General features: G+C 43.7%; 1 long non-coding RNA gene across 1 annotated transcript; it reads left to right on the top strand.

The window, feature by feature from the left end:
- Positions 1 to 21,106: 21,106 nt before the first annotated feature.
- LOC144772085 (uncharacterized) lies at positions 21,107 to 65,667 on the top strand. Its single transcript, XR_013599639.1, has 4 exons — positions 21,107 to 21,138; positions 22,923 to 22,952; positions 36,078 to 36,107; positions 65,383 to 65,667. It is a non-coding gene; the product is annotated as an uncharacterized LOC144772085 (long non-coding RNA).
- Positions 65,668 to 72,089: the final 6,422 nt, after the last annotated feature.

Raw genomic sequence — 72,089 nt, 5'->3', positions numbered from 1 at the left:
TAACTGCTTTTCGAAAACGGCCGAATGGCAGGCGGGAGGGAATTCCAGAGCCTTGGACCTATGGAGGCAAAGGACCTCCCGCCCATCCTAGCAAGTCTGACCTTAGGTACGCAAAAAAAGTTCTTGGGTGGACGACCTCAATGTGCGTGTTGGGGAATACGTCGTCAATAGGGATTTTAAATATCTTGGAGCCGTGCCTGCTTTTATTTTGTACATGTAGGTTAGGGCTTTAAACTTCACACGGCTCTCCACTCGGAGCCAGTGAAGTTCCCTGAGGTGTAGTGTAATGGGTTCATTCCTTTTGCAGCCGCAGAGTAGGCACGCCGCAGCATTTTGGACCATTTGGAGGCGACGGGTAACCGCCTTAGTAACCCCCAGGTAGAGTACATTGCCATAGTCCAACTGGGAGGTCACCAAGGCGTTGACCACAGACCTCTAGGTGTCAGACGGCAACATCCACAGTATCTTTCTCAACCAGCACAAGATGGCGAAACAGGTAGCCGTCACTTTCATCGCTTGCGGCTGCATTGTAAGGCCCTGATCTATGGTCACCCCCAGGTTGCGGAGGTGCGCAGATGCTGGTGGAATGGGGCCCATTTCCGCCGGCCAGTGTTTGGAGCACCACAGATCAGGCTTATTCCCAAGGATAAGGATCTCCGTTTTTTCCCCGTTGAGCTTCAGCAAATTTTGGTTCATCCAAGTGGCTATTTCGCTGAACCCCGACTGAAGAAGGGAAGTGGGGGACTGATCCGATTGAGAGAGGGAGAAGACAATCTGCGAATCATCCGCATAAGTGAATAGCGTGAGCCCAGCTCGCTTCAAGTCAAGTTAAGTCAAAATTTGTATAGCGCACTACTCACCCAGAGGGTCTCAAGGCGCTTGAGGGAGAGGGGTTCTCTACTTATCAAATAGCCAGGTTTTGAGTTGTTTTCTGAAGGAGAGGTGGGTCTGTGTGAGGCGGAGGTGGGTGGGGAGGGAATTCCAGATTTTGGCCGCTTGGTAGGAGAAAGATCTTCCTCCCATGTTGGCTCTTCAGATGCGTGGAATTGCGGCAAGGGCTTGATTGGACGAACGTAGTTGGCGGGTGGGTGTGTAAAAGGTCAGGCGCGTGTTGAGGTATTTGGGTCCTAGGTTGTAGAGGGCTTTGTGTGCATGGGTGAGGAGACGGAACGTAATTCTCTTGTTGATGGGGAGCCAGTGAAGGTCTCTCAAGTGACCGGATATGTGATTGTGGCGGGGTATGTCTAGGATGAGTCGGGCGGAGGCGTTCTGAATGCGTTGGAGCTTTTTCTGTAATTTGGCTGTGGTTCCGGCGTAGAGGGTGTTTCCGTAGTCGGCTTGTGACCAGTGCTTGGGTGACCGTCTTTCTTGTTTCGGTGGGGATCCATCGGAAGATCTTTCTGAACATACGTAGGATGTTAAAGCATGATGATGAAATGGCGTTAACTTGTCTCGTCATCGAGAGGGAGGAGTCTAGAATAAATCCCAGGTTGCGAGCATGGTCCGTTGGTTTGGGTGCGCTGCCCAGGGCCGGTGGCCACCATGAGTCGTTCCATGCAGAGGGGGATGATCCTAGGATGAGGACTTCCGTTTTGTCTGAATTCAGTTTTAAGCGGCTGTTCTTCATCCACTTGGCTACGTTTTTCATCCCTTCGTGTAGGTTGGTTTTGGCGGTGTTTGGGTCTTTGGTGAGGGAGAGGATCAGCTGTGTGTCGTCAGCATAGGAGATGATGTTGAGGTTGTGCTGGTGTGCGATGGACGCGCGGGCGCTCATGTAGACGTTGAAGAGGGTGGGGCTGAGCGATGATCCTTGTGGTACGCCGCAGATGACTTCGGTGGCCCCTGATCTGAAAGGGGGTAGGCGGAATCTCTGGGTTCTTCCGGCGAGGAACGAGATGATCCAGTCCAATGCTTTTCCTTGTATCCCCGCGTTGCTGAGGCGTTGTACAAGGGTGCTGTGACATACCGTGTCAAACGCTGCGGAGAGGTCCAGGAGGATGAGGGCCGCTGTTTCCCCGTTGTCGAGTAGAGTTCGGATGTCGTCTGTGGCTGCGATGAGGGCGGTCTCGGTGCTGTGTTTGGCTCGGAAGCCGGACTGTGAGGGGTCGAGGGATCCGTTAGACTCGAGGAAGGCGGCGAGCTGACTGTTGACGGTCTTCTCTATGACTTTGGCAGGGAAAGGGAGGAGCGAGATGGGGCGGTAGTTCTTAAGTTCAGTGGGGTCTGCTGTAGGTTTTTTCAGGAGGGCACGGAGTTCGGCATGTTTCCAGCTTTCCGGGAAAGTAGCGGTGTTGAGGGATCAGTTGATGATATCCCGGAGATGGGGTGCGATGATGGAGTTGGCCTTGTTGAAGATGTGGTGGGGGCATGGGTCGGTAGGTGATCCGGAGTGAATGGAGTTCATCAAGCGGATGGTGTCTTCGGTGCTGATCGTGTTCCAGGCGCGAAGGGTGGTGGTGGGGGGCTTCAGTTCGGTGGTAACGGGGGTGGACTGGTCACCGAAGCTGTTTTGTATGTCAGCGATTTTGCTGTGGAAGAATGAGGCTAGAGAGTCGCAGAGGTCTTGAGATGGGGTGATGTCGTTGGTGCTGGCGTTGGGATTGGTAAGCTCTTTAACGATGCTTAGGAGTTCCTTGCTGTTGTGGGCGTTGTTGTTGAGTCGATCTTTGAATGCAGATTTCTCGGTGGAACGGATCAGCTGGTGGTGTTTGCGGGTGGCGTCCTTGAGGGCGGTCATGTTGTCTGTGGTTGGGTTTTTTTGCCAGGCTTTCTCGAGGGTGCGGCAGTTCTTTTTGGAGTTCATGAGGTCGTCATTGAACCAGGAGGCTTTTTTGCAACCTGGCTTGTTGTGAGGGTTTTTCAAGGGTGCTAATTCATCAGCGCAGTGGGTGATCCATTGTGCGAGATTGATTGCTGCTTGATTTGGGTCCGATGATTTGGTGGGAGGGATTTGGTTTAGCGATGTGGTGAGCTGTTCAGTGGTACTTTTGTTCCAGTTTCTGCGGGGGACTTGTTGTGGGTGGTGGTGGGTCGTGGTCTTTCTGAAGTTGAAATGGACGCAGCTGTGGTCCGTCCAGTGGAGTCCTGTGGCGTGATAGAAGGAGACGTGCTTGCTGGAGGAGAAGATTGGGTCGAGCATGTGTCCAGCGTAGTGGGTGGGGGTGTTTACCAGTTGTTTGAGTCCGATATTGGCGAGGTTGTCCAGAAGGGTGGATGTGTTGCTGTCGTTGTTCTTTTTGAGGTGGAAGTTGAGGTTCCCTAAGAGAATGTAGTCCTCGGAGGGGAGGGCGTGTGGGCTGATAAAGTCAGTGATGTCTTCGCAAAATTGTGTGCGGGGTCCTGGTGGTCTGTAGATGAGGGTTCCTTTAAGTGTGGTCTTGGGGTCGGTGTGTATCTGGAAGTGAAGGTGTTTGGCTGCTGTGAGGGTGTCGTCGGAGCTGGTCGTGATGCGGATGGTGTTCTTGTGGACGATCGCGATGCCTCCTCCTGTTAGGTTGATTCGGTCCTTTCGGATGATCTTGTAGCCGTCCGGGATGGCTATGGCGATGTCGGGCGCTGATGAGGCGTTCATCCAGGTTTCTGTAAGAAAGGCGACGTCCAGCGTTGTGGTGTCGAATAGGTTCCATAGTTCAATCTCGTGTCTGTGGACCGAGCGGGTGTTGAGCAGGATGCACTTCAGGTGGTTATTGTCGGAGCTCTGTTTGGCGTTGTGGACGTAGTGTGGGTCCTGATGCAGCAGAACTTGCAGGATTGGCAGGTGAAGGGTCCATGGGTGCGTCCTGGGGCGGCTTGGTGGCAGTTGGGGAGGCGGCCGGTGTTGAGTGCAGAGAGGGATGTGGCGTCGTATGTTAGGCTGCGCGTAAGTCTCCCTGCCATAAGTGGATAGTGGAGGGGGCGGAGCGAGGGAGGAGCAGCTGGGAGGCGGGAGCGGGTTGGCAAGAGGGGAGATGGGATCGAGTGTAGATGCTGTAGGGAGCGGGGGTGGGGCCACGGGGAGCAGCGGCTGGGAGCGGGGAGGGGAGACGGGCTGGGACCTACAAAATGGCACCACCAAACAACAACAAAGTAATGCACGGAGAGATCGGGGCACCAAACAATGGCAAAGTAATGCAGGGCGAGATCGGGGCACAGTCTGGCGCGGAAATTAATTACACCAGCAATACGATCAGCACTGTCTGGCACATAAATTAATGATAGCAGCAATACGATCGGCACAGTCTGGCACAAAAAATGATTATAGCAGCAATACGATCAGCACTGTCTGGCACAGGAATTAATACGGTCGGTCAGCAGTCAGGCACAGAGCAATTACGATACCAAATCAGGCAGGGGTACGAGGACGGCCAGGAGCGGGTGGAGCGACCGTGTCTGACCAGGTCAGGGCGTTCACAGCTCTTCGCCGTTCCGGACTCACCTTATGTTCCAGTGGGAGGGAGGAGCAGCTGGGAGGCGGGAGCGGGGTGGCGAGAGGGGAGATGGGATCCAGTGTAGATGCTGTAGGGAGCGGGGGTGGGGCCATGGGGGAGCAGCGGCTGGGAGCGGGGAGGGGAGACGGGCTGGGACCTACAAAATGGCACCACCAAACAACAAGAAAGTAATGCACGGAGAGATCGGGGCACCAAACAATAACAAAGTAATGCAGGGCGAGATCGGGGCACAGTCTGGTGCGGAAATTAATTAGACCAGCAATACGATCAGCACAGTCTGGCACATAAATTAATGACAGCAGCAATACGATCGGCACAGTCTGGCACAAAAAATGATTATAGCAGCAATACGATCAGCACTGTCTGGCACAGGAATTAATATGGTCGGTCAGCGGTCAGGCACAGAGCAATTACGATACCAAATCAGGCAGGGGTACAAGGACGGCCAGGAGCGGGTGGAGCGACCGTGTCTGACCAGGTTAGGGCGGTCACAGCTCTTTGCTGTTCCGTACTCATCTTATGTTCCAGTGGGAGGGAGGAGCAGCTGGGAGGCAGGAGCGGGGTAGCAAGAGGGGAGATGGGATCGAGTGTAGATGCTGTAGGGAGCGGGGGTGGGGCCGCGGGGGAGCAGCGGCTGGGAGCGGGGAGGGGAGACGGGCTGGGACCTACAAAATGGCACCACCAAACAACAATAAAGTAATGCACGGAGAGATCGTGTCTGACCAGGTCAGGGCTTCGCAATGAGAGCTAGCGGAGTAACATATAAATTAAAAAGAAGAGGGCTAAGAATTGAGCCCTGTGGAACTCCAAATGGGGAAGTATGGACCTTAGACGTCGAGGAGTGGGAGAAAACTTGGAAAGTCCTATCGGCCAAGAAAGATTCAAGCCATTTCAGGGCTTTGCCACCAATACCTAAAGAGCCCAGTGCTCTAAGTAGGATGGCGTGGGAGATTGTGTCAAAGGCCGCACTGAGGTCTAATAGAATCAGTGCGGCAGTGTCCCCTCTGTCGAGCATACGACAAAGATTTTCGGTGACTCCCAAGAGTGTAGAACCTGTCGAGAATCCTGGGTGAAACCCTGACTGGGAGTCATGCAACAAATTGTTGGTTGAGACAAACAGGGCCAAATGCTGGTAGATGTGTCTTTCCAATACTTTGGAAAAAATAGGAAGGAATGAAATCGGCCTGAAATTAGTGGGGATTTTAGGATCCGCCATAGGTTTCTTCAGCAGAGGAGAAACCATGGCGTGCTTCCAACTTGCCGGAACACTGGCCTGATGTAGTGAGGCATTGAGCGTGGAGCAAATCCTGGCGAGCTGAGGCTCATCCAGAAGTCTGAGGACAGAGACGGGGAGAGGATCGTTAGGTGAGCCAGATTTAATCTTAGCCAGATGTGCTGATATCGAAGATATGTTAAGGTCTGGCCATTCGTCCAGGAGCGCATATTAAACAGACTTCGTGCTCGTGGAGTTAGTGCTATTGTCGATGATCGGGGACCTTTTACCCTCATTTTGCTCAGATATGTCTTAATAGATTTTCTCAATCTTTATAGTGAAGAACTGGGCCAGCTCCTCACACTGGGAACTGTCCAGGGGCGGAGGTCCGGCCACTGTGCCTGATCCTGCTAAGTACTTGACTAGCCCGAAAAGCACTTTTGATTTATTTATGGCGTTGTTTATTGTTTTAGCGACGTAGATCGTTCTAGCCTGGCGGCACGCTTTGTCATAGCGCTTCAATTCCTTTTTGTAGGCCTGATCTGCAGTGGGAGAATAGTCCTTTCTCCATGTTATCTCTAATTTTTTGCAGTGTGATTTATCCGTTTTTAATTGGTCATTAAACCAAGGGGCTGGGGGTTTGTGGGTAATTGGTTTTTTGTGGGACAGTGGCAGGCAGCTGTTGATGGCTTCAGTAAGCCAGGAATTAGTACTAGCAGCTACTACATCTACGTTGTCCCTATTAGTTTGTTCCTTGGGCAGGTGGGAATTGAGATGCTGCTTGAAGGCGACTACGTCAAGCTTTTACCAGTCTCTCCTAAAGATAGTTGTGGGAAATTTGGGCTGGACCTGAAAGTCCCTGAGGGAGAGGTCAAACCAGATCATTGAATGATCTGACCAATGGATGGGAAGTGCTGGATGGCATTGTATGTGGGCTAGGTTGGAAAAAATAGGGTCCAACAGATGGCCCCCTTTATGTGTTGGGCCCTGATTGTGTAATACTACATTCAGGTTTGCCATATCCGAAATTAGGTTTGCGCTTACGCTGCATGTAGGGTCATCCAAGTGGATGTTAAGATCACCTAAGATCATAAAATTATTGGAGTGTAATAATGCAGTGGCTACATATTCTGATAGTTGTGGGGCCCACGCATTAGCTGGTCCCGGGGGGCGATAGATTAACAGGCCTGAAAGAGTGTACTTGGGGTGGAGTGCGAGTTTGAAGTAGGTTGCCTCGCAATCTTTAAGTTTGGCGGGTTCAAGCAGGCATTGGACATTGCTCTTGGTTATGATCGCAATGCCTCCTCCTTTTCCATTGGCTCTGTCTTGCCTGAGAATAGTGTAGGTTGCTGGGAATGCTTTGGCTATGTCCCTGAGCTGTCATGTAGCCATGTTTCCGTAAGAAACAATGCGTCGGGACATTCATCCATAAGGAGATCAAAGATCTCACGCCTGTGCTTGGCTAGAGAGCTGCAATTGAAGCTGCAGAACTTAAACACAGTGTCACATAAAGGCCTGGTACGCGGTGCGCAACTCCTACAGGGGTATGCGGCGTCCAGACCAAAAGGACAAATTCTGCATGCTCTTGGGGCGCTATCACACGGAAAGAAAACAGTGCAATCCGCCTTCTTAGATGGCCTGAGGGACATTAATTGGGCCCTCGAGTAACCAGTACTTAGGCTCAAGGTTCGAGCAGGGGGACTGGACCCAGGCCCCGTCTGGGCGCAGATGGGCGAAGACGGGCTTGCCTTTGGCGCGCCTTCGGCGTGCCGCCGGCGCGCCCGCGGCGCGGCTGAGTGATGGTGGCCATTTGTACCTGATGAGGGCTGCAGTTCTCAATGACTAGACCGCCCCGAGTTCTCCCAACATGTCCGCTTGCCCCGCTAACTCCCTGGGTTTCCCGCCGCAGCGCCTAGTTTGCTGAAGCGACCGGGGTTCGCATACCGGGGTCGCGGAATGCGGAGTGTGCAAATAGGCAACTGTTAAAACAGAACACTTAAAATGTATAGCAGCAAAATGATTGTCCCGGCTTCCGCCTCAGGACCGTAACCAGATACAATTTTAAAAAGTTAAAACAGTGCGAAAATAATTATCGGCATCAGCCTCAGGACAGTAAAATGCGCTCTGGAGTCAACCAGCGCCGGGGGAGAGTGAGCGAGTTTTAAGCCAGCGAGGGCGGCAGTTCTCAATGACTAGGCCGCCCCCACGAGTTCTCCCAACATGTCCGCTTGCCCCGCTAACTCCCTGGGTGTCCCGCCGTAGCGCCTAGTCGGCTACAGGGACCAGGGTTCGCATACCGGGTCGCGGAATGCGGAGTGTGCAAATAGGCAACTGTTAAAACAGAACACTTAAAATGTATAGCAGCAAAATGATTGTACCGGCTTCCGCCTCAGGACCGTAACCAGATACAATTTTAAAAAGTTAAAACAGACTTCTGAATAGTATGGTTTTTGTAGATGCATCATGTACAGAAATTCCTAACTTGGAGAAAAATACTAAATAAGGAATTTAGGTGCATTGGCATTTCCCTAAACAAACGTGTTCTTCTTGTTGAAATGTGAACAGAGATATATTTGGGTTTTGATGGAGAATTTTACATAACATTTGATTTTATAGATTTTAAATACACTGGTATCTTCTCATCCAAAAACTCTTTTCTATTTAGTTGCACAGTTTTATATCTCCTCCTGTAAAGCACATTTGATAATGGATAAACAATGGAGTAGTTGCTGTTATTGGTCACTATTTCCAGTATTGTGGGTGGTGGTGCTAGAACTTAAAAACATGTTTTGTTAAAAGTATACAACATTGTTTGCCATCACTGATTAAGAATATGCAAGTTGGGTCATATTGAACGAAAACAGAAGAAACAAAAAATAGGCACTAGGGGCAGTCTCAGGAAAGTTATAGTGAGCACAGGTTTAGTGGTATTTGTGTCTCTGTCAAGTGCAGATATAACACCCAACGGCTATTCAGAGACATGATAGTAACAAGCATTTTCAAAACAGGAGCCAGTGAAAATACTTAGCTAAAAGACATTCACTTTGACAACACATATAGCTCTCGTTGATAATGGTGTTTGGCCAGTGGATTTGGAGGATTCTCCAGGTGTTTATGAAGATCTGGACTTAATTTGTGGTGGTGCCTGTTATCCTCTAAGTTTCTGCTCCAAACCGAAGCACTGATTTTATGTTGGGGTGAAAAATCCTGATCTTGCTTGGAACGTTAGGTCATTGAAGCTCCAGATCTTCTTTAGTTGAATGAAGGCAGTTATTGCTTTGCCATTTCTTGCCTTGTCATTGGTGTCTATCCACCCTGCTTGTCTATAACACTGGCTAGGCAGGTGAAGGCCTCAATGTTGTCCAGCGCATCACCTGCAAGAGTGACTGCAGTTGGTATTGGCTGTGTTAGCCTTTATGATCTTGGATTTCCCCAGTGAATGTGGAGATCAGGTTTTGCTGATGTGGCTGCCACATTGTTGGTCTTTGCATCTGCAGATAGGTATGGGAGAGTAGGGGCATGTTGTCCGTTAAGCCCAAGTCGTTGAGCTGCATCCAAGGTTTCCACTGGATTCCGTTTCTTCTCCTTGCTGTGAATGTCATCATGATCTAGTCGATGGCTATCAGGAAGAGAAAAGACAAGAATAACAACACTGGCAGACTCCAATTCTCACTTGTAAGACGTCTGTGAGTTGTCCTCCATGAACTATCTTTACGTTTATCTGACAGACAACAGTGGTGGAGGATATTCCAGAGGGCCAGTCTGCCCAAGCTGTCAAATGCTTTCTTATAGTAAATAAATTGCCATGGGAGAGTGTTCCATTCTATCGACTGCTCAATGAGGAGGCACAATGTTGCAATCTGTTATTTATATGCATTATCTATGTCTGTGGAAACTGACTTGCTGGTCTCACAACTGAGCATCAATTTGTTCCCTCATCTGTTTGCCTGGGATTTATAGAAACGTTATCCTCTGTAGTTTGCGCAGTTACTCTGGTTCCCTTTTTGGGGGATCTTGATGAGATATTCCTCCTTCTAGTCTACTGGCACTATTCCCTCTCCCCAGATCCTTCCCAACATGAGGGTGAGCATGTCTACTGATGTTTCAAGCTCTGCATTTAGTGCCTCCGCAGGATTGTTGTCAGGTCCAGCTGCCTTCCCATTTTTCAGTTGTTTGATGGCCTGCAGTATTTATTCCTTGACTGGCCTGTTGCAGTCAATTGGCAAGTCCTTGTCAACTGGATGTAGTTTGGTGGAAAATGCAGTACAGCTGGTTCAGCAATTATTCAAAGTGCTCCACCCATCTTTGTTGTTGGCCTTCCTCACCCATTATTGTCTTCACAGCGTTGTCTTTAACAGGTCTTTATGACTTGCAGTAGCTGCTGGACAGTTTCCATGTCATGTCCTCAACAGACTAGGTCTGTGTACCTAGTTTTTAAAAGTTAAAATAAGGAGGGTGGTGATTCAAGTGAAAGCAGCCCATATTTGGAATAAACTCCCAAATTCTCTGAGACTAAACTTAAATCTGCTGAGTTTCATAAACAGCCTGAAAACATGGCTCTTCTCCAAAATTCGCGTGCTATAATAGTCTTTCTACCAATAACCTTTTCTGCAAGTAAGACCTTCTGAGTAAACTGACATTGCTACCATACCAAGATGTTTGTTGGGTGAACGTCATCAAGTTCTTTCATGATTCCATGGCTTGCTGATTCCTGGGCTTCTGTGGCAAGACCCTAGATGAATCTTCGCTTGTCTGCTGTTAAGCTACTCTTTGCTTCCTTGTTGGTTTTGATGTACTTGCCTTGAGTACTTATGGCTTATGTTCGGCTAGTGCAGATTTGCAGCTTTCTTTACCTTTCACACTTAGTTTTTGTGGAAATTCTCAGTGGATATCAATTCATTATGGTGGTATTTCTTGGGACCCAGTACCTCCTGGCAGGTACTGACAAGTCACTGATTCTTAGATCTTCTGTCTACTAGGTCTCTGTGGTCCGCTAGTTCTTGCAGGACCAGAAACTTGTTACTGAGGGTAACTGAGTATTAACTGGTGTTTGTGCATCCTTGAGGATTCTGGTGTTACATTACTGGTGTTGTTTTGCTGGTTCCAACCATCCATGCTTTGATGAAGGTCTGATAAAATATCTGCTCCTCTCAGTACTCTCACATCATGCAGGAACCTCTGGAACTTCTTGGCAATACAGGCATGCTCAATCTTATCCTCACTTGAATGGTCTGGTGACACTTACATTTCCTTGTGTATTCTTTTGTGATGAAATACACTACCGCCTTACACCAGACTGTTCAGGGAACCTTGATCTGTGAACCTTCACCAATATCCTTCATGTTGCCAAGTCTATGGTTGCTCATGACTTTTTTTGTACCCAACGTTGCTGCTTCCAATCTTCGCATTGAGGTCCCTCATCAGTATGGTGAAATCTCTCTTAAGGCATTACTCCACAATGGACTATAGCCTGTTGTAAAATTATTATTGTTCTTCGCCTTTGCTGTCATATTATGGATGCATAGCAATAGTTTACATTTATGTTTATCCATTATTCTTTGTGCAGAAGGTCTCTGTGATGATTCTGGAATCGAAAGCTTCCTACCCATTAAGAGCTATGTCTGATGCTGGTGTTATCATCAGTGTTACTCTCTGAGTGTGCTGGGTGTTCTCTTGCGTATGTCCAGATTAAAGCAGCATCCCGCCTGGACCCAGTCTTTTCTGTCTGGGCTAAGTTCATCTGGTGTCGCTGATGCCAAGCAGGGCAAATTATAATTTTTGTATCTTCAATGCCACTTGGGCTGTCTTGCATGTCTTGTACTTGGTCCTCATGTTCTATGTTGCCATGGTGATGGTCTTTCTAAGGATGTCTGGTTTTTGCCACAAGGCATCATAGCCCTCAGTGAAGGGGATTTCTCTTTCCCCAATGCTGGGATGTCTTTTGGTTGACATTTCTGTAGCTAAGATTTTATTTTACATGTTGGGGTAGCTAACCCCTCAAATAACCCTCCTTTTACACCTGGAAGTTGGACTGCCCATGGCAGAGTTTCATCCCCATTAAAGGCATCAGTATATTGCAGGTCAAACTAGCTAAGTGGTATCATAGTTACAGAAGGAACAACTTGTACACCAGTGATTTCTTAACCACTCCTGCCAAGAAGTATAAAAGTCATGATACAGAGGAGAGCAGTTTTAGTCCTTCCTCCAACTATCTGACTAAAGGAGTGCACTGAAGTACCACAAAGCAACCAACACATAACATCAATTTGATCTAGTTTTTGAATATGACAGGAATTCGTACAGGAGAGCACATGTGCATGATGGAATTTGAAAGTTAGCAATCAAAGTATTATAAGAATAATTAAAATTCTCCCTTCCAATGGGTAGATTTAAGGAAGGCATACAAGTATCATAATGCATTAGGAGTTAAATCAACCAGAGTGCAAAACAAAACTTCAGAGTCGAAAATTGATTGGACCTTGTTTCAGAATATGGCGAGAATTCAAGTTTGTGAATGAGCATTGAAATGCAGCACAAGTTTCAAACTAGAGTTCACAATTAAAGAAGAAGGTCTTCAAGTAGTACCACCTGATGGCAGCATCAGCTTTCACAAGTTTGTAATGTAACGCCATAACTTCATTCATGTGTAACACAATTGGAAGGGTAAAAGTCCACTGACAGTTGTCCTACCTTCTGAAAAGTAAATAAGCTCCTTTTTTCTTTTTTAATAAATCTTCCAGCTATGATCTGAGAAATTTACAAGTGCATGAAATTAGCCCATCTATGAAAACCATAGACTTATAATGTGAGTTGGTTGCCAGAATACCACACATAGTCACAACTCGTTTCACCAAAAGAATTTCCTGACAACAAATCACACACACAGAGGAGCTCATTCCACTGATGCTGCAGGCCTACCTCTCTGTCCAGGAATATATCCCATACAGGGAGTCATGGGTGGGAGTTGCAGCACCCTAGAGCATCCTAGATTCACCACTGCCTGCATAGAATCAGTGGCACATATAGCATGCAAACTTGCAAGCTCTACTGTGCCATCCATGTAAGGCAGACCTTCATAGGGCAAATGGCTGCAGGCCACCCTTGCTGTCAGGGAATCCTGATGGTGTGAAGGATGCAGCCATGAGTGCAGAGGGCGCCACACTCTATGGCAGCACAAACTTGGATAGGGTGGGGGGAGAGACAGTACTAAGTGCAGAAGGTAAAGGCCCGCTGGAGCAAGGTTAGGGCACGCATGATGACTGTTAGACAGAAGAAGTGCGGAAATCCAACATTTACGATGCAGTCTGCCCTCAGGTATCTGAGAACACAGCTGATAGGGACCCAGGTGCCAGAGATATTCAGGGCGCTTGTAACTTAGATCATATACAAGCTCCACTCCACAACATAAATTCTTTAAAAAAGAAAGTAATTGCAAAAGAATAGAACTCATTTTTTAACTTTAAACTGAAGAATATTACAATAACATTGTAATAACATATTTTACAATAATTAAAATATGTAACACTTTTCTTCAATATATGTACAATTTAAATTCAAATGAAATAAAAATAACATACAATTTTCATTCTCATTACAAAATATATTTCAATTAATTCAAGAAATGCATGTATTTGTTTAAACAGCACATACATAATTAACAACTAAATGCCTGATTAGGGTGTTGGTCAGTAAGCCTTCGACCGTTCGTCGGAGGCTTACCAACTGACATTCTTGGTTTAAAGTCCAACCGCCATATTTCAATGACAGTAGTCGGAGTCCAAACCGGCCAGTCAATCCAAATGGCTTCGAACTGGCTCAAAGAGTCCATCGGCTAGTCGTAACCACCACTTAATCCCTTACGGATGGCGTTTATGCCGTGGAGATTATGAGGTCGGTTTCCCATAGGCTTTCCATGTCAGTTATTCCGGCATGGAAAACTTGCCTGGAGTTTTCCGACATGGAAGGCTGGTCGGAAAGTGACTTTGTTGGGCTCCTAGCCGGGACCCCCTCCTTCTGTGGCTTCCAGGTTTGGGCAGGGGGCACCTATTGGAGAGCGCAGTGTGTAGTGGAGTGGTGTGGCTCACTGGTTAGAGGCGGCAGACCCAGAAGCAGAGAACGGCCCAGGACCAGGGTTCAATTCCCGACAGACGCCGGGGATGCCTGGTTTCACCTTGGAGATACCCAGAAGGGACAATCTCACAGGGAAAGCCAGGACGGGTTCCCCAGCGGTCTCCAGCGCCGGGACGCTTACGGGCAGCCGTGCGCTTTACAAATCCAACACATTTACTATTGGTGACCCCTGTACATCCCTGCACTGTTTGGAACGCACCATGAGGATAGAGATTACAGTAACTCTCATTTCTCTATGGTAGCTTGTGCAGCACAAACTCCATTGGGAAATGTGCAGTTGCATAGTAATTGCAGTTTCGGACCACCCACCCAAGGGCGGCTGGCTCCGAAACCGCAGAAATGTTGGTTGGTGGCAAATCGGACTGACATCATAATCAGGCCCTAAATTAAAAAAAAAAACATAACAGCTGAGAATCCTCTCAATATTTTCAAACTGAAAGAATAATCAGAATATAGAGTAAATAAGACAGCAAGGAGACAGGGCGAAACAAACATAAGGAGTTATGAACCAGGCTTCAGAACAATAAAAACGAGGAACTTTGAAATTCAAATCAGGCCCTTGGACGCCTGATCTCCTCCCACGAGAAAACAGAAAGATGTAGCTCTACAATTTCTACACCATGAGACTCTCACTTTTCCGTGGCAGATAAAATGTGGGCAAGTTAATATCATGTCATAAACTTTGGAGATAAAGGCTTTAAGTAGAACTGACAGAAAAAGTCACTACGTTTTTTTGTTTAGGATTTAGAAGGATAGCACAGTTCAGATGACCTGAACATTTAGGGATAATTTTACTAAGAAATCAAGCAATGCAGATCAGCAACCAAAGTTGCTGCACTGCATTGCATAAAAAGAGAGATCGTTGGAAAGTGATCTATCTACTAAGGTATTGCACTTTTGCTCTTTCAATGTTGCTGGCACATTTTTGGTCCTGTGTCTATGCCCTCTCACAATGTGTGGTATTTAGCATAGTTTTTGTCCTGAAAGTGCACCCTTCACACAAAGTTATTTATGTGACACTGCACATGTGATAAGTGTAGCTAAATCTGTCCCCAAGCATGTGATTGTTATGATGCCTTTGGCCGAATGCACAGTGAATCTTACAAGTGATATGAGTAGTATTCCAACAGAATATCGACTACTTAATATCATGAGCCTAAATTTGAAGCCCTAAATCCCAAGTACCAAATATTATGAAGGTAAGTACTGAGGTAAAAATAGTTTTACTCAGCCTAACTTCAAATATATACATATATGTACCTTAACCATTATTTATATGTGTTTGTTGTGGGTGCATTCATGTGTATATAGATACAAAACAAATTCCAAAACATATTATTAGAGGAAGACTCTCACACACACAATGGAGGAGCAAAGGATATTTATTCTTCATTACCCATGATGTGTTTCATCCACAAAGGGCCTAGATCACATAACGACAATAGTGAAGTACAGATTTTAAATACCACCAAATTCAACAACACCGAAAGCAGACCCACGTAGATGCTACATCCAGTGCCATCTTATGAGAGGTGAAGTTCAAAGTGTTGCACAAAGTGAAATCAAAACCAGAAAAGCATTAATTACATAAAGTGGAAGAGAAAAACAATGCAATCTACACAATAGTAAACAAACTTCCCAAATGAAGTTGAGGATAAATACAATTCAATCTACAAAATATTAAATCAATGCAATGTTAATAAAATAATGTTTATAGTCTCCTTTCCCAAACAAAACTCTGCATTTGTCATTCTGGACATAACCCTGCAAAAATATATAACAAATATAGTTGGTGGGACATTGATATCTATCCAATAATCTTTGTTGTGTTCATCAAAAATTCAGATACCATCCTCTCCATTCTGTACATAGTGTATATCACATGTGACAGCCCAGTAAATAAGCCCAAAATGGCCACCTCTATCGGACAACATAGCACTGGCATTTAGTGAAATGTGACCCTACTATGCGGACACTCATGACTTGAACACTACTGATTACATTTAGGAAGGCTTGCGTGAGGAGATATGAACTTGTATAGAGTGACATCACAAAGGAAAGGGAGTCAGGGTAAAACCAAAAGCAGATTGTACTAAATGCAAGTAATGTAAGGCATGCAGTAAATATGAGGACATAATGAGTTGTATTCACCTTTTAGGATAACATCAATGCTAAAATAAGCATTGCATATAAGAGTTGATGAGGGCCAAATGTATACATTTGCGGTATATGCAATCCATCACAATGATGACAGGTTAAATGTACCACCAATATGAAGGTCCGCCTGCCCCATTTAAATAACAGAAGACCTTCAGCTTGGCCACAGTGGTGAGCACTGTCTCCACTGTGGCCAAACGACTCTGACAGCCCTCTCTTCTCAGGGCCATCAGAGAAGGAGCTACATGTCCTCCAAACTTATTTAGGCAGAAATGTAGCACGTTTTTTACGGTAAATTCTGGTAGTGCAGCACATTACAAGTATTGTGCTCCCGCTGCCCTGGGAGAAGACTCACATGATGAGCGAAGCATTATATTTCTTCCTTTCAAAAAGAAAATCCTGTATTGGGATTTTCGTTTTGAAAAGAATGCTATTTGCTACAAGGCTGCATCCTTACAATGCTGCCATGAAGCAAACAGTAAAATGCTTTGGCAGAAACCACTGCAGCGGCGGTTCCTTTCAATACCTTTATAAAAGATTGCCATCTTGGGGGTCATTTATAATCTAAGTTATTGACCTCTCCATTGCTCCAAAGTATTTATAGAGAGTACAACATGATCGGTGTAGAAGAGAATTATGCATTATCAAAGAGCTTTAAGAAGGAAAGATTCCAGTTATGAGATTGACAAAAAATTGCCCGCCCAAAAAAGTCCATGGGGGATAAGAAAATAAGTAAATAAATATATTCTGCCCCTGTGAGATTGATAAAGAGTGACAGGGAATCGGAGATAAGTAGAAAAGAGTCCAGGTATATCATACAATATAATACACTATGATAAAATGTCTAAAGAATGCAGCTGCTACCAAAAGAAGTGCCCAGTACCCGCTGTCCTATTATATAAAAGAAGAAGATTAGTTAAACCTCAACAGAAAGTGTATGCATCAAAAAGAGAAGTCTTTAGCAGTTTGTGAAGAAATGATTCAAAAGGAGCAAAACGTAGGGTCATAGGTAATGGGTTCCAGAGTTTGGTGCCAAAAAAGGAGCAACCTCCTCTTCTTGGACCCTGGGAACCATAGATGTTTTGCGCTTTGTAGCGCAATGATCTTTTATCATCTATTATCATATTAATATATACCAAGGAGAGTAAACTTTGTGAAGAAATGTATGTATCATGCATAACAGAAATGTGTTTTGTTGTCTTTTCTGAGGAGAGGATCATATTTTGGAGAACTATTTTTATATGTGGTTTTAAATATATTTTAAATTTATCTTTGTCTACTGAATTGCTTTTCTAGATTCCAGGATTTTATCGAAAAGCACCCGAGGTGGGACATCTTTACATTCTTTAAAGGATGATGAAAGACTTCAAATCTTTTGTACATTATTTTCCTCAAAAAACGTTTGATGAAAGGATTATGGGAATTCCAAATGTAAAATGAACGTAGGCACCCGAGGTGGTTTTGTTTTTGTTAGATATGTAAATGTGTCTTTGTGTGTATATACATAAATATGTATGTGTGTATGTATGTGTAAACATGTGAGTGTATATGTATGTGTGTGTGTGTGTGTATATGTGTGTGTGTGTGCTTATCTAAATAAATATATATTGAGAGAGATGTGTGTGCGTGTATGTGTGTGGTGGTGTGTGGGGGTGTAACTATATAGCCCCAAAATATTACCAGGTCCCATGCTCAATTGGCAGCAGTGCACAATCAGTGTGAGATTTAAATCAACATTGCAAGTTTCAATCTGAGAAGTAAAATGTGCACCCCAAGTTGCTTACTACAGATTTATACAGCTGATATACAAATGGTAAATGTGTGAGGGTGGCACGTACAACACATGACACATTTTAGGGATCTGGTCACTCTGGTCACGGATAGAAGTATGCATTTTCCTTGCTGGATGGAAACTTGCAATGTTGATTGTATATTTAAACAACATTTGCAAGTTTCCATTCACCACGAAAAATGCTAGAACGTTTACAAACAGACAGCCACATCTCAACTCAAAGCTTGAGCCAAGACGCAGATGTCTGTTTGTGAAAAATGACTCTCTATAAAAAACATCTGCACAAGGTAAAGGATGTGCCAACAAGGGGATTGACCAGAGAAGTACAATGTAGGGATGTAGCTTGGCTTTATTGGAGTAGTGAGATCTCGGTTAAGACGTCAGTACAAGATAAAAAGCTGAGAATGGCTGCTGCTTGGCCATTTAATGGGATTTTATATCTGGAGGCAAGGGGTGTGCAAAGTATGGGCATGACCACCTAATGGGGCTTGGATGTCTGAAGGGAGTGAGTTAATAGTTTAAACACATAAAGGGTTTGTGTATTTGTAGAGGAAGTTTGTTCATAGTAGCTTTGACACTAAATGTGGTTTGGTATTTGAACGTGGTGGGTTCTCTGGAGAAAATTCAGTACAAGTCAAAGGCTGTGCCTAGTAAGGGTTTGTTCACTTAATTGAGCTTAGGGTATAAGCCCGACACACACAATACCATCAGCTCCTTGGTTCACCTTGGAATTAAGAGATTACAAGGTATCTTGCAAAAAACTCGAACGCCAATGGCGTACTGAATATTCACAGGCAGATAAACAAAAACTCAAAACAAGCCAAAAGATATATAAAGAAATGATCAAAAAAGCAAAAAGTGTATATTTCTCTGCTAGAATTGAGAGAGCTAATAACTCCTCCAAATAACTTTTTCAGACTGTGACCACTCTGTCCACTCCAAATTTTGTCACTATCCCTCCCAGTCTGGAGCTCTGCGAGATCCTCGCCAAGTTCTTTCTAAATAAAGTGGAGCAAATCTGCACAGCCCTTGAACCTCATGTGGGGCTCACTCTTGCCGAGGGATCACATATGACCACGCAAACAAATCCACATAATTTGGAATTCCGGGAGTTCCGGCCAGTAACAACAGAAGTAGTAAAAAAGCTACTACTAAGAACTAAATCTGGCTCCCCCCGGGATCCCTGCCCAGTCTCAGTGGCTCATCTGGCAGCCACCCCTATATCCGCCTTGCTAGCAGATCTGTTCAATAAAATGTTCAAAGAGGGAGCATATCCACTATGTTGGAAGCAAGTCTCAATAGCTCCTCTGCTCAAAAAATCTAATCTAGACATCTCTGAGCCTAGTAGCTATCGACCCATATCTAGACTCCCACTACCGGCTAAGCTTATTGAAAGGATCATGAATGCTCAGCTTTGTGACTTCCTCCGATCCTCTGGTGGTCTGGACCCTGCTCAACATGGGTTCAGGGAAGGTCACAGCACCGAGACAGCCCTCATTAAATCCACTGAGGAAATCAGGAAAGTAATGGATGCTGGAGGACGGGCAGTCCTGGTGCTCCTGGACCTTTCCGCGGCCTTCGATACGGTCCACCATAACATTCTGGTGGACCGTCTTGAGGGCTGCGGAATCCAAGGAGTCGCATTGACCATGCTGAAATCCTTTCTATCAGACAGGATCCAGGTGGTGGCCATGGGAGATTTTGAATCTAGCCCTTTTTCCCTCCCAGGAGGGGTTCCTCAGGGCTCCTCCCTAAGTCCTACCTTATTTAATGTTTATGTTACCTCCCTCGCCCCGGTGATTCGTTCTTTTGGCTTTGAATTAACATCGTATGCAGATGATACTCAAATTGTGGTATCTCTGCTCCCGGGGCGAGAGGAAGGAATTGCGGCCAGATTCCAGGACTGCATGACCGCAGTAAGTTCATGGATGGCTAGGAACTGCCTTAAATTGAACTCCTCAAAAACGGAGGTTCTTCTCTTTGGAAATGTGACCAATCTCTGGACCCCTAACTGGTGGCCTCATGAAATGGGAGCCCCACCCATTCCAGCCACTACAGTAAAAAACCTGGGGGTGATTATTGACTCCCAACTTTCTTTCAAATCACAGGCTAATGCCTTATCATCCTCCATCCACTGGATAATAAAAACCATTAGGAAAATCCTTCCCTTCCTTTCCAGTGATAGCAGGAAAACGGTGGTGACAGCACTTGTGCTGTCCCGCCTTGACTACTGCAATAGCATGTATCTGGAGGCCCAGCAGGGAGTTCTGAACAAAATGCAAACGCTACAAAATGCTGCTGCCCGACTGATTACGGGTCTACCTAAGTTTGCATCGGTCACTCAGGAACAAAAAAATCTACATTGGCTTCCAATACGGAAACGTATCATGTTTAAAGCTCTTTGTATAGTATTCAAGGCAGTAAATGGAATAGGTCCTTCCTTCCTTCAAGAACACCTCCAACTGTACAAACCAGGGCGACAACTAAGATCTGCTAATAAAAGCCTGGTTATGACTAACCGTATTAGGAAAGCCCGATGGGGAGGACGCAGTTTCTTCCACCGAGCATCCAGCATCTGGAATGAAATGCCCCTCGCCCTAAAACAAAGTAATGACCTCATGACCTTCAGGAAAAATATCAAAACATGGCTCTTTAACCTCTAGTAATTTTCTTTGCCTCTCGGAGATAATGTATCGTTTTAGCGCCAGGACACCGCCCGGTAACAGTGCGCTTAACAAATGGTATAAATAAATAAATAAGTAGAAGGGGCTTGGCCGACTAATGAGGCTTGGCTGTCTGGACGGAGTGCGCTCTCCTTAAATACTGTTGTGCAATACAAAAGTTGTGCATAGCATAAGCTTGGCCACCTATTGGAACTAGTGTGTTTTGAGATGATGGATCTGCATAGTAGGGAATTGGCCACCAAAAGGGGGATTTCCATGACGATTTCTGTATAAAGGAAAGTCTGTTCGTGGCAGGGGCTTGATCACATAATAGAGTTTAGTTGTCTAGTGGGATTGGGTACTCCATGAAGGTACAAGAGGAAGACAGTGCTTAATAGGGGTTTCACCAATTAATGGGGCTTGGGTATCTGGATGTAAAAGTATGTTTTGCAAGCTAATGGGACTTGGTTGTCTGGAGTGAGTGGGCTCTCAGTGATGATTTATGCACAAATGGAATGGTGTGCATAGTAAGGGCATGGCCACCTAATGGGGTCAGGCTGTCTTGATGGGGTGGGCTCTCCTGGAAGACATTTGTAACAGGTGAAGTCTCTGCACAGTAGCAGGTTGGCTGTGTAATGGGAGAGGATCATATTTTGGAGAACTATTTTTATATGTTGTTTGAAATATATTTTAAATTTGTCTTTGTCTACTGAATTGCTTTTCTAGATTCCAGGATTTTATCGAAAAGCACCCGAGGTGGGACATCTTTACAATCTTTTAAGGATGATGAAAGACTTTAAATCTTTTGTACATTATTTTACTCAAAAAACGTTTGATGAAAGGATTATGGGAATTCTAAATGTAAAATAAACGTAGGCACCCGAGGTGGTTTTGTTTTTGTTAGATATGTAAATGTGTCTTTGTGTGTATATACATAAATATGTATGTGTGTATGTATGTGTAAACATGTGAGTGTATATGTATGTGTGTGTGTGTGTATATGTGTGTGTGTGTGTGCTTATCTAAATAAATATATATTGAGAGAGATGTGTGTGCGCGTATGTGTGCGGTGGTGTGTGGGGGTGTAACTATATAGCCCCAAAATATTACCAGGTCCCATGCTCAATTGGCAGCAGTGCACAATCAGTGTGAGATTTAAATCAACATTGCAAGTTTCAATCTGAGATGTAAAATGTGCACCCCAAGTTGCTTACTACAGATTTATACAGCTGATAGACAAATGGTAAATGTGTGAGGATGGCACGTACAACACATGACACATTTTAGGGATCTGGTCACTCTGGTCACGGATAGAAGTATGCATTTTCCTTGCTGGATGGAAACTTGCAATGTTGATTGTATATTTAAACAAAATTTGCAAGTTTCCATTCAACAAGAAAAATGCTAGAACGTTTACAAACAGACAGCCACATCTCAACTCAAAGCTTGAGCCAAGACGCAGATGTCTGTTTGTGAAAAATGACTCTCTATAAAAAATATCTGCACAAGGTAAAGGATGTGCCAACAAGGGGATTGACCAGAGAAGTACAATGTGGGGATGTAGCTTGGCTTTATTGGAGTAGTGAGATCTCGGTTAAGACGTCAGTACAAGATAAAAAGCTGAGAATGGCTGCTGCTTGGCCATTTAATGGGATTTGATATCTGGAGGCAAAGGGTGTGCAAAGTATGGGCATGACCACCTAATGGGGCTTGGATGTCTGAAGGGAGTGAATTAACAGTTTAAACACATAAAGGGGTTTGTGTATTTGTAGAGGAAGTTAGTTCATAGTAGCTTTGACACCAAATGTGGTTTGGTATTTGAACGTGGTGGGTTCTCAGGAGAAAATTCAGTACAAGTCAAAGGCTGTGCCTAGTAAGGGTTTGTTCACTTAATTGAGCTTAGGGTATAAGTAGGAGAGGCTTGGCCGACTAATGAGGCTTGGCTGTCTGGACGGAGTGCGCTCTCCTTGAATACTGTTGTGCAATACGAAAGTTGTGCATAGCATAAGCTTGGCCACCTATTGGAACTAGTGTGTTTTGAGGTGATGGATCTGCATAGTAGGGAATTGGCCACCAAAAGGGGGCTTTCCATGACGATTTCTGTATAAAGGAAAGTCTGTTTGTGGCAGGGGCTTGATCACATAATAGAGTTTAGTTGTCTAGTGGGAGTGGGTACTCCATGAAGGTACAAGAGGAAGCCAGTGCTTAATAGGGGTTTCACCAATTAATGGGGCTTGGGTATCTGGATGTAAAAGTATGTTTTGCAAGCTAATGGGACTTGGTTGTCTGGAGTGAGTGGGCTCTCAGTGATGATTTATGCACAAATGGAATGGTGTGCATAGTAAGGGCATGGCCTCCTAATGGGGTCAGGCTGTCTTGATGGGGTGGGCTCTCCTGGAAGACATTTGTAACAGGTGAAGTCTCTGCACAGTAGCAGGTTGGCTGTGTAATGGGAGAGGATCATATTTTGGAGAACTATTTTTATATGTGGTTTGAAATATATTTTAAATTTTTCTTTGTCTACTGAATTGCTTTTCTAGATTCCAGGATTTTATCGAAAAGCACCCAAGGTAGGACATCTTTACAATCTTTAAAGGATGATGAAAGACTTTAAATCTTTTGTACATTCTTTTACTCAAAAAACGTTTGATGAAAGGATTATGGGAATTCCAAATGTAAAATGAACGTAGGCACCCGAGGAGGTTTTGTTTTTGTTAGATATGTAAATGTGTCTTTGTGTGTATATACATAAATATGTATGTGTGTATGTATGTGTAAACATGTGAGTGTATATGTATGTGTGTGTGTGTATGTGTGTGTGTGTGTGTGTGTGCTTATCTAAATAAATATGTATTTTGAGAGAGATGTGTGTGCATGTATGTTTGTGGTGGTGTGTGGGGGTGTAACTATATCGCCCCAAAATCTTACCAGGTCCCATGCTCAATTGTCAGCAGTGCACAATTGGTGTGCGATTTAAATCAACATTGCAAGTTTCAATCTGAGAAGTAAAATGTGCACCCCAAGTTGCTTACTACAGATTTATACAATTGATAGACAAATGGTAAATGTGTGAGGGTGGCACATTCAACACATGAGACATTTTAGGGATCTGGTCACTCTGGTCACAGATAGAAGTATGCATTTTCCTTGCTGGATGGAAACTTGCAAGGTTTTTGTTTTTTTGGGGGGTTTTCCTCATATACCAATATGGAATTCTTGAAGGGAAACTAGGCAGCTCAAAAAGAATTGGTCAACCTTATCCAGCCCTGATGTTAGACCATACTCAGAAAAAGCCATGCCTGATCCCTCAAGTTGCTACTGCTTTCTCGATCCACTCCTGTTCATGCCGTAGCTGACTCCCTGCATTATTAGGAAGATAAGGGAACCAGCAGGGCCCAGGATAAATCATGGGAAGACCAAATTATCTTTCACCTTTCACCTATCCTGCCAAGCCACCAAAGGCACCCAGACTTTATCAAAACTTGTAGGATCACATGCCATGTCGGATTTGCTGGTAAAAATAACATGTTTGAGGCAGTTCGAAAAGGAGGGGGGTATTGGGTATTTCCATGCTCTACAGATTTTGCGCCTTGCAAGAAGCATGACATAAAAGATAAACCTTGTATGGGAATCGTTGATATTTTAGGCAGAGCCCAACCCAGAATGGTGCTGGTGATAATTTCCAACGGTAGTTGGAGAACATCTTCCAGAAAATCCTGGACCTTGTCCCAATAGTTTCTTATTTCTGGACAGGCAGCGAACATGTGTACATCATCCGCAGCCAGATGACTACATCTTGGACAATGGTATTCTAAGTTGGAAAATGTCATGAATTTTTTGGGGGTTATATATGCCCTATACATAGTATAGAGATGATTCCGCTTCAGTGTGGCAGGCTTTACCACAGACTGCAGAATGATGAAGGAGTCAGTCCACAAGCCCACAGAGATCTCACTATCGATATTAAATACGTTCTCCCAAAGTTTTTGTAGCTCAGGTTCCGTGATATTCTCGGCTTCTAGCATGGCTACGTGCCAATATGAAATTTGGTTCTTCCACCGGCCAGTTCTGAATATAAGGTCAAATTTGGGATTAGGATTACTGAGATTCCAAGGTCTCGATAGCCACCATCTGGTCAGTTGGGGATGTTTGAATCTGGTGAGAGTTCCCCCAGCCAGGCTAGATAGGACCTCACAATTTAAAAGCTGTGAGTCTTCCTGGAGATCTCCCCAATATTCAATCCCCGCTGTCCTAAGAGGCTGGGATAGTTGGTCATCAAGGCAAGCCGGCGTGCCAGGGGATTCCCAGGTCGGGGCCTGCGCTGCATAGTAGGGAATATCAAGCCTCTGCCTAACAAAAACCCAATTTCTTAAGGCTGTCCTCCAGAGTCTTAAGTCTTATTTTTTTTTTTTTCGGGTCTCCATACTTGAAAAGAAAGTGTGCTTGACCCTGTGGAACATCCTACAACAGCGCTTGAAATAATGAGCCTAGGGACGATGTGTCAGTTTTATCCGCCAGTAATCTGAAGTTTTTAAAATGGAAAGCGTGGCAATAAACCAGCAGGTCTGGGAAGGCCAATCCTCCTGTTTTTAGGGTTCTCCTGAGCTTTTTCCAAGATATTCTTGGCGATTTTGAGTTCCATATAAAAGAACCAAGTTTCCCTTGTAGCTTTTTAATAGATGGTGTATGAAATGATAAGGGGATAGAATTAAATAAAAATGTGAGTTTGGGGAGGATGATCATCTTAATCAAATTTACTCTCCCAAAGATGTTTAAAGGGAGAGATGACCATCTTTGCAAATGGGCACATCCCTTGAAACCCTATCCAAGTTAATTGTTGTTATGTCTTCGATTTTGTGGGCCAAAAGAACCCCCAAATACCTCATCTTAGACTTAGCTCCCACAGTCCCAAGATCTTGGTTCCACTCTATGATTTCGGTTTTATCCTTATTAATGAAGTAGCCAGAGACCTCTCCAAACTCCTCAGCCAAGTCTACTAACCTGGGCAGGGCGTCCCCAGGGTTTGGAGTGAACATAAACAGGTCATCTGCATATAACGCAAATTTTAACTCTAAATCAAAAATCTTAAAAGGTTTAAACACCAAATCAGACCTAAGCAAACAAACAAAAGGCTGTATATACAAATTAAACAGCAAAGGTGAATATGGACAGCCCTGCCTAGTCCCGCGGGCAATAGGCACCCACTTAGTTAGAGAGCCATTGATTAAGATGTTTGCACGCGGAGAAGAGTATAGGGATCTCATAGCCATTATAAAGTTGTTTCCAAAACCAAAACCAGCCAGAGCCTTCCATAGATACAGTCAGTCAACTTGATCAAACGCCTAGGCGGCTTCGACCGCCGCCAAGGTCAGTGGAAGCTTTTTGTTGACTGCAACATCTATCGCTACGATGGCTTGGAATGTCAATTCATTAAGTTGTCTATCCGGGATGAAGCCCCGCTGATCTTGTTGGATAATTGTTTTTACTATTTTGGACAATCTAGCTGCTAGCACTCCCGCGAAGACTTTATAGTCCGTATTTAACAAAGAAATCGGTCTATGAGATTCGATTTTGGAAGGATCTTTATTTGGCTTTAAGATCAAGGATACAGTAGCTACTGCCCATGAGTCAGGAGCCCTCTCCCCCTCTATGAGGATTTTATTGAACAGGGTTGTGAGAACGGGTATTATTTGATCAATAACTATCCTATACACTTCCACAGGAAGTCCGTCAGGCCCGGCTGCCTTCCCTTTAGCCATTTTCATGAGCTGGGATCTTATTTCCCCTTCCCTTATATCTGAGGAGAGATAAATTATATCATCTTCGGACAGGCAAGGAAGCTGTATTTTACTCAGCCAGCTTTCTACCATCAGAGGGGAGTGGTTTACTTTAGCAGTATAGAGCGTTTGAAAGAAGGATTCGGCCTCTTCCCTGATTTGCTCATCCTCAGGTGAAATTATACCTGTGCTTCGCAGAAGTAAACTATTGATCTGGTTTCTATTTCTATCCATCCGCAATTTCCATGCCATTTCTACCCATATGGGAAATGTTGGAGCTTGCTGGCATCCCATCTACCTTTAAGAACGTTATCTAGACCTGCCTGATAATCTGCCCGCAGATCGTCTAGCTCTTTTTGCAACTGAGGTTTGATGTTTGACTGGTTAGATGAGGCTACCTGAAGCTCCTGTTCTTTTAGTTTAAGTTTAAGGAGATCTTCTTTCTTCCTCTTTTTATTCAACTTGTTCCTTCTGATGGACCCGGTAGTCAACAGGCATCTCAGGAAAGTTTAAAGGTTTCCCAAATAACCTGCTGAGTAGTTGAGCCGATGTTGTTTTTAAAGAAATCCTCAGTCAAAGTTATCAATTCCAGCCTCATGCCTTCTTCTAGTAATAAAGTTCTATCTAGAGACCACCTCCTCTGCAGTTCTTTTTGTTTAAAACTAATTACTAACTCCACAGTCGAGTGGTCTGACAGTATAGCAGGGATGTAGAAGATGGTATCATCAGAGGCAAGTAACGACTGATCCAGGAGGAAGAAGTCGATTCTGGAATGGTGACCGTGTCTAAGACTGTAAAAGGAAAAGTCCCTTTTTGTACTGTTTTTGGCTCTCCAAACATCAATGAGGTTGTTGTCTTTAATTAGGTTCTTAAGCTCCATCCGAGATCTCAGTGGGGGTGTAAATTTAACTCTAGATGTACGATCCAGCTTTTCGTCAAAGATCAAGTTAAAATCACCCCCAAGGATAACAGGCCCAGGGTGGTCCAGAAGGCTGGCTTTAAGCTTCAAAAGTGCTCCTGGCACATCTTGATTAGGGCCATAATATACAGCTTATACAAATGGAGTGCTCTGACATTGTAGGGACGCCACCAACCACCTCCCTGAGTGATCTGTTTCGAATTTAACCACCCTAATACCTGCATTAGCTCTGATCACAATTGCCACACCTCTCGTGCTGCCACTCCGGTCAGAAAATAGAATATCTTGGACCCACCCTCGCTTTCCCGGCCCAGCCTCACACTCCCGTCCCTCTAAGTGGGTCTCCTCGAGCAAGCACATGTGCGCCCCAGACGTGCATAAATATTCATTAACCCTGGACAGTTTCCTCCTGTTTCTCAAGCCATTGACATTCCAGCTAATACATTTAATTTTATTAATCATGTTGACCATACCAACTGGTTTTGAGATAAATTGCCCTGCTCCCTTCCATACCCGCTATGCTCCTTAAAATGTATATGAGGAATATTATTTTTTCCCTTTTTTCCCCTTCTGCCACCCCACTAGCTGCCCACCTTCCATGAGGAACCCCTCCCATACCTACATTGGCGATCTTGTTGCCTATTGGGGGCTCCCCTGACCCGGTCGGAATCCCTCCTGCCGTTTAAAAGGAATTCAGACACCTATGTGTAGAGTTACGTGTAAAACGTGTAACGCTAATATCTCACTTCTTTTTCAAGAAGCTATCTCCCATAGCCTATCAAGTGATAACATTTTCTATTCAGTATGTGTAAGTGTTTTTTTTTCTTTATTGTGTTGCATCCTATATATATATATATATATATATATATATATATATATATATATATATATATATATATACATATATTATATTTTCTTTTTCCCCCATCTCCCTCCTTAGTGATTTAAAAGATAGTCTCATTAAGCCCCAGCCCTCACTACTGCTTTTCCTCTTTCTCTTCCTTTCGTTCTATTTTCAGTTAGAAGATTCTACTGAGGGTTCTCTTTCATTAAAGTAATGAAGGAGTCAACTTCATGGGGGATAGAAAATTGTGAGTTTTGTTCCTCCAGACTACTTTTAGAAATGCCGGGAATTTCATTTGGACCTGAGCGCCCAAGCTTCTCAGGTCTGACATTCTACTCCCCAACTCCCACTGTCTTTGTGCTGTTGCCTTCCCTACGTCCGACCGAATTAAATATTTGGTGGAATCTACCTGAAGAGTTGTGTCAGAGAGCGCTTTACCCAGAATTAGCTCTTTTACAGTATAGGTGAGAAAGTTCACCAAGATCTTCCTAGGTGCTTTCCTCTCTTAGTGTAACATGAAAGGATCCCTGTGGGCTCTCTGTATTTCCGCCTCCAGGTCTATGTCCGCTCTATACTTTAGTATCTCCTCTCTAAGGAGTTTACAGATGATTGATTTAACATCCCCACTCTCGACTCCCTCCGGGATCTTTAGAAATTTCAAATTATTCCTTCTGGAATGTATCTCAAGTCTCTCAATATCCATTTGGAGATTTTTATTTTGGGTTCTGAGAGCCTCTAGGTCTCTCGCGTGACGTGGCGAAGCTCCTGTGAGGAGGTACACCTCTTCCTCCAGTGCGACAGTCCGCTTAGATACATCGTCCAGTTTGGCCTCCAAATTTGCGCATTGGTCATGTATGCTTTTCTGGTTTGCCTCAGATATTACAAACTTAGATAGTAAATCCTCCCTCATGGCATGTAGAAGAGACTCTAATTGAAAGAGCCCGGGCCCGGCAGAGCCGTCCACTATAACATGAGGGACCTCCTCATCTACAGGGGGCACCTCCTCTCTTTCCAAATCCCCACCCAGAGCAGTGTATCTGTTTTTTAGAGAAATTGGTTGCGTAATTGTAGCTGGAGCTGGGATTTGTGGGATAAAAGGAGAGTCCTTTGATGATGAAGCCGGGATTTGTAGGGCTGGAGTAGAGCCCTTTGTTGATATAGGGGGGGGGGGGATGAGTGGCTTGCCTCCCTTGGAATCCATGGCCTGCTCCAGGATTTTAAAGTAGGATTTCAATGAGGGGGTCGGTTTACCTTGGGGGGGCAAATTATTTTGCAGTCTCCGTTTAGGCTCCACAATCTCAAACTTTATATTCCTCTCCTTCTTCTCTTTCCTTCGCCCCTTGGGGGAAGACGCGACTATCCCAGGTTGTGCTGAGGCACTAGCCACCAAAAAAACTGACTTTTGCAGCTCCGAGTTTGACCTAAGCTGATATGTATTTCTGGTAATCCCTACTGTGGGAGCAGTAGAGACTGAGAGCGAAGTTGTTACTACCTCGCTACTTTTTGCTGATAGAGGGGGAGCACCTGACACTCTGGGGTGATCTGGAAGTAGTGCACTAGTGGGTTGGAGAATGTCAGAGCTCATCACCCTCCGTAGTTCCAGTTGCAGGGAGGCAGGGGCTATCACAGAGTGGGGGGTTTTGCTCCCAACTTCGCTTAAACAGAGCCCAAAGTCAGAATACCCTTGAAAGATACCATTGTAGTGTACATTAACTCCTGGGGCTTCCAGCACGACACCCCTTCCTACCTTGACTGACCTTATTACTTGTGTTCCTGTAGGGGCACGGTGGTTGATCCTGGCAAGCACCAACCTTACCCTGTGCCAGAGTTTTGCGCAACCAAACGGCCTGTTCTCTTGCTCCCGCTCCTGATCTTGATCTTGATCTCGAGCTTGTGCCCAGTCTGTGGTGCTGCTGCTACCGGTGCCGCCCTCCAACGCTCTCATAGCCAGCTCTACGGCTTCTCTGACGGTAGCAGCGGACATTGAGATTTCTCCTGCCCGTGGTCCTAGCACCGGTCGGACAGTCTCAGTCTCAGTCTCGCGACCAATGCAGGCAGGCAGGCGGGGCTCACATCGCGCCACGGCAGAGGTAGATGGAGGGCGGAATAAGCGGAGGAGAAAAGATGAAAAATACAAGCAAAAATAGGATAGTGTTAAGGCGCCATTAAGATGCCGTTATTTACTGCATTCACACGGGGGAATTGCTCAACCGGATCGGAGCTCCCGCAGACGGCGTCAGCCCTCCGCCATGTTCCTCCTCGATCGGAAACTTGCAATGGTGATTGTATATTTAAATAACATTTGCAAGTTTCCATTCACCAAGAAAATGCTAGAACGTTTACAAACAGACAGCCACATCTCAACTCAAAGCTTGAGGCAAGATGCAGATGTCCGTTTGTGAAAAATGACTCTCTATAAAAAACATATGCACAAGGTAAAGGATGTGCCAACAAGGGGATTGACCAGAGAAGTACAATGTAGGGATGGTGCTTGGCTTTATTGGAGTAGTGAGATCTCGGTTAAGACGTCAGTACAAGATGAAAGGCTGAGAATACGAGCCATCCCGTGCGCTAAGATCCTCTGGCTCAGGGCGCCTGACTATTCCAAAGGTGTCCAGAGCGAGGATGGGTGGCAGATCCTTCAGGTACCTCGCCGCATCCTGCTGGAATAAACTTCCGGTAGCGCTGCGTCTGGAACCATCAGAGTCTATCTTCAGGGCCAAGCTGAAAACATTTCTCTTTGCCAGATAGCGGGCCTTCCCCTCAGAACTTCCTCTGAACACGCTCGCATCTCAGCGCGGGGACACGCCGTTGTGCGTCACCATTGCGCTCTACAAGACTGCCTATTATTATTATTATTATTAATGGCTGCTGCTTGGCCAATTAATGGGATTTGATATCTGGAGGCAAAGGGTGTGCAAAGTATGGGCATTACCACCTAATGGGGCTTGGATGTCTGAAGGAAGTGAGTTAATAGTTTAAACACATAATGGGGTTTGTGTATTTGTAGAGGAAGTTAGTTCATAGTAGCTTTGCCACCAAATGTGGTTTGGTATTTGGACGTGGTGGGTTCTCAGGAAAAAATTCAGTACAAGTCAAAGGCTGTGCCTAGTAAGGGTTTGTTCACTTAATTGAGCTTAGGGTATAAGTAGGAGGGTCTTGGCCGACTAATGGGGCTTGGCTGTCTGGACGGAGGGCGCTCTCCTTGAATACTGTTGTGCAATACGAAAGTTGTGCATAGCATAAGCTTGGCCACCTATTGGAACTAGTGTGTTTTGAGATGATGAATCTGCATAGTAGGGAATTGGCCACTAAAAGAGGGCTTTCCATGACGATTTCTGTATAAAGGAAAGTCTGTGAGTGGCAGGGGCTTGATCACATAATAGAGCTTAGTTTTCTAGTGGGAGTGGGTACTCCATGAAGGTACAAGAGGAAGCCAGTGCTTAATAGGGGTTTCACCAATTAATGGGGCCGGGTATCTGGATGTAAAAGTATGTTTTGCATGCTAATGGGACTTGGTTGTCTGGAGTGAGTGTGCTCTCAGTGATGATTTATGCACAAGGGGAATGGTGTGCATAGTAAGGGCATGGCCACCTAATGGGGTCTGGCTGTCTTGATGGGGTGGGCTCTCCTGGAAGACATTTGTAACAGGTGAAGTCTCTGCATAGTAGCAGGGTGGCTGTGTAAAGTTTTTTTTTTTTAATGATTGGACTCTCCACAAAGTCTTCTGAACACATTGAAGGCTATGCACAGAACAAGCTTTGCCACCCAATGCGGCTTGGGTGTCTGGCGGAGGTCATCTTTCTGTAAAGATTTCTCACAATATGAAGGCCATGATAAAAAGTGTGTTCAAAGTGGGATTTGGGTGACTGGCTGAGTAGGCTCTTCATAAAAGGATGCATCCATGAGTGCAGAGGGCAGCCACACTCTATGGCAGCACAAACCTGGATAGGGTGGGGGGAGAGACAGTACTAAGTGCAGAAGGTAAAGGCCCGCTGGAGCAAGGTGAGGGCACGCATGATGACTGTTAGACAAAAGAAGTCCGGAAACGCAACATTTAGGATGCAGTCTGCCCTCAGGTATCTGAGAACACAGCTGATAGGGACCCAGGTGCCAGAGCTATTCAGGGCGCTCGTAACTTAGATCATATACAAGCTCCACTCCACACTATAAATTCTTCAAAAAAAAATAATAATTGCAAAAGAATAGAACTAAATGTTTAACTTTAAACTGAAGAATATTACAATAACATTGTAATAGCATATTTTACAATACTTAAAATATGTAACACTTTTCTTCAATATATGTACAATTAAAATTCGAATGAAATAAAAATAACATACAATTTTCATTCTTATTACAAAATATATTTAATTAATTCAAGAAATACATGTATTTGTTTAAACAGCACGTAAATAATTAACAACTAAATGCCTGATTAGGATGTTGGTCAGTAAGCCTTCGACCGTTCGTCGGAGGCTTACCAACTGACATTCTTGGTATAAAGTCCAACGACCATATTTCAATGACAGTGGTCGGAGTCCAAACCGGCCAGTCAATCCAAATGGCTTTGAACTGGCTCAAAGAGTCCATCGGCTAGTCGTAATCACCACTTAATCCCTTACGGATGGCGTTTATGCTGTGGAGATTATGAGGTCAGTTTCCCATAGGCTTTCCATGTCAGTTTTTCCGGCATGGAAAACTTGCCTGGAGTTTTCCGACATGGAAGGCTGGTTGGAAAGTGACTTGGTGGTGCTCCTAGCCGGGACCCCTCCTTCTGTGGCTTCCGGTTTTGGGCAGGGGTCACCTATTGGTGCCCCCTGTACATCCCTGCGCTGTTTGGAAGGCACCATCAGGATAGGGATTACAGTAAATCTCATTTCTCTATGGTAGCTTGTGCAGCACAAACTCCATTGGGAAATGTGCAGTTGCATAGTAATTGCAGTTTCGGACCACCCACCCAAGGGCGGTTGGATCCGAAACCGCAGAGATGTTGGTTGGAGGCAACTCCGACTGACAACATAATCAGGCCCTAAATTAAAAAAAATATAACAACTGAGAATCCTCTCAATATTTTCAAACTGAAAGAATAATCAGAATATAGAGCAAATAAGACAGCAAGGAGACAGGGCGAAACAAACATAAGGAATTATGAACCGGGCTTCAGAACAATAAAAACCAGGAACTTTGAAATTCAAATTAGACCCTTGGACGTCTGATCTCCTCCCAAGAGAACACAGAAAGATGAATCTCTACAATTTTACACCATGAGACTCTCTCTTGTCCTTGGCAGATAAAATATGGGCAAGTTAATATCATGTCATAAACTTGGGAGATAAAGGCTTTAAGTAGAACTGACATCAAAAAGTGACAACGTTTTTTTGTTTAGGATTTAGAAGGATATCACAGTTCAGATGACCTGAACATTTAGGGATACTTTTACTAAGAAATCAAGCAATGCAGATCAGCAACCAAAGTTGCTGCACTGCATTGCATAAAAAGAGAGATAGTGGGAAAGTGATCTATCTACTAAGGTATTGCACTTTTGCTCTTTCCATTTTGCTGGCACATTTTTGGTCCTGTATCTATGACCTCTGACAATGTGTGATATTTAGCATAGTTTTTGTCTTGAAAGTGCACCCTTCACACAAAGTTCTTTTTGTAACACGGCACTTGTGATAAGTGTAGCTAAATCTGTCCCCAAGCATGTGATTGTTATGATGCCTTTGGCCGAATGCACAGTGAATCTTACAAGTGATATGAGTAGTATTCCAACAGAATATCGACTACTTAATATCATGAGCCTAAAGTTGAAGCCGTAAATTCCAAGTACCAAATATTATGAAGGTAAGTACTGAGGTAAAAATAATTTTACTCAGCCTAACTTCAAATATATACATATATGTACCTTAACCATTATTTATATGTGTTTGTTGTGGGTGCGTGCATGTGTATATAGATACAAAACCAATTCCGAAACAAATTATTAGAGGATGACACTCACACACACAATAGAAGAGCAAAGGATATTTATTCTTCATTATCCAAGATTTGTTTCATCCACAAAGGGCCTGGATCACATAACGACAATAGTGAAGTACAGATTTTAAATAACACCAAATTCAACAACACCGAAAGCAGACCCACGTAGATGCTACATCCAGTGCCATCTTATGAGAGGTGAAGTTCAAAATGTTGCACAAAGTGAAATCAAAACCAGAAAAGCATTAATTACATAAAGTGGAAGAGAAAAATAATGCAATCTACACAATAGTAAACAAACCTCCCAAATGAAGTTGAGGATAAATACAATTCAATCTACAAAATATTAAATCAATGCAATGTTAATAAAATAATGTTTGGAGTCTCGTTTCCCAAACACAACTCTGCATTTGTCATTCTGGACATAACCCTGTAAAAAATATATAACAAATATAGTTGGTGGGACATTGATATCTATCCAATAATCTTTGTTGTGTTCATCAAAAATCAGATACCATCCTCTCCATTCTGTACATAGTGTATATCACATGTGACAGCCCAGTAAATAAGCCCAAAATTGCCACCTCCATGGGACAACATAGCACTGGCATTTACTGAAATGCGACCCTACTATGCGGACACTCATGACTTGAACACTACTGATTACATATTGGAAGGCTTGCATGAGGAGATATGATAGAGTGAAGTCACAAAGGAAAGGGAGTCAGGGTAAAACCAAAAGCAGGTTTTACTAAATGCAAGTAATGTAAGGCATGGAGTAAATATGAGAACATAATGAGTTGTATTCACCTTTTAGGATAACATCAATGCTAAAAGAAGCATTGCATATAGGAGTGAATCAGAGTCAAATGTATACATTTGCGGTATTTGCAATCCATCACAATGATGACAGGTTAAATGTACCACCAATATGAAGGTCCACCTGCCCCATTTAAATAACAGAAGACCTTCAGCTTGGCCACAGTGGTGAGCACTGTCTCCACTGTGGCCAAACGACTCTGGCAGCCTTTACTTCGCAGGGCCATCAGAGAAAGAGCTACATGTCCTCCTAACTTATTTAGGCAGAAATGTAGCACGATTTTTACGGTAAATTCTGGTAATACAGCACATTATAAGTATTGTGCTCCCGCTGCCCTGGGAGAAGACTCACATGATGAGGGAAGCATTATATTTCTTCCTTTCAAAAAGAAAATCCTGTATTGGGATTTTAGTTTTGAAAACAATGCTATTTGCTACAAGGCTGCACATCCTTCCAATGCCGCCCTGAAGCAAACAGTAAAATGCTTTGGCAGCAACCACTGCAGCGGCGGTTCCTTTCAATACCTTTATAAAAGATTGCCATCTTGGGGGTCATTTATAATCTAAGTTATTGACCTCTCCACCATGGGGACAGAGTAATTAAATCTGAGCCTATGTTATTTATTTGCTGCAATGTTCTTGCTCCAAAGTATTTATAGAGAGTACAACATGATCGGTGTAGAAGAGAATTATGACCTTATCAAAGAGCATTAAGAAGGAAAGATTCCAGTTATGAGATTGCCAAATAATTGCCCCCCCCAAAAAAGTCAATGGGGGATAAGAAAATAAGTAAATAAATATATTCTGCCCCTGTGAGATAGATAAAGAGTGACAGGGAATAGGAGCTAAGTAGAAAAGAGTCCAGGTATATCATACAATATAATACACTATGATAAAATGTATAAAGCATGCAGCTGCTACCAAAAGAAGTGCCCAGCGCCAGCTGTCCTATTATATAAGAGAAGAAGACTAGTTAAACCTCAACAGAAAGTGTATGCATCAAAAAGAGAAGTCTTTAGCAGTTTGTGAAGAAATGATTCGTAAGGAGCAAAACATAGGGTCATAGGCAATGGGTTCCAGAGTTTGGTGGCAAAAAAGGAGCAACCTCCTCTTCTTGGACCCTGGGAAGAAAAGATTTTTTTGTGCATTGTAGCACAATGACCTTTTATCATCTATTATCATATTAATATATACCAAGGAGTGTAAACTTTGTGAAGAAATGTATGTATCATGCATAACAGAAATGTGTTTTGTTGTCTTTTCTGAGGAGAGGATCATATTTTGGAGTACTATTTTTATATGTGGTTTGAAATATATTTTAAATTTGTCTTTGTCTATTGAATTGCTTTTCTAGATTCCAGGATTTTATCGAAAAGCACCCGAGGTGGGACATCTTTACAATCTTTAAAGGATGATGAAATACTTTAAATCTTTTGTACATTATTTTACTCAAAAATTGTTTGATGAAAGGATTATGGGAATTCCAAATGTAAAATGAACGTTGGCACCCGAGATGGTTTTGTTTTTGTTAGATATGTAAATGTGTCTTTGTGTGTATATACTTAAATATGTATGTGTGTATGTATGTGTAAACATGTGTATATATGTATGTGTGTGTGTGCGTATATGTGTGTGTGTGCTTATCTAAATAAATATATATATCGAGAGAGATGTGTGTGCGTGTATGTGTGTGGTGGTGTGTTGGGGTGTAACTATATAGCCCCAAAATCTTACCAGGTCCCATGCTCAATTGGCAGCAGTGCACAATCGGTGTGAGATTTAAATCAACATTTCAAGTTTCAATCTGATAAGTAAAATGTGCACCCCAAGTTGCTTACTACAGATTTATACAGCTGATAGACAAATGGTAAATGTGTGAGGGTGGCATGTACAACACCTGACACATTTTAGGGATCTGGTCACTGTGGTCACAGATAGAAGTATGCATTTTCCTTGCTGGATGGAAACTTGCAATTTTGATTGTATATTTAAACAACATTTGCAAGTTTCCATTCACCAAGAAAAATGCTAGAATGTTTCCAAACAGACAGCCACATCTCAACTCAAAGCTTGAGCCAAGACGCAGATGTCTGTTTGTGAAAAATGACTCTCTATAAAAAACATCTGCACAAGGTAAAGGATGTGCCAACAAGGATATTGACCAGAGAAGTACAATGTAGGGATGGAGCTTGGCTTTATTGGAGTAGTGAGATCTCGGTTAAGACGGCTGCACAAGATAAAAGGCAGGGAATGGCTGCTGCTTGGCCAATTAATGGGATTTGATATCTGGAGGCAAAGGGTGTGCACATATGGACATGACCACCTAATGAGGCTTGGATGTCTGAAGGGAGTGAGTTCATAGTTTAAACACATAATGGAGTTTGTGTTTTTGTAGAGGAAGTTAGTTCATAGTAGCTTTGCCACCAAATGTGGTTTGGTATTTGGATGTGGTGGGTTCTCAGGAGAAAATTCAGTACAAGTCAAAGGCTGTGCCTAGTAAGGGTTTGTTCACTTAATTGAGCTTAGTGTATAAGTAGGAGGGGCTTGTCCGACTAATGGGGCTTGGCTGTCTGGACGGAGTGCGCTCTCCTTGAATACTGTTGGACAATGCGAAAGTTGTGCATAGCATAAGCTTGGCCACCTATTGGAACTAGTGTGTTTTGAGGTGATGGATCTGCATAGTAGGGAAATGGCTACCAAAAGGGGGCTTTCCACGACGATTTCTGTATTAAGGAAAGTCTGTGTGTGGCAGGGGCTTGATCACATAATAGAGCTTAGTTGTCTGGTGGGAGTGGGTACTCCATGAAGGTACAAGAGGAAGCCAGTGCTTAATAGGGGTTTTACCAATTAATGGGGCTTGGGTTTCTGGAGGTAAAAGTATGATTTGCATGCTAATGGGACCTGGTTGTCTGGAGTGAGTGGGCTCTCAATGATAATTTATGCACAAGGTGAATGGTGTGCATGGTAAGGGCATGGCCACCTAATGGGGTCCAGCAGTCTTCATGGCGTGGGCTCTCCTGTAAGACATTTGTAACTGGTGAAGTCTCTGCACAGTAGCAGGTTGGCTGTGTAATGTTTTTTTTTAAGGATTGAACTCTCCACAAAGTCTTCTGAATACATTGAAGGCAATGCGCTGATCAAGCTTTGCCACCCATTGAGGCTTGGTTGTCTGGTGGAGGTCATCCCGCTGTAAAGATTACTCACAAGATGAAGGCCATGATAAAAAGTATGTTCAAAGTGGGATTTGGGTGACTGGATGAGTATGCTTGTCATAAAAACGTCTGTACAAGATGAAGTCTGTGTATAGTAGGGGCATGACCACCTAATGGGATTGAGTGTCTTGAGGTGTAGGGTGTCTATATTTGAGGCCAAGCCATTTAGCTGCTTTGAAGGAGTGGTCACTCACCTTAAAGACTTTTGCACAAGGCGGAAGCTGTATTTAGTAGGGACTTGAGTGTCTATCTAAGGACCCCATGCTTTTTATACCTATTCAAAAGGCAGGGAAAATACCATTGTCACAAATGGACAACAACTGGAACATTTTGGTAATCTGGGCACCCTGGTCAAAGATAAAAGTGTGCATTTTCCTTGCTGGACGGAAACTTGCAATGTTTATTTTATATTTATTCAACATTGCAAGTTTCCATTCAGCAAGGAATATAATAGAAAGACCTTTGTAACAGGTGAAGTCTCTGCACAGGGGCAGATTGGCTGTGTAATGGGCTTGGTGTTTTTAGGGACTGGACTCTACTAAAAGGCATCTGTTCACATTGAAGGCTTTGCCACCCAATGAGGATTGGGTGTCTGGTGGGGTCATCTCTCTGTAAAGATTACTCACAAGTTGAAGGCCATGATAAAATGTGTGTTCAAAGTGGGACTTGAGTGACTGGATGGAGTAGGCTCTTCATAAAAACTTCTGTAAAAGATGAAGGGCCAGATGTAGGAGCCAAAATACCGGTTGGTAACGGCCGGTATTTAAGAATTGGCATGTAGGGGCCCTATTTTACCGATTCGGTAACTTCAAGATGTAGGTGGGACTCTTCTGAGTCCCACAGGCCTTACAGATTCGGTATTTTACCACCCAATCCAATTGGGTGGTACAATACCGAATCCAGGTGTGCATGCACATGTGTGCATGCACACCTATGCCATGTGACAGACAGACATGCCCTTAGGGCATGTCTGTGTGCCACATGACACACATGCCTGTATTCGGGGTGCTAGAGGGTGTCAAAGTGACACCCCCTGCACCCTTGCTGAAATCGGTATTTACCGATTCAGTAATTACCGAATCAGTATTTCCCATTGATTCCTATGGGCTTCACAGCCCATAGGAATCAATAGGAAATACTGATTCGGTATTTACCGAATCGGTAAATACCGACTATTAACGATTCGGTATTTCTATTTCTAGAAATACCTACATCTCCCCCCTTCTATTTTACCGATTCATAAATACCGAATGAGTAAAATTCGGTATTTATGAACCGGTAAAATAGAATTACCTACATCTGGCCTGAAGTCTGTGTTTAGTAGGGGCATGACCGCCTAATGGGATTGAGTGCTTTGAGGGGTAGAGTGCCTTTATTTGAAACCAATGCCAATTGGCTGCTTTGAAGGAGTGGTCACTCACCTTAAAGACTTCTGCACAGGGGAAAAGCTGTATGTAGTAGGGACTTGAGTCTCCATATAAGGATCCCCTGCTACTTATACCTATTCCAAAGACAGGGAAAATACAATTGTATATAACAAATCTATTGAATTAATATTGCTCAATGAACAACGTTATCAAACAATTGTTTCATGTATATTGTTTCAACAATAGAATTAATGTAGGAATAATATTGCAGAATAAGTCAAATTAGTCATACAATAGAAACCATGAATGTCTAAATATGTATCAAAAATCAATATTATATGAAAAAAAACATGAGAAAAATTATGAAGTAAGTCATATGTCCAAATTGAGAGACAGTTAAGTGAATTTTATCATGAATGAATTCTGTTGTGTCTTGTCTACGTGTGTTTCTGTAACCCAAGCGCCTTCATCTGGAAAGCCTCAGACATCATGTCTAAAAACAATTGTGAACATTTAGCTTTACAATCGACTAGTAAAACCAAAGAAACCAAGGGTTTTCAGAAAGAATAAAAGTAAATAGCAGAGAAACACAACCTCTGCCTTCACCAGAATAAGAGTCAGTTTCCGTATGGTAGAAAAATGGGAAAAGCTCTGTGACAGTACCTAGCAAGAAAAAGAAAAATAAGGAATGAAGAACAAGCCCAGGTGATTGCTCTCATGGAGAGTAAAATCAGTTAAGAAACTATTTGGCAGTCAAATATAGGAGCTAAAATTTCTTACCAACTGTAAAGCTCTGTGGCATATAACTGACAATATATGTAGGGAAGCAAAGAATGCAAACACGTTTGACTAATTCAAGCTGCGAAAAAATAATCCTGAGAAGGAATGTTTAAGCAGTGGTAATGTATTCATGCATTGATATGCATATTTCCTGTATTCCAGTATACCTTATATATTTCTCTGGTAGTGTAGAATGCCACCTGGGACTGGAAACTCCAATCTACTGGATGGTGAGCAGATGGGACTATTGTATATTTTTCATTTCTTATTTGTCTCTCCCTAAAACACAGCATAATTGACTTATACATGTTTGGCATATTTAATTTACTTGGAAGTCCCTTGTAGAATGGTATATCATATACCCAGGTCCCCTAAATTAAATGCTACCAGCGGGCATGTAGGACGTATTGTCTCACCCACCTAAGTGGACCTTTAAAATGTGTCCCAGGCCTGCCATTGCAGCCTGAATGCAGTCTCACACTGCCATGTGAACTTGCCATTTTAACCCACTTGCCAAGTCTTAAACTCCCCTTTTATTGAATATAAGGCACATCTAAGTTAGGCCCTAGGTAACACATAGTGTTATGTAATTAAAGGTTGGGCAGGCACTTTAAAGTCTTGCCTTTCCTGGTAGTGACAAACAAATACTACTGTGAGGGTTACCGTTCCCATATGATAAAACTGGGGATACCTTATTACATTTAATATGTGTGGTTTCCAATTGGGCTCAGGTAGATCTGTCACGTTTTTTACCCGGGAAATTGTAATGTTAAACCATCTTAAATGGTAACATCATCTTTTTCATTACAATTTTTAAAATGCCAATTTTAGAAAGATGTAGTCTTCCTGCCCTAGCCCTTTGTACCTGCAGACTATCTTGGGTCACATGACTTTGTGAATTCCTCCAAGACAGTCACACAATAGAGGTATTAGGTGTGCCATCACAGGAAGGAAGAGGGGGACAGAGCTGAGCTCAGTTTCTTTTCTTTTTTTTTCCACTTAAACCTGAATTGGCTCCGTCCTGTCTCCACACATACGCTTTATTGACCCTGTATTGTCACTGCAGCCAACTTGATGCCAGGAAGCGAAATCAGGAAATTTCATAGACTTCAAAGAACCTTTCCAGAAGCTTCACTCAACTTCTAGGATAACAAAATGATGGTGTAAAATAAAAATAGGACCTTCAGACCCAATCTTAAGTTCACTGCTGGACCTACTTTTATGACCTGCTGTGCAGTCAGCCAGACAGCTGCTGTACCTGTAAGGACTGCTTTCCTGCCTGGAGCCTGCCTTGAACCCTAAATGGCAGCCCTGGGAATAAGCCCTGCATCTTCGTTACCTGCATATAGGACTACCGCAAGTGACTCCAAGGTCTTGTTTGCTAGTCTCCTGTTCAGGGGAAAAGGGACATAAAAGGCTCCTATCTTGAAACCGCACCTGGACCCAGCCTGAGCGGGTAAGCAACCCCCACCAGTTTTGGACCCTTGGTCGTGGTGCCAAAGGTGCCCAGATGGCCAATTTCCAATGCTGAGGAATTCGACAAAATGTGACCAAAAAGTGTTCTGAGAAGCAGTAGAAGCTGCTCTCTTATCCGCCTGAGGTGCATCACTGGTCTGATTGACTTTGCAGCTTCTCCTGCTACGTTCTTCCCTGCGGCATCAAATCTGCTTCAGTGGTCTTTCGCCAAAGATGTATCCGACCTTGCGGAATTGTCTTCGGCTATAGCCCTGTGCTTCAGCCAGTTGGAGGTTATCGACTTTCATTTTGATAACTAAGTCAACGGCCATTCGACAACCACAGTCCCTCCGTGGACTCTCTTACAGCCTTGCCCCACTAAACAACTACCTTTTCAGACATTTTTCGTCAAGACCTTTTCTATGTCCGGAGGTAACTGCTGACCTTGCGCAGTTTACTTCTTGCATCCAAACCACACTCCATCACAGTAAGCCTTAACTTTCAACTTTGACCAGGTCTTATGTGACCTGATGTCCCGGATGGTGCTTTGATCTTTTAGGTGCTAGATTCACTAAAACGTAAAATAAAATATAGCTTTGGTTGAATTGATTGAATTATTTTGGTCAAATACTATGTTAAAAGGCACTCTAATTTTCAAAATTAGTTTTGAATTTCCTTATGATGTGGCTTTATGTTAATACTTTTTGTGTGCTTCATTATTGATAATAATTTACACAATTGACTGCATTTTGTGCTAATCTACACAGGGTTAAGCACAGGTTAATTTAGTGACTTTTTGTTGTTCACCCTGCAAGGGATTATTATTATTATTATAGGATTTATAGAGCACATAGCTGCCCTGAGGCTTCCCAGCGCTGCGTGGTCAGAAACTGAGTAGGGTGACCATCATTTAGAGATTTTGCTTGAACAGTCATGTCTTGATCTCTTTTCGAAACTGTAGCTCCCTGTCTATCCATCTCTATTTCAATGGCAGGGAATTCCAGAGTTTGGGAGCCAGATGGGAGAAAGATCTTCCTCCCCATCTCTCCCTTCTGACCTTTGTTTGTATTAGTCGTTCCTCTTTACTGGAGCATAGAAGCCTATTTAGAATGTAAGGAGATATTAGTTTCCTTATTTTTTCCAGGCCTTTGTTATTGCGCGCACTGTGGGTAATAATTAAGATTTACGTTGTGTTCTTGCTTCTATTTGAAGCCAATGGACACCCACTCCGTGCTTTTTCACTGATTCCCATGTGGGAACGTTGCATAGCAGCCTAGTGGCTGCATCTTTAATTACTTGCAGTCTGTGCGTGGCATATTTTGGTGCCCCCAAGAACAGTGAGTTTCCATAGTCTAATCAAGATGTGACCAGGAAATGGGCCACTGTCTTCCTTAGCTTTATGGGAACTCTATCCAGGATTTTCTGAATGGTTCTCAGTTGTCAAAAGCAGGTTGCAGCACCCTTCTTGGCCTGTGTCACCATGCAGCGGTCTGTTTTTTACCACAATCCTAGGCTTTTTATTATTTCTGTGGGAGTGGGTGGATTACCTAGGCATGATTGTGTTTGTTGCCTAGCCAGGGCTCACACCCCAGTCAACCAACAACCCAATGTCTCACATTGATGTTCAGCGGTGTGTATCAGGACTTGTGTTTGTGCAGTACTTGCTTTCAACAAAAGTCTCAGGTAAGTAATTTGACACCAGAGTTGATCTTTATTTAAAATCTTTCTAGTTTGTCATTGGATTTTTCCCTCTTTTCTAAATATAAGTATCCTACCTTCCACTTTGTGCCAGGGAGATGGAGCTGTGCAAAGTTCATACCCTCAGAAGGGCAGGGCTGCTGGAGCTCTGCAAGCAAAAAGGTCTGAATGTTAACTGTCTGAGGGCTAACAAACTGAATCTCTCGGTAGATCTCAGAGACTTTGAGGAGGTGCAGAGGTAGCAGTCCACCTCCAGAGATGATGATGGTAAGGACAACCAGGAGGAAGAGGGAGCACATGCAATGTTCAGGGGATGGTGGACTAGTATAGTGTTCTGAGCTGCAAGGAGAGCCCTTACCAAACCCAGCAGATTTCCAGGATGCCTGGAAGGAGCAGGCAGCAGCATGTCTGAGAGGGGCCTGACCCTAATGGAGCTAGAGGACAGGAAAGCAGAGAGGGAGCTTCAACTGCAGCTGGCCAAGGTGAAGCTAGAAGCAGGCGGAGGAAGACTGAGAGATCCTCTGGCACAAGAGAGGTGACTGAAGGATCTGGAAATAAAAGCAAAGCAGTTCCCTAAGTCCAGCAACGATAGTGGCAGCATACCTGCAGTGACAACTACAGAAGCGAGGGTCCAATACCCAAGGAGATGATGCCCTACTATGTGTTGGGAGATGATATTAATAAGCAGTGTTCTGAGTATGAGATAGTTTTCTTGGTTCACAAAGTCCCAAAGGAGTACTGCGGTATTATGTGGAAATACATGCCTACAGTGATGAGAGATACAGGTAGATTACCGGACCAAGTATCCCTCCATGAAGGCCATCCTTCTTTCAAAATTTGGACTGAACCATGAGAAATATCATTAGAGCTTGCGGGGCAACTAAACCAGGCTGCTGTACAACCTGATTCTGAGGCAGCACATACTCAATACTTGTTTTACAGGGCTCCACCAATATCGGGTAGTTAACAAGCTGACTGACCCCTTAAAGTTTGCTGAGGAGGTGGACATCTGGGGCATCGCCTGAGCGTCCAAGAAGACATCCGGGGGGGGCTCCCAAAAGGGTGGTTAGGGTTCATACCTGTCGAAAGAGGGGCGAGATAGAAACAAAAAAGAGTTAGGTCAGATTTCTAATAAGTACTTTAGAATTGGTAATTTTAGAAAGGTACCTGTTACTGCCTTTAGCTTTCAGAATCCCATTTTCATAAACTTCAACCATCATCTTGGAGCGGAATAGCTCCTAGATGAGATGTGAAATAGCTCCCAGAGCTGTGGTAGTGAGACCCTTGTCTGTGTCAAAGTGTACTCCCACTAACATCCTAGGAAAGTGTGGGAGACAGAAACATTTTGCAAACTTTTTACCTGGAGAACCATCAGGAAAGAAGGGCTAACTTGCAAAGCTGATCCAACAAGAGAGTATTGCTCAAGTTTCGACTCCAGCATCACTCTTACTACTTTCTAATGTCCAATCAATCAATCTGGGTTTATTAAATGCAACTACTCGCCTGTAAGGGTCTAAAGGCACTGGGGGGAGGTGCAGCATCCAGTTCATCAAGGTCTTTCGAAGAGCCAGGTTTTGAGGTTGCTCATGAAGATGGAGAGTGATGTTATCTGCCTGAGGTGGAGAGGTAGGGCGTTCCATGCTCTGAGTGTGAGGAAAACGAGTGGCCTTCTGCTCTAGTCTTTCTGGCGCGGGAAACTAAGGGGTAGGCAAGCTGGGCTGATCGTAGAATTCTTTGGGGTGCGTGGAAGTTGATTCGACTGTTGAGGTATGCTGGTCCGGTGTTGTGGAGGGCTTTGTGTGCATGGGTGAGGATCTTGAAGGTGATTTTAGCCTCAACGGGGAGTCAGTGGAGTGTGCAGGTGTTGCGAAATGTGGCAGTGTCGTGGTAGGTTGAGGACCAGTCTTGCGGCAGCGTTCTGGATATTTTATAGCTTACAGGTGAGGTTTTTGTTTATTGTTTATTCTGGCATAGAGTGCGATGCCGTAGTCAAGTCTGCTGGTGATGAGGGCGCGGGTGACATTTTTTCCTGTGTTTGATGGGGATGTGATCCATTTGAAGGTCTTCCGTCGGATGAGGAAACAGGAGTATGACAAGTAGTTGATGTAGGGTCTAAGAGGAAAGGGTGAGTCTGATTCGCTGTGCTCTGCTAGAGAGGAAAGAGTAGATCCATTCCAGGACCTTGTCCCGGATACCTGCGATGTGGAGTCTGCATATAGGTATGCAGTGGGATACCGTGTCGAAGGCCGCTGAGAGGTCGAGGAGGATGAGGGCTACTGTTTCTCCTTTGTCCATTCGGGAGCAGATGTTATTTGTTGTGGCAAGGAGGGCAGTTTCTGTGCTGTGGTTTTTCCTGAAGCCGGATTGTGATGGGTCGAGGATGTTATGCCCTTTGATGAAGGTGGCGAGTTGGCTGTTGACGGCTTTCTCAATGACCTTAGCTGGCAATGGGTGTAGGGAGATGGGTCTGTAGTTTTTGAGGTTTGGGGGTCCGCCGAGGGCTTCTTCAGGAGATGGTTGATATCAGTGTGTTTCTAGTCATCAGGGAAGTAGGCATTCGCCAGGGATCAGCTGATGGTGTGGCGAAGCATGGATGCAATTGTGTTGGAGGCTCTATTGAAGATGTGGTGGGGGCAGGGGTCCGTGGGAGCTCTGGAGGATTATGACTGCATCGCCTTCAGTGTGTCTTCGGTGGTGAGGGCTGTGCTGTCAATCATCGGTTTTGGGGTGTCAGGGGTGGCTTGTGGAGGTTATATGTGTTGGGTGGCTTTTTGTCGAAGTTGTCATAGATGTTCTTGATTTTGAGGTGGAAGGTTGTGCTGAGTTTGTTGCAGAGGTATTGTGAGGGGGGAATGTCAGTCGACTTGCTGGTGGATTGGGCGAACTCCTTGATGATGATGTTGAAGAGTTCTTTGCTGTTGTGTGCGTGTGTGGAAATTCTGTCTTCAAATTAAGCTTTCCTCGTGTTCCTGATGAGCTGATGGTGGGCGGTGGTGGCGGCTTTGAAGTTTTTGTGGGCGTCTGTGAATTTGGAGTTCCTCCAGGTCTTCTCAAGGCGGCAACAGGTGTGCCTTGACTCGCGGAGTTCGGGGGTGAACCATCTGCCTTCTTGGTGTGTGCGTTGTTGTTCTTCTTGAGGGGGGCTATGGTGTTGTTACTGTCAGTGATCCATCTGTGTAGAGTTTGGACAGCAGTGTTGGGGGCATTGTTTACTGCGGTGGTCCGGGTGGAGTTGCTGAGTGGAGAGTTGAGCTCGTCGTCAGTGATTTTGGTCCAGTTTCTTCGTGGGAGTCGGTCCTGGTGTCTGTATATGGTGGGTGTTCTAAAGGTGAAGTCGATGCAACAATGGCCTGTCCACGGGAGTTCAGTGTTTTGGCTTAAAGTGATGGAGTTTCCTGTGGTGTAGAGGGGGTCGAGGGTGTGTCCCACTGAGTGAATGGGTACTGTCATGATCTGTGAACAGTGTTGGGGTCTCATTGGTTGTTGAGGTGGAAGTTGAGGTCTCCCAGCAGGGTGTAGTTGGTGGATGTGATGGCATGCCAGAAGATGATGTACATGATGGAGTCAGTGGAAGGTCTGCGGGGTCCAGGGGGTCAGTATATGAGGGTTCCCCTGAGGGTGGTGGTAGGAGTAGTCAGTATCTTGAAGTGGCGGTGATCCATCAGGTCTGTGATCTCATTGGGGAGTGTGCACAGGTGGAGGGTGGATTTGTAGACGATGGTGATTCCTTCTCCTGAGCTGGTGGGGCGTTCCTTCCTGGAGATCTTGTATCCATGAGGCATGGCGATGGCGATCTCTGGACCCGAGATGTCGTTGGTCCAGGTTTGGGTGAAGAATGCTTTGTCCGGAGTGGTGCTATCAAGGAGGACCCAGATTTCGGTGGCGTGTTTGTGGAGTGAGCGGACATTAAGGAGGATGCATTGCAGGGTCTACAGCTCAGGTGCGTTCTTGTAGGTGGGTTGTGCTGAACAGTGCTGAAAGTTTGCCACAGCAGTGATGGCTGAAGGGTCTGTGGGTGTCAGCTGGTGATGCTGGCTTGAAGTTGTTGTTGTGTCCTGGTTTGAGTGCTTGGAGTGCCGCTGGGTCGCACTGGTGATGTGGAGGTCCAGGGTTCTTGGCGCTGGTCGGGGTCGGGTCGGATCATGATCTGGTCACAAACGGGCGCAGACGGGCTTGCCTTTGGCGTGCCTTCAGTGTGCCAGAAGAGCGACCGCTGCACAGCCACACAGCAGCCGGCACTTTATGTGGGAGGTGGGAGGAAGGTGCAGTTGGGAGGCAGGAGCAGGAAACAATAGAGGCTGAATGGCGACAAATGGAAAATAGGGCACAGTGTGATAAAACAACAACAGGCACAGAACAATGCACAAAAACAAACACACAATGTAAGACAAGGCAAAAACAAACAATGTGGGCAAAAAGTTAAAGAAAGTACAACAGGAGGCAAACCTAGGCTTAAACCCCTACCAGCCTGGGCAGAGGCACAGGACGGCAAACCGGAGCTACGTGGGGAAGGAGTGAGTCCCTGGCCGAGGTCAGAGCCCCTACTCTCAATGCCAAAATCTGTCAATGCTTAGCCCTCTTCATCTCCAACCCACAGCCTATTATTGCAAAAGCACTCATGGTGGTGAAAACTTGAACTTCTCCCTCTGGACCTTTCCCACTTGAAACCAATGGTTTCACTGTGGTTCCATTCTAATGAAAATGTCTGCTGCCATCAGGCTCCACCTCTTTACTCCAGTTGACTGCCTGTTCCTATTGAAGGTTATCAACATTGTGAGGTAAGCTTGCAGCAGGATGAACCTGGTCCTCGCATCTAATTCACTTTCCATCGTAGTTAATCTGAAAAATAACCTTATACCAATCAAGCTCAAATAGATGACCACCGTTGGAACTTAATTCTTTTGGCACTACTTTTTTTCTACATTTAAAAATCATGTCTGCATTTCCTATTGTTGGATTTTTGGAGTTTGGTGCTATATTGTTCATTAAAATATTCTTCAGTATATTTTTTATTGTTTTGTGTTTTCTATTTTTGTTTTTGTGCTTCTGAATGCTCTATACTATTTCTTAAGTTAAGCCTCTAATGCCATAACTACCAGGGGCTGATCTCAGGTTTAAATTACTGAAACATTTACTTGATCTAACAAGAGTAGTTATTATTTGTGGTGGACATCTTCCAGCTGAAATAATAACCAACTTCCTCATAAATTCCCAAATATGTTAAGTCCCAGTTGTTCTTTGATATTAAGAGAAGTACATTTAGATACAACTAAGAGGCCCAGGAACTCATAAACAGCACTTTATGGTTAAGCATCAGTTCATCAGAGGCCACATGCAAGGTCCAGTTCAAGTCTAGTTGCTATTGGTCAGATGGGCACTTCAGGGTAAAGGCCTCTTGGAGCTTGGTGTAACCCTGCTGCCATACACAAACTCAGTCAACTAACCATTGGAGTCCACCTCTTTATCCTGTGCTCAAGTGGGAGAAGGTTTAACTCCTTGGGTCAACACATATGTTTCAAATGAAGTTGTAGTCCTTCTTCTGTCCTTCCACAGGTCTGTCCAGAAAGTGTTCTGTAGAAGGATACTTAAGATACCTTTTTTATGCCTGGCACAAACAATTGAGTGAAGGTGACCTTTTAAAGCTCCATTATCAATTAACGTTCTTAGAGGGAATCTTAACCGCTTTTGCAATAATTCCACAGTATACCTTATAGCCAAAATCCAAGATGAGGAATAACTTCTTCCCTTGTGCAGAACCTGCAGTCCGCCCAGAGATGTGGTCACTCAAACCCAGTTTTGTGTGTAGCTCTCCTTGTGATGTGATTAGTGCCAACCTGACAACGGATACGTGACTGGTTGTCTCCAGTTGTAACATGACATTTGTTTGTGACAGAGCAGGCACCTTTAAAGGTAATTAGCCCAAACTGGTCATCCTATGAGGGACGGTAATACAAGTTAGCCTCCAGGAGATTCATGCATGAAAAAATGAACTTTCTAAAAGGCATGACATTTTTTTACTTTCTAATAAAAACTTTCTAAAAGTAACTTTTTAAAAATGTTTATTTAGAGTCTGACTCCACCATTCAATTATGCATTTAATACATAGAAGGAATAGAGGTTTCATAATTGTTCTAACTGGTCTCAAATTAGGGATAACAGATTTAATCTGTACTCCAATTTTCCTTATAAGACAGCCAAGGCATGCCACAGTGAAAATGGATTTTGAGGCCTGTAGTGACATAGTAGCATTACAATTTTCCATGTCTCACATTTACATGATACGTACCCTGCCTTGGGCAAGATGTAGGAGGCTCATTACCATTCGGTAACGGACTGACCGGTAATGTGCTTTTCTTATGTAGGGGGCCGAAATTAAGGATATGGTAATTTACCGAATCGGTAATTTAAGGAATCGGTAAATTACCGATTTCTTAAATACCGATTCGGTAAATTACCGAATTGCTAATGTAGGAAGCACTTAAATGAGTGCTTATCCCATGTTAGGATTCGTTATTTACCACCAACTACTTGTTGGTGGTAAATAAAGAAAAAACAAAAAGCAATTTAATGCAAATTGTCTTCAGTGCTTTTTGCAGACATAAACAATTGAAGGGTGAAACAGGGTGTCAAAGTGACACCCTGCCACCCTTCAATGTTATTCCCCATTTACATGGTAATTCGGAATGAATGGCAATTACCGAATCGGTAAATATCGATTCGGTAAATACCGAATCTTAACGATTCGGTAATTTTTAAGGACTTTTTAGCTACATAGCATTTACCGATTCGTAAATACCGAATCGGTAAAATTCTGTATTTACGAATCTGTAAATACTATTTACCTACATGAGGCCCCTTGTGGGCTCCAAAGTCTACCCTGGAGTACTTATTAATATTTAAACAGGAGTTTTCCCCTTTTTTATTTTCATGAAACATTGTTTTCCACGGAAATACACTATTGAGTCATTGTCAGTAACAAATTATTATTGGTGCAAAAATGCCATCAAAATTTCACAGTGGTGATTGTGGTGTAGTTGATCCCAACTTGTTGAGCAAGCAAAGCATGGATAATAGAAACAAAACAGCTTCAGTCAATTTTTTATGAATGATTACACTTTTTCGGAGATTGTAATTACTACTTAAAAACAGTAGTAAGCCCGGCATTATACTTTGCCAACCAGTGATTGGCAATTCCATTTCTTTTGAATTTTTAACTATTTGAAATATATTAGCTTAAATAAAAAATATATTCTCCTGAAGTTTAAATACACAATTAAATTTGCGGCTAAAGAATTTTTTTGCATTTAATTGTATTTAAATTGATGCATAAAAATATTTAAAATAATTTGATTATTGTAAATAAATACAGTTATATTATGTTTACTATAAAAAATATGCTATTCAACTAGTTCATAATTATGTAAACTCATATATTATGTGTATATACTTTTAGCATTCATTTATGTTTATTTATATTTTTAACTATTTTAAATAAGTTAATTTATTTTAAAACAATTTTCTATCCGTTTTTATTTTAAGTCCTTACTTTCATTATGTTCAATGGGAGGGTGTTGCAATACCAGTGGTTGAATATCTGTAGTGCTGGACTTACTACAAAAGAGTTTGTTTGTTTGTGAGTATGTTATTCATAAGTGTAGGTTACTACAAAATTTCAGTTTGTGAATGGCGAAAAGTGATAAACTTACTGAAAAGTGTGAAGTTTTTCAAAAGTACAGTTTGTGAGTCAGGCGCTATATGACCCCAGTGATGCTTGATCCTTGGCTCTAAAAACAGAACCTGACTGCATGTTTTTAGCAAGTTGTACTCGTATGTATGCTGCTACAGCCCAATCAGAATAAACTCTGTAACAGGTGAGAAATTTCCCCCCTAACTTTGTATGACAACATGTTAATGACCTCTCCCTTCCCAATATTGATAGACATAAGCATTAAAATCTCAGCGGTGGTCTGAAGGATTCTATCATTGTTGAATAGTTCTGTTATTTTAGTTTCCTTTTTATTGATTGCACCATTATATTGTAGGGCATGCAAGCTAAATGGCTAACAAAGGAGTAGCTTTTGCTCTAGTGATTTCTTAACCTGATCCTAAAGATAATTATATGCTCTAAAATTTCTCAGCTTTTTTTTTTGCCTTTGCACAACTTGAGCAAACTCTGTAAGCTCTTATGTTATAGGCTGACATTCTGTATCCATAACTTCCTGACCCAATTTTATGCAGATCATTGCTTTGTTTGTGTGACTGGAAAATGTCCCTGTGCGATTCCTTTTATCTTTTATCTGCATGCATTGTATGCCAGGCAGCATACTCTATCCCACTTTTGCAATTGTCTCCTTGTTGAGTTGTAGGGCTGGTGAGCTCTGGAATGTCCTGGGCTCTCGGGGTGGTACATAGACGTTTAAAAGACTGTGACCAGCAATGCCAGCACCCCAAATTGCACTTCTAACTTTCTACTGGAGAAGTACTAATATCTTGAAGCAGGTGTCTAGAGAGACAGAGCACTGGCTACACCATAAATGGTAAAAAATAAAGACTTTTACTAAGTGAGTATTATTATACACTGCATATACCTAACCGCCTCAAGACAGATAGTGTGTTTATAAGTCAGGCATTGTACCTCCACCCCTTCTATGATTGACTCCTTGTTGAGCTGTGGGATTGACTAGCTCTGGGATACCCCTGCACTCTGGGAGTGGCTCAGAAACCTAAGAAGACTGCAAGCATATTTGTTAGTGACCCAAACCATAACTTATTACTCTCTACTGAAAGAGGACAAATATACTGAAACACTTGTCAAGAGATACACAGAAATGGCTGCATCAACACTGGTTAATACTATAGACTTTCAACTAAATTCAACTTATATGCTTGTATGCCAGCAAGTGTGCTCCTTCTCCTTTTGTGATTGACTTCTGGTTGAAAAGGTAGTCTGACGAGCTCTTTGATGCACCTGCACTCTTAGAGTGGTATAGAAACCTGAGAAAACTATGAACAGATTTGACAGCCTCCCACAAATGTAACTTATTACACTCCACTGAAGAAAGAGAAATGTCCTAAAAATGTGTTTATTGAGATACACTTTACTGGCTGCATCAACAATGGCGCACTCACACGTCACTCCTATAGTACTGAGTTTGAGTGGTGGGTACTGCAGGTGTACCGTGATACAGCATTTTTTTTTTTAAATAAATGGTAGTTGGGCATATCTAGCAGAATGGGAGTGGATAGGGGTTAAATGCAGGGCCCCCAGATGTGCTAAGTTGAACAGATTGGTGTTGACTGCCCATGGCAGAGTTAAAACACATAATTACCTAGAATCATATAATTTGTTCAAGTTGGGAATTATGCCAGGTTTGCTGCTGTCACATTGTGCCGATAGACAACTTTTTTTATGTTCATAAAACAATATTATATTTAGTTTAAAGATGACATTGAAGATACCATTTTAAATTAATTAAACAACTGGATTCACCAGTTATAGTAACCTTCAGTAACTATAACTCATGCCCTAAAGTAATTATAACTTGCACCCTTCCCATGTATTACTACACACTTCATATATTTCATGACTCATTACATGTTCTATGACACCATTGATAACATAATGTAACATCTGGAATGACATCATCCATGACAACACAGTGCATGGTGGTGGCGTGAGTTATAGTGCAAACTGTGAAGGCTGTGCAAATTAGCTGCTTGCTACCTAATAAGGCTTTCAGGTAAAATTAGTGGGCTATGGTATAATTCTTTCTATATAAGCACATCTTCAAATAATGCATGGTTAACATGTTTCTTATTTATATTTATTAAACCTACACTGGTTTGTTAAGTAAGTTCAAATGAAGAAGATGGATGATGTCATCAGGAATGTCAGCAGTGATGCCATGAGTGATGTAATATCTGAGGTCATCGGTAATGCAGTGTGAAGATGCAAGTTATAGTTAGCTTGCTGAACTATAACTGGAGAAGAACTGAAAGTTCATTGTTTTTTTTGTTTGAAAATCATGGTATGACTGGCATTGTCACTGAACTATCCCATCCATTTAGCTTTAGTTTTTTTCAGTGAATTTCAAGGTTTTTATTATTCTTTTTTCATATGCCTAACAACAATGTCCTTTTAATTCTTAGTTTCTTCTAGGGTATATTTTTGAATAGTTTAAAATACATTTTGTATACCTAACAATATTGTCACTTTACCATTTGTTTTTAGCAGTGAATTTCTTCTTTTATTAACATGAAGTCAATTCAAATGTTCATAGTTACCATAAGGTATATTTTGTCTATAGATTTTCAAGTACATTTTCAACAGTATGGTTTAATATTGCAGCTTAATAATATTCTATGAACTAACATTAGTATCACAGGAGGTCTATGTGGCTTTTACTTCCTGTTCTGCATGAATAACAAGAAATTGGCAACATATTTAAAGACTTGTTTGTAGCATGAAATAGTGTATTTTTTAGGTTTAAAACTAGTGGTTTTGTAATTGAATCAATTTACAAGGTTTGCTTAATTATGTTGTTTTGAAAAAGTATTCCTTCTTTTTACCTTTTATGGTTTGTAGGAGTGCCCCAGGAGTATTACAGGAGTACAGTGAGCTATGAAGAATATCTTATTGGTTGACATCTCTGTCAGTCTCCATTTGATGAAAATTCCTACTCTTTAAACTTCATTTCTAATTACTAGTTTGGTGTGATTCGATGTTTGATGTATTTGGTGGCCCACTGTGTATTGTTTGTATATTTCTCTGAGAAAAAGTGAGCTTGAGTGACTTCAGGAAATGTTCTGTATTGTTTCCATAATTCCTGAGGAATTAGGGTTGTCATTTTCAGTAGTTGCCAGAAACTATTCACTCCCTGGTAGGTTAGGAGAGCTCACAGAGGCACTGTGAGCTAACTTGTCTACAGGCCAAAACTCCCTCTGGGGGTGTCTGGAATCAGTCTTGACACCAAGCCCTTAGATTATGTTGTCTGAACAATGTGCAGGTCCTAAGGATTGGTAAGAGCTATACAACAGTGGGAGTAGCAACTCCACTCAGGTAAATGCAATGCCTGCCATTGGACTAAGAGACACCTGTGCCAGTCACACCAGAATGGTGGACCGGTTGGCGGCCCCAGATCAGTATGTGAAGGCAGAACAAATTAAGAGGTCAAGGGTAGCCACTGGGAAGGTCTCCGTTAGGCCTTTAGTTATAGTGTCCCTTGAGAGTTGGCACAAGGTGGTGGTCAGCTCTGACCTCCTCTTGGATTGCTTACTGGGGGAAAGGAGACAGCAACACCGCAAGGGGGGGCAGACCTCATGTTCCAGGTGCTCTTGTGGCAGCAGAGCTGCCAACCCCACCAGTTCATGCCTGGAGGCGCTCTTTAAAACTTGCTGGGGCTACCGCGGTACGGAACATGCCTAGACCAAGAGCTGGCCCTTCAGTGTCTGTCCATGGCAGGAGGAGACTAGGCTGGGCCTCCACCCTTTTATCCAAAGGTGCAGAGCGTGAGTTTCCCTAATTCTCAAATATTTCAGGGTATCATGCGGGACACAGTTGGAATATCTGATCTCTAGTCTCCACCTCCTGTCACTCTGGCTCAATTTGTGAAACCAACCTAGTAACTAATTAATTGACTAGGTGCCATTATAGGGAAAAGAAACTGCCAAATGAGGCCTGTGTCACTACTTATATCCTCTAAGGACACTTCCATTGATTGGATGTTGCAAAGAGCAATAGGTGCAGTGGCAATAGCAATTAAATTAACTGAGAGACCGTTGTCTCTGTCCTATGATCCCTCGGTGGAATGTGAGGTCTCCACCATGCTTCTCTATCTAATCCTGATGAGTTTGACTCTGAGAATCAGGTGGTCCAGGTTCATAAAGATGGTCTGCAAGGGATTCTGATTTTTTTTCTCAAACGGAAGACAGGCCTGCCAAGTGTGCTGTGAAAAAGAAGACTGCTCAACATCACACAACGAAGTACACCCAAAGCATATGCAAATCTTGTTGTGCTATTACATCTGGATGTGTCCAAACCAGCAGTAGAGATGATGTACAACCCCATGGGTAGCAATCCCCATAAGGGGCATCTTTGAAAAGGTCTAAAATATCTTATGTAAAGAACTGTGCCCTCTTGTTAAGTGCCTTGACAAATTGATCGAATTGTGCGGGAAGGCCAACATCAAGGGCAGCGGGGAGTCAAATGGTTACATGAATGTTGAATGTCAAACTGCTGTGGTTGCCTAGGGTTATGTATAGCCAGTAACAAGGAAATATGTACTAGTTAAACTAGAGAAGGGGGTTCAAAGGCAGTTACTGGTGTGTATACAAAGGCACACTTGCCATCAGGAAGTTTTTGCAGGAGGACTGAGGGAGATTATCACGGGGCTTGTAGCAGTGATGATGTGTAACACCCTCTCATTAGTTTGTCCCCAGCCTCTTGCCCCTATGTTTTGATACTAGTTGGTGTTCCAGGACTAAACGCTAACCGAGGTAATCCAAATGGATATAAATAACAGGTGTCTACACTGGCTCTTAAGAAATAGGTATTTCCCTTTCAACATTGCAGATGATATTATTTTAAAACATAGAGTCAGCTGGATTGGGAAGGGTCCCAAAGATAAATCTGGGGACTGTATTTTTTATTAACTTTAGGAAGTCAAATTGGGTTAATGGTCGGCTATTACGTTTTTTTATCTACACAGGATCAGAGCTCAGTGGTGGTGATTCTTCCACTTAGGTATTTTTATAGCCCACCCCTAGGTATACCCCTAATTCCACCCCTAAGTCGGGCCACTATCTTCATCAGATGTATGGCCCCACTCTTCTGCAATACCAGTACATAAAATATGATGTATGTGAGGTAGTAGATTGGCTTTTTGCAGGAGATTATGGCTCCAAGGTCTCGGGATGGTAGATTGCCATCTTGTATGTGCATGGACACATGGAGATGTTAGTACCCTATCCTCCACTTTATATGTGAATATGACATGCCTTAGTAGGGAGTCCTCCGATAAAGAGATAGAACAGCAAAAATATTCTAAAAGAGTCTGGTCAGATTTTATTGCGGACACAGTCAGGCATGATAAAAGCTGTCAAGTAGCCCCAGTCCCCTATCTTTTGCCCCAAAAGTCTTTCCTCTTAGGTGCAAAGGGGGGGGTAGCGATGGGTAATAGAGATGGGGGAAATTGGGGACAGCTGACAGAAGGCATATTGCTATTTGGACAGACCCAGGGGTTATGTTTCAGGAGCATACTCAGGAAGTTGAAACTGATGGGACCACTATAGCCACTCGAGTACCATCAAACATAATTAAGGTTGATTCCTGTAATGTGTCAGTTCAAAGAAGAAAGCTGGTTTGTAGAGAATGGGGATTATTTATTGATCAATATGCTGTTTCAAGAAACGTGGTCCAAATAAGAATGTTGGTGCTCTGGCTTTTCTGTCTACACTAAACACACTATTTCTGATGGGAGGGGTAGCCCATCTGGGGTTTAACCATATGGATCACCACTCATCTGGGCTGCACAGTTAAGTAGGTCCAGAAGGGGTAACCTGATCTATTATGTGTTTGTTGAATTTTACTACTACAGTAGTTATAACTTTAGTCAATGTCCACTCAAGACATGTGAGCAATGGCAGGGAATCTTCAGTAGTTGAGCTATTATCTATCTTTTTATCTTTTGCCTTGAAAGTCATCTGAGTCCATTTTAATTATCTATTTGAACCCCATGGCATTAGAAAGGGTGACACTCGAGGGGACGAGACAGGATATAGGCCTTCCCAGTATTCATAACATACCCCCATCAAAAAGTGATCTACCCTAGCTCTCCAAATCAATGCTCTCACAAAGAATGATTCAATACAGGCCTGCAATGGGTGAATCGAGTCGGATAGACAAGGGCAGTCTACATTTAATCAAGTAGGGTCTCAGTCTTTCATTCACTGTGTCCTTGTCAACAACAACTTATGGCCTTCAGTCTTAGATTTTGTTGTTTTGCCTCGGCGTGATATTGATCATAATGTAGTATCATTGAATCTGTCACTAAATTATGTGACTAGGTGAGTAATTTGTCCGGACCTGTTTGCTGCTGGTCTATATTTGTCATCATCTCGGCAACTAATCTATTGAGCCTTATTTCAGAAATCGTCTGATTCCATTGGCAACTTGTATGAGGTGGTGGGTAATTCTATGGAAGATTTGTGTAAATGTATTGAGTTGGATGGTAAAAATAGCCCCACTGATGCAGTGGCTAAGATTCACTCAGCGTTAAACGACTTATCGAAGGACCTGTTTTTGGATGAAATGCAGACATGAGGGCTCAAGCAAACTATACACTCCTGGTTCAATGGCCAATGTAGAAACATAAAAACTGACCTAATATTAGCATTAGAATCCAAGGACAGAGGTTGGATCCAAAGTATGAGAGTTATGTACTAGAATACCATTAATTAGCAAAAAAAATGGGACCAGGCCAAATGGGATTCAACTCTCCAGGCCCTTAAATTGAAACATTCTAGGGCTTTCTGGAATATAGTTACTTTTGGGAATAGGGAAGGAAGGAAGATCTAACATAGAGTACCATACAGTGGCTGAAGTGTGGAATGAGCACTTTCAGTCACTATATGATGTGCGGGTGGGACAGGCAGAATGAGTGAATTACAAGCATAACTAGGAAGCAAACTTTTACTATTGATCAGGTCTTTTGCCTTCAAGTTATTTACTGGAAAAAGGTTGTGTTAGAGGATTGCAGTCTATACTTTACATTTATGGACCAAAAGTATGCCTTCGATTTAGCCCCTCGGTGTAAATTGTGTTCCGTATTGAGTGACTTGGGGGTTCCCACTCATTTTAAATATAGACATTTTGCATCTTATAGTTTTTGGTCTGTATGTTTCTATTTGCTGTAAACTTAGCACGTAAGGCCAAAGGCCTGAAATTTGAATGTGTAGATTACACGTGCCTCATAACACCTGAAATTCTTTATTTGTTTTATTTCACTCTTTTACTGAGTATATGACAAGTGCCAAAAGTGCTGGATTAAAACTGGAAATTGTATTGCATTTTATTCTATGACATCTTGCATAGTTATTTGTTATGGTTTTAGCCAAAATAACAGCAAATTAATAGATTGAGCTATCAAGGCGGTGAGCCTCAAAGTCTTTCACCGTCCTTGATATGAAAGACTACTTGATGAGACAAAGCCGTTCCCGCCCTGTCTAACCTGACAGGTGGGAAAATTAGTTATTTGAAAGGTGTACATCTCCACAGGCTGACCTCACCTTTAGGGTAGATTAGGAAGTCTGTACAAGCGAAGGAAGGGCTCTGCCATGTTGGAAGACTCTAGTTTAGAGGATTCTGGATGAAAAGGTTTTGCACAGGCACAGGCTGGTGTTAGCATGGGGGCACAGTAGCCGTAGGGACCTTTAGCCCATTGGCCACTGGCCCTCATGCCCTTAATGCTAACCCTGGGCAAAGTAATACGCTACGCTCGCGTAGTTTGTGAAGTTTGCAATACTTCGCACTATGTGACCACGAATGAGCAAAATTACATCCCGGCAAGACTTTTTCCTCGTACGTAATCAGCAACATCATGTTGCCGTTCGAGAGCGTGGAAAATAAACCTTCCGGCGAGATTCTCAATGGGGGGAAGTCAGGTTTCTCATTGCGAGTGGTCGCGTATGCTCATGACTGCTCGCGATGAGAAACTAACAGTTTGCATTGAGAATGCTGCCGCTCGAGTAGAAATCTACTCGAACGGCAGAAAACAACTGCTTGCACTGTGCAAGATGCGGTTTGTACTGATTGTACAGTGCGGACAAGCATCCTGCACTGTGCAATCAGTGCAAACAGCATTTTGCACAGTGCACTGCGCAGTTCGCATAGCTACGCGCCGTGCTACTACGCAAACTATGCCCAGGGTTACTGAATGCCCTCTAAACTAGTATTTAACCCCTTCAGTGCTGCTCAAATTCTCCCGCTGTGCGGGAAAATTAATAAGTGGGCAGGATTCAGACGGTCTCTTAGCACACGCATACAGAGACTTCGGAGGGCCGGGGGCCGTCGTGAGCACCGTAGAGGTTAAGTGGCTCCCTTGACACCAGAATATCAGTTCTGACTTTGAATTTGAGTAGAGGCACAAAGATGACGCCACCACCAACAACAGGACTTTGCAGCAAAAGAAGACACCGGCACTGACAACAGGACTTTGGACTCTGAAACAGTGCAAAGAGGGGACACTTAAGTGCCCTGAAGAGACCATATACTGGGATTGTGTGTTCAACATGTGTCCATGGCAAAAGCTCATTGCTCCCAGGAAGAGGAACTCCAGTGAATGCCAGAAACAGAAGCAGACAGGTTAATGCTTAAAATAATGGGGCTTTGCTATCCTTGGATCAATGCAAGAAAACAGATTGATAAATTGTGCATTTTAAACATGCTGATCAAATCTGACAAGATAGAAATAGGAACATTTTAGTAGATGTGCCAATGTCTATAGGTACCTAACAAAGCTCTTCACAGGGGGCGATGAGTGATTTGACAACTATAATTCAGCTTCTACAGATTTCAGTACACAGCACTGAAGAACCAGTTTTTGCAAAAGTTATTATAGGACAATGGCCCTTTTTTGCCACTTCTCTGAAAATTCCTTCATGAAATGCCAATGATCTCATAAAATATTTTTCATTTCATCTTCAGAAAAATCCTCCTGTCTGACTACCCAAAAGTACACTCTCGGTTTCCTCAGTGGGTCGTTAAAACATATGCTTATTTGAGGCCACCCACATTTATGTGTCTCAGAATATTTAGCTCAGTGGGTTAAACATCCATAATTTTGAGATTTGTGACTGGCAAGTCTCAGGTCTGATTCCTAGTGCATCTTCCAATCCCAACTGAGATTGAAAAAGTAAGTGTCAATCAGATTTCAACATGTTATCATGTAATTCCCACTAATCCATAGGATCTATGCTTTTGTGGACAACATATTTTGGGTGAGGTGCTTAAACTGAGTCCATGCGCCCCTGTTAGAGACCAGCTAGCTCACAGAGCCACCATAGCCACCCCTAACGCAAACAGGGGGTGAATAAAAACTGGTACAGTTTCCACACTCACTAAATTTGTGTGCCGGTACACTTTACCACTTACAATTGTGCTTTGTGGAATTCTTTCATGAAATCTGCTCCGTACACTCCCTAATAAGGGTCCATGTCATTTATGTGCACCTTGCAAGTGGATTGATTAGCTAAAGAGAGTGTAATCCCATGAGGCATGAGAACCAAAGAGAGAAAGCACCCCGCACTATAGTGCAGACCCATGCTTGAGCACACCACACTTAGTACGTGTCCCTTGACAGCCCTGTGAGAAGGGGCTCCATAAATACATCTAAGCCATCTATGGGCTATGCCTGGGCAAAGACCGCGCCAAGACTGACAAGAGGAACCTGGCTGCGTCCAAAATGAGTCTGATCATATGTTAGTGGTCAGGAATGTGATTCCCAACCACCATCGAAGTGCCACAGAAATCCAGAGAAAGTCCCCAAAATTGCTGAGGATAATCATATAGAAATTGAGGTAAGGGGAAAATCTATTAGTACCCAAACTAATAACTCGACGGGCGAACTCAGTAAGATAAACAATAAAATGGATGACCTAGATAAATTCATTAGAGATGCCATAACTAACTTATCAGAAGAGTGGCCTTAATTGAAGAGACCTTAAATAAATGCTCAGTAACTCCAAAGCATAATAATAATGGTAATTCACTAAGTAAGCATACAGATACAGCAAAGCTCGCCTTAATTGAAGAGACCTTAAATAAATGCTCAGTAACTCCAAAGCATAATAATAATGGTAATTCACTAAGTAAGCATACAGATACAGCAAAGCTCGCAGACAGTGAGACAACTTTTTCATGACCTATTCAGTTAGTACCACAGAAAGACACACTATCTGCAGAGACACGTTGTAAAGAATGCCATATTATGATAGGTCATATGCCTCCTTTTGAATTTACAATGACCACAGTGGACCTAACTTTACCTAGTACAAACACAGTGAATTTTAATAAAGGAAAGAATTTTAGGGTGCAGACATCCACCCATTCAAGTAATAATCAGCCTACGCCTCTTTTATCCTTAAATTGGCAACAGCCAGAAATGTCCTTGCTGGATCTTCCACCAGCAGCTACTCCCCCTTAAACTGTTATTTTGGCCAATGTTTCTAGATTGTCGTCCCGTGCATTAGAACCCTCGGACGCTCCAAGGAATAAAGCCTTGTTCTGGTTGGGTACGAAAACAGAGCTAATGGAGGTACTTTTTGCTGAATTTAAAATGGTAAGAAGAGTCAATTGGATTGGCAGAGACAGAACATACAACTTTTGGCAAATATTTAAATGAAATTATCTTTTCACTTCATCTTGGTTTCGCCAATGATTTATGTTCTCCGTCATTCCCCTTCAGTCATACCTTTAACAGAAGAGGGATATGTTCAACCATTGATTTTATCCTTCTGCCAAACAGGCATTTATCAGGCTTAGTTCTGAACAAAACCAATATCCATTCCCCATGCTGGCCTATGGCGGACTTGACTGAATTTTCAAGGTCACTACTAACAAACTGTAAATCTGTCTCTTTAGTTTGCATTGAGGAGACTACCACAATGCCGACATTTTAAACTCTTTCACAAAGATCACTAGAGATGTTAAAAAAGGCCTTATTTGTGGAGAACAACACATCTTACAAAAGTAAACAAGGCTGGTTCAATGCCAAATGCACTGAAGCTTATAGTAAACTGAAACACGTTTTACACAAGCCTACTAAAAATTTACAAGAAATTAAAACGGCACAGGGGATTATAAATGTGCACTGAAAGAAGGCAGAGGTGTGTTAGGAGCAGAAACATGGGCAGCAGTGCACAACGCCACTTTAACCAAAGAGAATACAACCTTTTGGAAGTCAGTAAATTCCTTTTTTCTGGCCCCTCAAGATATACCAACCATAGAGAAAGCTATTACCGAGGACCAATAGTTAGACCATTATTCAAACAGGTATAATAACAATGTATATGAGACATCAAGGGTTACGTCAGAATATTTTCATGAGATATCTTCACCCAATTACTATCCTATAGATGAACATTTTACCTTAGAAGAGGTCAACTGTAACCTAATTGCAAGTTTGGATGGGACAGCTCCCAGCCCTGACGGAGTCCCTGTAGACCTTTACAAATAAAATTTGTCCCTATGGGGCCCTCTGATAACACAAGTAATAGCAGCATGTTGCTCTTCCGGCTTTATAACAACTTGGTCGGAATCAACATTGGTCCTCATTTTTAAGAAAGGAGACTGTCAAAACCCTGTATGCTATTGACCGATATCATTTCTAAATTCCTTGGTCAAGGTGGTGTAGATTACAGAATTGGGCTGAAGACAATGGCACCATAACTGAGCTACAATTGGGGTTTCGGCAGGGCCTAGGCATGGTCGAGCAGCGACTAATCTTAAATATCCTTTTGGGAAAGTACACACTGGCAAAGCAGGAAGGTAATATTGGCAAAAGCAGATTTAACTGCAGCCTTTGACTGCATCATAAGTGGAAAATATGGAAGATCTTAGAAGATATGGGTGTGGAAACCCCACTTATTCACTTCTTGAGGCAGCTATATAGTGATGGAAAAGCAAGGGTTCATTATGGGACCAGTGGGAAGTGTACAGCTATGTTCAAAATATGATAGGGGTAAGGCAAGGATGTTTTTTGGCACATTTTGTATTTATATTGTATATTAATGAATTAGGTCAAGCCATAGCGAATCAGTGCCAGGACCTGCCACAAATCAATAAGTGTTCTATACCCACCCTACTGTATGCATACAACGCTGTTTTGATGTTGCGAATGCAATTGGGGCATTCCAAGGCTTGTGACTAGTTTTTCAACATTAATGCATAATGTGTGCCTTAGAGAGAACATCTCTCAAACTTTTATCATGAAATGTGGGAAAGATAATACAAAATGTAGAGACATATTAAGTGAAAATAATAAGTTTGAATTTATCAAGAGGTTTTCTTATTAAGGCATTCTTTGTGACCAGAAGGGGAAGTGGTCCCAGGCTGTTCAAGCAAGAAAATAAATATTTATGAAAGCTACTGCTGCACTTGCCAACTTTTTACGGCAGCCCCCACATACAATATGGACTTCAGTCACCGTGCGGCACATATATGGAGACACTAACATAATATATTGAAGGACATTGTGTTAGTTTTTAAAAGCGGCAACGTTTGTGAACTCTAATATCCGGGTTAGAGACTCCGTGCCACATAATATCAACAGCTTCACTTGCCATCAACCAGATTTAATCGGGATATTCTAAATGATAGCTTAAAATTACAATGGGCCTCCAGTATCCCATAGTTAAAATATGTTAAAAAGAACTTGGGCATCCAGAACACTTTGATGACCCTGGAACCATAAAAATCTAAAAATAAATTGTTAGATGCTCCTTGAGACACACAGATTCTCAACCGAAATATTGAAGCCAATCTTAAAATCATTTTAGGTGGTTATGACAGGATGGTGTTGACTCGTTTTAGACTGGGGATCTTTCATAGACTAATCAGTTTCCCCATCACAAATGATTGGTCTAGTATCATGACTATGTAACCATGTGATGGTAAGTCTCTGCAAACAACAATGCATTTTATGTTTTTTATTTTTATTTTACTTTGTACCAAGAACGAGGTGGATTAGTGAACTATGAGTCAAGTCACTAGACATGCACCCTAAATGTGATCTACATTTTTATTACATATGGAGCAACATTATGTAATATTGCATCAAAGTCAAGTGGTTTTTGTACGGCACAAATCTTGAGCTCATGTAGTTTAAAGTGTTCTCTTAAGCAATTACAAAGAAAAATACACTTGAAATCTCGGTTCATTCAGGCCTTGAGGGGCCAGGAGGAGCTCAAGCTGAGCACCTGGCTTGAGCCTTCTGAGACTCACCCACTTCTAGGTGAATATAATATTAAGATAGAGACTTGAATTGCCATAGTGCTTTCAGTGGAGGTGGAATACCCATAGCCTATTCCCCTGTTCCTTTAACAGGATACCGTTTGTGACTGTCTGGTTAAACACACAGCCATTTGCAGAGATCACATTAACCAAATGCGCTGGCCTATAGCATAAAATAATACATTCCATGACAATTACTTTAACTTATATTTAAAGTGTATACCTTGAATTTTATATGTATTTGCCAGAAGGCTGAACCCCCACAAAACATTTGGAGTATTTTGTTCCAATATAGCCCCTCGTTCCCACATTCAGGATATATTAAATTTATTTCAGTTACTGGCTGGCCAACAAAGTTCTTTGTAGAAGGCTGTCACTGCACCCCATCTGCAGCGCAGCCCAGCATAGCCCGGACTAAAACACAAGAAGGGGTGGCTGAATCCCTTTTAGCCCATTGGGCATTGCATACCTGTACTGACTGCATATTGCTTAATGTCTGACTTGCCACATCACCAGTAATTTCTGGGAAAGAAGCTTGCTGTTGGATTTCTTAAAATCCCAATGGGAATTTAAGCTACAGAAGATGGAATGGTTTGGGGACTTTTCCAATAATAGATGTTGTTGATAAATTTGTGATGTGTCATATTTTGCAAACTGAGATATTGGACTTTGCTTTTTTTAATCTCTCCCTCAAAGCGTGGCTCAGTGGTTAGAGGCGGCAGACCCGGAAGCTGAGATCGGCCGTGGACCAGGGTTCGATTCCCCGCCTCGGCGGGTCTCGGGCTCAAAAATTCCACGGACTCGACAATTCTCGCTCCGGGGCCTACTCGACTCACGGGGTCACACTCTGCGACTCTGGGCAATAGCTTGCTTAATCTCCACTATGGCCCCTCGCGGCGGGATGCCTGGCTTTCACCTTGTGGATACCCTGCCGGGGTATCTCACAGGGGAATACCAGGACGGGTTCCCTAAGCAAGCGCCTTGATGCCTTCGGGTGATACGTGCGCTATATAAGTCGCAATACATTTACATTTACATTTACATTCTCTTGAGGGAAAATAAAGTAAGATATTATACTATAGGAAAGTTTCTGAATGAAAAATCAAAATGACTCATGAGATTTGTGTTAATTTCTTGCAGCCCTGAAGAAGCGTCCATAAAGGCAATGAAACACATGCTGGCTTTTAAGACGTATCGCAACAATTTGTCCAATGCAATGGATTTACAAAATAGCTATTCAAGATATTTTATCTGAAGAATATTGGAACATTGCAGATCTGCTGTAGTGCAGTCCCTATACCCTGGTGTCAAAAATCATTTGAATGATAGTTCTTGTTTGTACACATTTTGGAATTTTGTTGTACTGTCGTGTACTAAAAATTTCACATGAAACAAATGGGTAATAAATACATTTGTGTGATTTCATGTGTTCTTTGGCATATATTTTTTCTTTTTTTCTGTTTAGACTTTGAAACAAATGTTGGTTTGTTTAACAACTAACAGTGGGTGTGAGCCAGCATGATGCTTCATACATTCTTAACTCAATTAAGTTATATGGATTTTTTATATAAAGGATTAGCACAGTGCCACCTATGCTGAGCTAGAAAGGAAAAAAAGTATTTTTCCATTTTTACAGCAAGGACTTTAAGCATATGATTAGCACAGTGTCAACCACATCAAGCTGTAAAATGACAAAAGCTGTTTACCACTCCATGCACAGTATTAAACCTTTGGATTGGTAAATACAATCCAGACCAACCTTAAATGGGTAAAAACAACCACTGACTTGTGTTTCACTATCTTCATAGCTCTTCAGATGTTTAACTTGGTCTAGGAAGAAGGGGGCACCCAGTAAAAGCCTGGGAGCATGGGCACTCCCCAATAGGTAGTTATAGTTAGGACCTTGTTTCTTTTCCAAAAACTTTTTTTCTTTAGCCAATATCTTTGGCGTGGTTTGACAAATCTTTGAGAAATTTTCAAAACTAACGGGGAGCTCTGGTAAGATCCTGTCTTTAAAGTTTGGGGATGATTTATCAAGCGGGGCCCAGGAAAAAAGGGGGGTCCCAAAACCATGTTAATTTCTATAGGGAATTTTTGTCGCAGCTACAGCCCAAACTGCTGAACGGAATTGAACCAAATTTGGCAGATAGGTAGCTCCTGGTCTAGAGTGCACTCTTTGCTTTAAATCATATAAATCTGTTCAGTAGTTCCTTAAAAAATTATATATAAAAATATTAGTATCTGGCCTCTGTAGTGGATCTGCCCAAAAAAGCCTCTTTTAAACAAAGAATTCAGCAGAATTCACGTAGGGTCCAGGAGTCCTGCCAAAAATAAAAATAAAACAAGTGCGGTCTCCTGCACTTCATTTCTTTTATGCCCCCGGGTGTGCCAGGTGCTGGGGACAATTATTAAATATTGTGCAGGGGCATTTGGGGGCTCTCTGCTGCCCCAGGGACTGCCACCTCCACAGACTTTTTTATAATGTGCATGGGACAAGCGCCCGCTGGATCGCTGGGGACTACCACCTCCCCAAGGCTTTTTAAATTAGGGCCCCCCCCAAGCCTCAGGCACTGCCAACTTCCTGTTTTTTAAAAATAAAAAATAGTACAGGGGGAGTCCTGCCCACCAAGGTTGCCCGGGGACTGCCACCTACACTGGGCATACCTCAATTAAGTGCGGGGGTCCATTGCGACCCTCTGGCCCCGTGGGACCACCACCTCCCCGGGGTAGCACAGAGATGGGAGGGGGGCCGCACGGCTCCCCTCTAGTTGCCCTCCTTGGTACTAGAAAAGGACCAGCCCCCAGAGCTGGCCAAGAAATGTCCCTGGGTGCCCACCGCCGAGGCCTCCGGGTAGCTACGCGCTATACAAGTGCAATTTTTCATTTCATTTCATTTCACTGCTGTTTGCTATGGCAGGGCAGGAGCACTGCTCCCACCCTTTCATAACAAACATCTGCTTCTTTTCATGGAAGCTATAGCAGGAAACCTGCTGTTGCTTCCATGAAGCAAAGCAGAATTCCTTTTGGGCAAAGGGAGCTGCATGTTTATAAAAAAAGTATGTATGTTTAAAAAAAATAAAATAAAGATTTGTTGTTGGTTATAGGGTGGTTCTAAAAACAGCCCTTATTTCCATTATGACTTTGTTGGCGCTACATGTAAGTACAGATGCACAGCTTAAGGTTGGTGAGAAATCCTCTCTTTTCTTCATCTGTAAAGTGAACTCCATCAGTTCTGTAGATATCATCCATATCAAAACATAGGTTGTTGTTATAGATGGACCCCATCATATGGCCTCTGAGGTAAACAGTAACAGCTTTATTGACATTCATCCTTGCTTTCTCAAACTGTGGACATAATTTATTTGACCACTTCCATTTCTGTCTTTGGCATATATTAGACTATACAAAGATAGTTTGAGGCAAAAGCAACATCAATTGTGTAAAGGTATCCTTCATTAGTATTTCCAGACCTACCCCAGTCAATTTGCCTAGGTCATTGCCATCACATCACTGTGCACAATCATGGGGTCAGGGGGTTGGAGATGCAAAAAGGTTTTAATCAAAAGTGTCAATTGGTGCCACTTTATTCCTCTCTGTGCAATTCATTTAATATCCACATTTTGAAAACCTAGGTCTTTGTCAATACTTCTGCTTTCTGCGTACCTTTTGCACCAGAAAACATAGCTGTGCTCTGAAATCCATACTGTAAGCATCTTTAAGGGATGTCTGGAAGGAATTAAAAGATGTCTATAGCTTAGGTAGTCAGTTGGTAGAATGAGAGGTATCTAAAATGGTGGAAAAGATGCTCTTTTTGAAAAAGCTAATAAGTGATTGGCTGTTCATTAACATTGTGCAATACAAAATAGGATGCATGTTACTTTCCTGAAGAAGCATGTTTCTTATTGGTTATTAAAACATGTTTGAAAGATACACTAGTCAAGTCAAGTCAATCAACACTTTATTCGATTGCTTTTTTCCACAATCATAAAAGCACATAAACACACAATTCATTACACAAAATAGGTATAAAAGGAGAGAAAAATTATTTGTGCAAATTATTCTAAAAAGTCAGACTTGTTAAAAATATGTCAATGCACCTTTAATCTCAGTGCTTAAATTACAATGCATTTCCTTTGATACATTTCTTTCTTCAAAAACATTGATATCCTTCATGCTATATGTTCATTCTCCAAAACCTGCAATATAGTGCAAGTGCCAGGCGACATTGTCTTATCCCGAGATTTTAAAATTGAAACAATCCATAGCTTCCTTAACTCCCTATAAAATTTACAAAATAAAACAACATGGATAGTAGATTGAACTGAATGATCATCACAAGGACACAATCGCAAATCTCAAGCCCAGTCGTTCATATTTAGAAAGGTTACTAATCTTTGAAAAGGTCCCCAGCCTGAATCTAGTTAATAAAAGCCTATCGTACCCACCAGGTACAAATATTAAACATGGTTGTATGCTAAAAGTTAGTAAAAACAAGTGGTTATATGGTGGACGCTAGGCTTTAAAATGTCTACCGACATTCTTAATGTATCCAATAGCTGGAGATCCTCCTATTTTAGGTCCTTTCACATGACCATCTGGACAGTGTTTGGGTTAGTAAAGTATTATAAATGGCCTAAATTGCTCATGAAGTTTTGGACGTACCTTACCCACGGGATCTTTAGTGCCCCTTCCAATTTCAGACTATCCATTATAACGTCCCTGTTTAGCTTTGTCTCTACTTTTATCCAAATCCTATGTCATAGGACAGTAGCTTCCAGTTTAATAAGATCAGAGGGGGGCGTGGCCAAGATGGCGGCCTGAGAGGACGCCACTGAAAGAGGCTCCTCGTCCCGATCCCCCACGGTCATCGTAAAAGCTCATTATTTCACCCCCATTAGCGCTAAAACAGCTACCCGCCATGAGCGGAACTCCGGCTGAGCCCCCGACCGCGATCACGGGAGCCGGTGACCGGGGCGCGACTCCCTAGACGGCGGATACAGCCATCCCCGGACGGGGACGTGAACGGCATGGCCGGCCTGCAGAGCGAAGGCGGCTGACTGGGCTCTCCGCTGCTGACTGCCAAGCACCACACCACGACGTGACGGCCCCCGATTGCCAAAAGGAGTGCGGGAGGAATAGTGCGGGAGATCGACCGCCGCTTGCTCGGAGGGGCCCACGGAGCTGAAGGCGGAGCCGGGCGGTAGGAAGCACTACCCGAGGCCCAATCTTGGGCCTCCCCGGCGGAGGCTGTGGCGGCCGCCGCAGCCGGCTGACGAACCCAGACACGGAGGTGAGGAGCAGCCGGCGGAGCACGCGGGGGTTGGGACTCAGGGGGCAGGCAATCGAGCCCCCGGCGCATGGCAGGCCTATCTCCACTGGAGCCCCATAGCACACGGCCTTACCACTGGGAACCGCACCACAAGGCAGCAACGGGGCACAATAGAGACCGCAGGTCTACGCGGCCTAGCCAGGATTTCCGGAGGGCAGCGACGGGGGACTGACACCAAGTCATCGGGGAAGGCCTGCAGCACTGAAGAAGGTGGGCCCGGGTGTTGAGGGTGCCGTCTCGGGGGGGCACAACAGTGCGGCTCACAGAGCGGGGAGCGGGGCTGGAAGGCATAGGAACGGCCACCGCACGGAGGTACGGAGCACACGGGTGGGGCGCCGAAGGGATTCAGCTCGGGGGGCTAGTGCTCGTGCCCCCGGCGAAAGACTACCCAGGATCTGCGCACCAAGGCCCCTACACGCTCGGCCTAGATCAAGCGCCCTGTGCCACGAGACGATCCAGGGAGCGGCCATAACCGCGAGCCCGCGCGGCCTCACCCGGGGTGCGGAACCACGGCAACGGGGGACTGACATCGGGCCATCAGGTCATCAGGGAGGGCCCACGCAGCTGACAACGAATAGGTCCTAGTGTGGAGGGGCACACCCGAGGGGCAACATTCAAACATACGGTGGCCAACGGCAGGCCCACATGCGAAGAGGTGGCAGCCCAGCTACCAGGAAACGCTTGCAGGCCCAACGTGAAAGACGGCTGGCCCGGGAGATACGGGCACATACGGGGTCCATTGCAACGTTGTACATTCCACAAATTCAACATACCGCCTCCTTCATAAACCCGCCATAAGATCAATGAATCACTGGGGGACTCTGAAGGCACGGGAGGGGCTACTGGACTGGAAAGGAGCAGAACATGTCCTCCATGAACCGCAGAGGGGGGTGCACCATCCCTGAAATGTTAGCTAAAGGAACATCTAAGGGGGAAAAGAGCCCCGACAAACCGTCGCCACCGAGCCAGCCGAAAGACAAGGATAGGGACGAGGGGGAAGCTCCAGCGACAAAAACATTCATGGAGGCCCTGTTCACGTCTCTCAGGGAGGACATTCAAACCCTCAGGCAAGATATGGCGGGAGGTTATAAAGAGCTGCGCCGCTACATAGACGACATAGGGGAACGAGTGGCAGTGGTCGAGAACACTGGGCAAGCTAGGAGTGAAGAGGTAGAACTCCTGCAACAGGAAATCATCAGGCTCCATGAACAGCAAACGGACCTACAGGCTCACGCAGAGGACAATGAGAACCGCTCAAGACGCAACATCATACGGGTCCGCAATGTGCCATCCAAGGCGGAGGGGAGGACGTCATGGCAGGATCTGTGCCGTGAAGTACTAGGGGAGAGCGAGAACTTTGAAATCCGAATCGTCAGGGCCCGCAGGGTAGGCCTAGCACGCCGAGCGCCTGCCCCCCCCTCGGGATATCCTGGCCTTCTTGCCTGACTATCCCCTCAAAGAGCGCATCTTGAAGGCGGCACGCCAAAAACAACCCCTTCGCTTTCGAGGTCATACAGTAGAGCTATTTCAGGACTTGTCTGCGATCACTCCCTGAAGAGACGGGCATTCAAAGTGGCAACCACCTTCCTGCGCGACAACGGGATCCCGTATTCCTGGGGACACCCCTTCAGACTTATTTTCAAATGGAAAGGGGCCCTCCATCAGCTTCGATCCCTGCGAGACACGTGCGCCTTATTAGGCATTCCCCATGAGGGGGACACATCAGATGACGATTCCGGAATGCGGCCCTCCCAGTCAAAGTCTCCGTAATCGACAAGAGATGGCTGGCAGAGGGTGAAAAGCAGACGCTCACCAAAGAAAGGGTTCAAACCAGATCCTGAGACCGTGGAGCACGAACACGCAGCGGCGATAGGACACAAATCCCGGATCATGAGAGGACATAAGCGGGGGTGTTTGTTCGCATTGCTGCAGCACTGCCGTGGGGGGGCGGGACGGGGGGCCTCGGGGCCGCTATTGTCACACCTTCTCTTCACTAGACACTATACCACAGGCCAGGACTGTCATTGGATAGGCCTTGGACAGTGTTCGCCAGTTGGGACTTCACAGTTGGAGTTCGGGAGGGGGGGGCGGGGCGGGAGGGCGCAGGAAGAGGGATTCGGTGTGTTCGGTTCGCTCAGGCAGTAGGCATAGGGGCAGGAGGTGGCAACAGACCGGGGCATAGGAGGGTAGGGCACACATTACCTTATGGCTGACGAGCCCATCCAGGTTCTCACCCTTAACGTAAAAGGGCTCAACAACCCAGTCAAGAGGAGGGCAGTGCTCTCCTTCTTGGAACATTCCGGGGTGGCTATATGTCTGCTCCAAGAGACACATTTACTAGCTAAAGACTGGCACCGCATGAAATCTAGGGCCTTCCCGCATCAATTTTACTCCTCCACCACCGAGAAGAAAGCAGGGGTGGCCCTTTTAATCGCCAGACACTTCAAAGGGCGGGTGGGAGGCAAGGTGGCAGAAATCAATGGCAGACTCCTGGCCCACAGTCTTTTTATTGGTAATC

This window comes from Lissotriton helveticus, chromosome 8 (genome assembly GCF_964261635.1).
Source record: "Lissotriton helveticus chromosome 8, aLisHel1.1, whole genome shotgun sequence".
Taxonomy (NCBI): Eukaryota; Metazoa; Chordata; class Amphibia; order Caudata; family Salamandridae; genus Lissotriton; species Lissotriton helveticus.
Note: the sequence above shows the minus strand (reverse complement) of the source record. Positions and strands in the feature narration are given on the sequence as shown.